This window comes from Panthera pardus, unplaced genomic scaffold (genome assembly GCF_024362965.1).
Source record: "Panthera pardus isolate Hobbes unplaced genomic scaffold, ASM2436296v1 HiC_scaffold_17, whole genome shotgun sequence".
NCBI lineage: Eukaryota > Metazoa > Chordata > Mammalia > Carnivora > Felidae > Panthera > Panthera pardus.
The window spans coordinates 108400048-108456031 of NW_026526732.1; the positions used below are offsets into that span (position 1 = coordinate 108400048).

The following is a 55984-nucleotide window of genomic DNA, read 5'->3' on the forward strand; positions in this document are numbered from 1 at the left end:
TGTTATTTTGATAGGTATTGCATCGAATATATAGATAGCTTTGGGTAGTATTGATATTTTAGCAATATTTTTTCTTCCTATCCAGGAGTATGGAATATTTTTCCATTTTTTGGTGTCTTCTTGAATTTCTTTCATAATCTTTCCATAGTTTTCAGCATATGGATTTTTCACCTCTTTGGTTAGGTTTATTCCTAGGTATTTTATGGTTTTTGGTGCAAGTGTAAATGGGATCGATTCCTTGATTTCTCTTTCTGTTGCTTCATTGATGGTGTATAGGAATGCAACCAATTTCTGTGCATTGATTTTATATCCTGCAACTTTGCTGAATTCATGGGTCAGTTGTAGCAGTATTTTTGTGGAATCTTTTGGGTTTTCCGTATAAAGTATCATGTCACCTGCAAAGAGTGAAAGTTTGATCTCCGTCTGGCCAATTTGGATGCCTTTTATTTCTTTGTGTTGTCTGATTGCTGAGGCTAAGACTTCCAATACTCTGTTGAATAACAGTGGTGAGAGTGGACATCCCTGTCTTGTTCCTGCCCTTAGGGAGAAAGCTCTCAGTTTTCCCCCATTGAGTATATTAGCATTGGGTCCTTCATATATGGCTTTTATGATCTCAAGGTATGCTCCTTCTATCCCTACTTTCTTGAGGGTTTTTGTCAAGAAAGGATGCTGTATTTTGTCAAATGCTCGCTTGGCATCCATTGAGAGGATCATATGGTTCTTGTCCTTTCTTTTATTGATGTGATGAATCACACTGATTGTTTTGTGGATATTGAATTAGCCTGCATCCCAGGTATAAATCCCACTTGGTCGTGGTGAATAATTTTTTTAATGTATTGTTGGATCCACTTGGCTCATACCTTGTTGAGGATTTTTGCATCCATGTTAATCAGGGAAATTTGTCTATACTTGTCCTTTTTAGTGGGGTCTTTGTCTGGTTGTGGAATTAAGGTAACGCTGGCTTCATAGAAAGAGTTTGGACGTTTTCCTTCAATTTCTATTTTTTGGTACAGTTTCAAGAGAATAGGTGTTAACTCTTCCTTAAATATTTGGTATAATTCTCCTGGAAAGCCATCTGGCCCTGGACTCTTGTTTTTTTGGGAGTTTTTGATTAATAATTCAATTTCTTTACTGGTTATGTGTCTGTTCAAATTTTCTGTTTCTTCCTGTGTCAGTTTTGGTGGTTTATATGTTTGTAGGAATTTGTCCACTACTTCTAGATTGCCCATTTTATTGGCATATAATTGTTCATAATATTCTCTTATTATTGTTTTTATTTCTGTTGTGTTGGTTGTGATCTCTCCTCTTTCATTCTTGATTTTATTTGTTTGGGTCATTTCCTTTTTCTTCTTGATCAAACTGGCTATAGGTTGATCAATTTTGTTAATTCTTTCAAAGAACCAACTTCTGGTGTCATTGATCTGTTCTATGGTTTTTTTTCTTTTGGTTTCAATAGCATCTGTTTCTGCTCTAATCTTTATTATTTCCTGTCTTCTGCTGGTTTAGGGTTTCTGTTCTTTTTCCAGCTCTTTAACGTGTAAGATCAGGTTGTGTATCTGAGACCTGTCTTCCTTCTTTAGGAAGGCCTTGTTTCCTATATACTTCCCTCTTATGTCTGCCTTTCTGTGTTCCAGAGGTTTTGAGCTGTGGTGTTATCATTTTCATTGTCTTCCATGTACTTGTTAATTTCCTCTTTAACTTCTTGGTTAGCCCATTAATTCTTTAGTAGGATGTTCTTTAGTCTCTAAGTGTTTGTTAGCTTTCCAAATTTGTTCTTGTGGTTGATTTCAAGTTTTAGTGTTGTGGTGTGAAAATACACATGGTATGATCTTGATCTTTTTGTACTTGTTGATGACTGATTTGTGTTTTTAGTATGTGGTCTATTCTGGAGAGCTTTCCATGTGCACTAGAGAAGAATGTATATTCCACTGCTTTAGGATGAAATGTTCTGAATATATCTCTCTAGTCCATCTCTTCCAATGTGTCATTCAAAGCTATTGTTTTGTTGATTTTCTGTTTATATGATCTGTCCATTGTTGTAAGAGGGGTGTTGAAGTCCCCTACTATTGTTATTATTATCAATGAGTTTCTTTATGTTTGTGATTAACTGATATATATTTTTGGGTGCTATCATATTTGGAGCATAACTATTTACAATTGTTAAGTCTTCTTGGTGGATAGATCCCTTAATTATGATATATGTCCTACTTTATTTTTGTTACAGTCTTTATTTTAATGTATAGATTGTCTGATGTAAGTATGGTTACTCCAGCTTTTTTTTTGTTGACCATTAGCATGATAGATGGTTCTCCATCCCCTTACCTTTAATCTGAATGTGTCTTTAGGTCTAAAGTGGGTCTCTTGTAAACAGCATATAGATGGATCTTGTTTTCTTATCCATAATGTTTCCCTCTGTCTTTTGATTGAAGTATTTAGTCCATTGACATTTAGAGTGAGTACTGAAAGGTATGAATTTATTGTCATTATGTTGCTTGTAGAGTTGGAGTTTATGGTGGTGTTCTCTGGTACTTTCTAGTCTTTGTTGCTTTTGGCCTCCCACCCCCTCCATCTTTTCTCCCCTCAGAGAGTCCCCCTGAAAGTTTCTTGCAGGGCTGGTTTAGTGATCATGAATTCCTTTAATTTTTTTTTGTCTGGGAAACTTTTTATCTCTCCTTCTATTTTGAATGACAGCCTTGCTGGATAAAGAATTCTTGGCTGCATAGTTTTCTGATTCAGCACACTGAATATATCCTGCCACTCCTTTCTGGCCTGCCAAGTTTCTGTGGATCCGTCTTCTGCAAACATGATCTGTGTTCCCTTGCAGGTTAAGGAATTTTTTATTTCCCTTCCTGCTTTCATGATTCTCTCCTTGCCTCAGTATTTTGTGAACTTGACTATGATATGCCTTGTTGATGCTCGGTTTTTGTTGCATCTAATAGGAGTCCTCTGTGCTTCCTGGATTTTGGTGACTGTGTCTTTCCTCAGGTTAGGAAAGTTTTCTGCTATGATTTGGGGAAGGGTTATCACATAACCCTTCTACCCCTTTTTTTTCTCTCTTCATTTTCTGGGACCCCTATGATTTTGATGTTCCTTTTTAATGAGTCACTGATTTTATAATTCTTAAATTGTGCTCTTTTGCCATAGTCTTCCTCTTTTTTTCTGCTTCATTATTCTCCATAAGTTTGTCCTCTATATTGGTGATACTCTGGTCTGACTAATCCATCCTTACTGCCTTGGCATCTATTCAAGATTGCAGCTCAGTTAGAGCATTTTTGATTTCATCCTGACTAGCTTTTATGTCTTTTACCTATGCAGAGAGGGATTCTAATCTGTTTTCAACCCTAGCTAGTATTCTTACTATTGTGATTCTAAATTGTGGTTCAGACATCTTGCTTGTACCTGTGTTGATTAAGTTCCTGACTGTTGTTTCTTGCTCTTTCACTTGGGGTGAATTCATTCTCCCCTGCCCCCCCGTCATTTTGAAGGCAGAAAAGGAACTAGTAAGGTAAAGAAAAATTAAAATTAAAATTAAAAAATTAAAAACAACACACACAGACACAAAAATCCAATAAATGATGCTAGATCCTATGTGTGTTTTGGTCTGGTTGTTGAAAGGAGCTTGATAGATTACAGAAAAAGGGGAAGGAAGAAAAAGGAAAACATTTGAAAATTTGGAAAAATGAATACAATGAAATAGAATAAAATGAAATGATGGAAGTAAAATAGAATTTGAAAAATTTACAAAAATATACAAAATATAGTAGAAAAAACTAAGTAAAATATTTTTAATAAAACTTCAAAATAAAAATAAAATTTTCTGTTTCTGTGTTCAAGAAAAAGAAATCAAAAAGAGAAGAAAAAAGGAAGAAAATTGAATAGATGGACCAGCCAATAGACTGAAATATGATTGAAATTATATCCTTTTCCCCAGAAGTCAGACTATGAAGTAATTTATAGTCCATAAACTAAGTTGGCAGAGATATTGGTGTTCCTGAAGAGGGAGGTTGCTCAAATTGGATGGGGTTTATTGTAATGGCTCTGTTCTCCACTAGATGGTGCTGCTTAGCTGACTGGGGTGGATTCTTTTGGTACCTGTAAGTACCTATGCGCATGCATGGGAGGGGTGAAAATGGCATCACCCAGCTACCCAGCCTCTGGTATCAGAACTCTGTTCTCCCGGATCAGCAGTCACACACCCGTCCTTTGTCTCCGGCTTCCATCCACTCCCAGCTTCTACACTGTCCGTGAACAAGCTGTCAGGCTGCCAGGTGACACCTCCCTCTTGAGTTTTATCTTGACCTGCTCAGATCCCCTCTGGGAGGGGCTTGCTGAGCAATGGCCGGGTGCTGGCCCACCCCCAAGAATGTTTGTGAGACCGCGCTGCTGCCAATGCCCAGAGACTGCCGCTGGGTGCCAGCCCACCCTGGAAAATTTCCCGTGATTGTGTAGCAGCAGCGTTTCAGGGATTATGAAAAATCACAACACACATCTGGCACCAGGCTTCACCCTTAAGGACCTTGTTCTAGTACCAGCAAATGTGGTTGTCCTCCCAGGGTCCACTGGGACCAGGTGGCTGCACAGCCTCTACCAAATGTCCTTCCAGCTGGGGGACTGCTTCTCCCCATGTGGCTCAGACCTGACTCTGCTCCTGGGGATTTTCCCTTCCCACCAGAGCACCTCCAGGTATCGAGCTGTGGAGTTTCGGACTCTGTGCCCCACCCTGTTTATAGAGTCTTCATGGAATTTAAACCGTCTCCTTTCTCCTTTCTCCCTTTTTAGTCCAGTTGCTCGGCTGCTTCCACTTTCTCTCCAGCTGCTTTGGGGGGTGCTTTTCCTGTACCCTGCCCTCAATTCCGTCCTCTCTCCGCACACAAAAATGGCTCCCTGCCCTTCGCAGCTTCTCTCTCCCCCAGTTCACCTCTCTGCGTTGTGTACCTGCCAAGTTCTGTGGTTCAGGTGGTGCGGATTGTTGTGTTAATCTTCAAATCAGTTTTCCAGGTGTGTAGTTGATTTAATGTTGATCTGGCTGTTGACCAGAGACCCAAGATGCCAAAAAAATCTTCCATGCTGTTCTACCATTTGTCTCCTGGCCTTAGGTTTTATGCTGTTCTTTTTCTAGCTTCTTTAGGTACAAGGTTAGATTGTGTATTTGGGACTTTTATTCCTCTTGAGTGAGGCCTGAGAAGAAAAGCATAATAGCAGGGTTGTAATTCTTTCCCTCCTCAGGACGCCCAGAGTGTCAGTTCTCCACATAACTATCAGGATGGGATCCTCCTGGAATGTGAATAACTGAGAAAATCCAAGCCTAAGAATCTTTTTAGAAGGAGATAGTTTATCCCCTTAGGCAGAATATGCTAAAGGAAACTGGAAGTTACGGATCTTTGAGAAACAGCAGCAAAATACCCATAAACTTCCCTCCATTTTTCTTATTGATTATTTGTAAGTCTCCTGATGAACTCATAATCAATTTGAACTTAAATACAAAGACTAGTTGAATTTAAATAAACCATGTACATTTTATTAACAACAACATAATATTTTAAATTATTTGAGGACACCATTAAAACCAATGGCTATAAAGTGTACAGTGTTTCAAAGGATTTGAGGTTTTTCGCCCCCAGCCACATTAGAAGTTTGGTAGAATTTGGTGGCCCTCATTTATATTCACACTAAAGATTAGAATGTGCCTAATTATTAGCTCTGTGATTCCATAAAATTGGTTATGAATGAAATTAAATGAAGAACGTATTTACATATTTACATTTAATATTAAGCAAGTGAATGCATTCTTTTTTTTTTCACTTTAGCAATAATTTATTATAGCCAGCATGAATTACTTGGTAAATATGCTCTCATATGCTTTTATTTTTTATTTATTTAGTTTTTAATGAAATTTATTGTCAAATTGGTTTCAATACAACACCCAGTGCTCATCCCAACAGGTGCCCTCCTCAATACCCATCACCCACCCTCTCCTCCCTCCCACCCCCCATCAACCCTCAGTTGATTCTCAGTTTTTAAGAGTCTCTTATGCTTTGGCTCTCTTCCTCTCTAACTTCCTTTTTTTTTTCTTCCCCTCCCCCATAGACTTCTGTTAAGTTTCTCAGGATCCACATAAGAGTGAAAACATATGGTATCTGTCCTTCTTTGTATGACTTATTTCACTTAGTATAACACTCTCCGGTTCCATCCATGTTGCTACAAAAGGCCATATTTCATTCTTTCTCATTGCCACATAGTTTTCCATTGTGTATGTAAACCACGATTTCTTTATCCATTCATCAGTTGATGAACATTTAGGCTCTTTCAATAATTTGGCTATTGTTGAGAGTGCTGCTATAAACATTGGGGTACAAGTGCCCCTATGCATCAGTACTCCTGTATCCCTTGGGCAAATTCCTAGCAGTGCTACTGCTGGGTCATAGGGTAGGTCTATTTTTAATTTTGTGAGGAACCTCCACACTGTTCTCTGGAGTGGCTTCACCAGTTTGCATTCCCACCGACAGTGCAAGAGGGTTCCCATTTCTCCACATCCTCTCCAGCATCTATAGTCTCTTGATTTGTTCATTTTAGCCGCTCTGACTGGTGTGAGGTATTATCTGAGTGTGGTTTTGATTTGTATTTCCATGATGAGGAGCGACATTGAGCATCTTTTCATGTGCCTGTTGGTCATCTGGATGTCTTCTTTAGAGAAGTGTCTATTCATGTTTTCTGCCCCTTTCTTCACTGGGTTATTTGTTTTTCGGTGTGGAGTTTGGTGAGCTCTTTATAGATTTTGGATACTAGCCTTTTGTCTGAAATGTCATTTGCAACTATCTTTTCCCATTCCGTTGGTTGCCTTTTAGTTTTGTTGGTTGTTTCCTTTGCTGTGCAGAAGCTTTTTAGGTATGTATATTTTTGTAATGTTTATGTATTTATTTTTGAGAGAGAGTGTGTGACTGGGGGAAGGGCAGAGAGAGAGGAAGACAGAATCCCAAGCAGGCTCCGCACTGTGTGCAGAACCCAATGTGGGGCTCAAACTCACAAACTGTGAGATCATGACCCGAGCCCAAATCGAGAGTTGGACGCCTAACTGACTGAGCCACCCAGAAGCCCCTCGTTATTTTATTCTTACGGGTGTTCATGAGATGGAAACATGGATTGTTTCTATTCCCTCTTCTGACCAGGTGTGAGTTAGGGGATATTCAGGTTGTATAGAGAGAGAAAATGTTATTCGGTAAAATAAAAATAAACAGAATATACAAAACAAAAAAATGCCATTCTCTATACTAATTACCATCAAAAAAGAACATAATTGAAGTGACATCTCACAAAATGCTATTTGACAGTAATAATTGAGAGAACAGGCATCCAATGTGAGAGGTTGTTGCACATTGAGACTGTCTCAAATACCATTTTAATTAACTGTATTAGGAATGATTTTGTGCTAGACTTCAAAAGTCTTAGGGGCATTAAAAATGTCCCCATTAAATGCATAAAGAAATTGTGGTTTATATACACAATGGAGTACTATGTGACAATGAGAAATAATGAAATATGGCCCTTTGTAGCAACATGGATGGAACTGGAGAGTGTTTTGCTAAGTGAAATAACCCATACAGAGAAAGACAGATACCATATGGTTTCAGTCTTAAGTGGATCCTGAGAAACTTAACAGAAACCCATGGGGGAGGGGAAGGAAAAAACAACAACAACAACAAAAAAAGAGGTTAGAGTGGGAGAGAGCCAAGACATAAGAGACTCTTAAAAGCTGAGAACAAACTGAGAGCTGATGGGGGGTGGGAGGGAGGGAAGGGTGGGTGATGGGTATTGAGGAAGGCACCTTTTGGGATGAGCACTGGGTGTTGTATGGAAACCAATTTGACAATAAATTTTAAAAAAAATAAATAAAATGGATCAATAGAAAAAATTAAAAAATAAATGGATCCATATAAAACAAAAAAAACATGTCCCCATTAAACTGGTATTTTTAAGCATCTGTGGGTCAAAAGGGAAGCACTGTCATTCAACGGTGGTGTTTTCAGTGTCTCTCTGATTGATTTTTACTTGTTTTACTACCATAACAGCAACAGCAACTACAAGGAAGAAGAAGAAAAACCTGGTGTAGCTTTCACAAATACAATCCTTTAGTTCCAGAGGCAATGTTGCCGAAATGTTTATTTGCAGAACTAGTAGTGAGATTTTGAATGTAACTGAATTCTTCGAATAAGTGTATTCTAGGTCATAAATCCTTATATCTGAATGCATTTTGGAGATTCTGTTGTACTATGTTTTAAAACACGTAAGATGTGTGCAAATCCAGTGGTGTGGAATCATGAGGTACGTATTTCTAAGAACGTCTCTCCCTCTCTGCTCCTCTTTCTGATGGCTCTACCTCTTTTCCCTCATCCCCATTTCCTCTAAGTTGTACGTCTTCTAGTTTGATTTCAGGAATAGAATTTCATGATTCATCACCTACTTATAACTTATAACCCAGTGCTCATCCCAACAAGTCCCCTCTTTTATGCCCATCACCCGTCTAGCCATCCCCTGCCCACCTCCCATTCCTGCAACCCTCAGTTTGCTCTCTGTATTTTAAGTCACTTATGGTTTGCCTCCCTCTCTGTTTTTATCTTAGTTTTCCTTCCTATGTTCATCCGTTGTGTTCCTTAAATTCCACATATGAGTGAAATCATAGTATTTTTCTTTGACCAACTTATTGTGCTTAGCATAATGCCCTCTATTTCTATCCGTGTTCTTGCATATGGCAAGATTTCATTCTTATTGATCTCCGAGTAATATTCCATTGTATATATATATTCCACATCTCCTTTATCCATTCATCAGCTGGTGGACATTTGGGCTCTCTCTACACTTTGGCTATTGTCGATAGTGCTGCTATCCACATTGGGGCACATGTGCCCCTTGGAATCAGCACTTTTGGAGAGCATTTGGATAAATGCCCTCATAAGGTAATTCTATTTTTAATTTTTTGAGGAATCTCCAATTGTTTTCCAGAGTGGCTGCAAACAGTTTGCATTTCCTCCAGCGGTGCAAAAGAGTTCCTCTTCCTCCACATCGTCGCCAACATCTGTTGTTGCCTGAGTTGTGAATTTTAGCCATTCTCACGGTCGTGAGATGTATCTCATTGTGGATTGGATTTGTACTTCCCTGATGGTGTGTGATGTTGAGCATCTTTTCATGTGTCTCTGAGCCATATGGATGTCTTCCTTAGAAAAGCTTCTATTCCTGTCTTCTGCCCGTTTCTTCACTGGATCATTTGATTTTGGAATGTTGAGTTTCCTACGTTCTTTATAGATTTTGGATACTAACCCTTTATCTGATCTGTCATTTGCAAATATCTTCTCCCATTCCATCAGTTGCCTTTTAGTTTTGCTGATTGTTTCCTTTGCTGTGCAGGACCTTTTTGTCTTGATGAGGTCCCAATAGTTCATTTTTGCTTTGGTTTCCCTTGCCTCTGGAGACATGTCCAGAAAGAAGTTGATGCGGCCAAGATCAGAGAGGTTTTGCCTGCTTTCTCCTCGAGGATTTTGATGGCTTCCTGTCTTAAGCGTAGGTCTTTCATCCATTTAGAGTTCATTTTTGTGTATGGTGTAAGAAAGTGGTCCAGTTTCATTTTTCTGCATGTCTAGTTTTCCCAACACCATTTGCTGAGGAGACTGTCTTTATTCCATTGGGTCTTCTTTCCCGCTTTGTCAAAGATTAGGTGGCCATACCTAATGGTTTGTGGGTCCCTTTCTGGGTTCTGTCTTCTGTTCCGTGGATATATGTGTTTGTATTTATGCCAGTGCCATACAGTCTTGTTGAATACAGTTTGGTAATACAGGTCAAGGTCCAGAATTGTGATGCTTCCACTTTTGGGGTTTTTTTTCCCAACATGACTCTGGCAATTCAGGGTGTTTGTGGTTCTATACAAATTTTAGAATTGTCTGTTCTAGTTCTGTCAGGAATACTGGTGTTATTTGAGAGGGATTGCATTAAATGTGTAGGTTTCTTTGGGTAGTATCGACATTTTAGTGATATTTGTTCTTCCTACCCAGGAGCCTAGAATGTTTTTCCATTTCTTTGTGTCTTCTTCAATTTTGTTCATAAGCTTTGTACAGTTTTCAGCATATAGATCTTTCACCTCTTTGGTTAGGTTTATTCTTAGGTATTTTAAGGGGTTTGGTGCAATTGTAAATAACATTTACTTCTTTATTTCTCTTTCTGCTCCTTCATTATTGGTGTATAGAAATGCGACCGATTTCTGTACATTGATTTTATATCCTGTGACTTTGCTGAACTCATGTATCAGTTCTAGCCGTTTTTTGGTGGAATCTGTTGGGTTTTCCATGTAGACTATCATGTCATCTGCGATGAGTAAACTCTTGACTTCCTCCTTGCCTATTTGAATGCCCTTTATTTCTTTTTGTTGTCTGATTTCTGAGGCTAGGACTTCCAATACTATGCTGAATAAGAGTGGAGAGAGTGGACATCCCCACCGTGTTCCTGACCTTAGGGGAAAAGCCTTCAGTTTCTCCCCATTGGGGATCATATTAACTGTGGGTTTTTTGCATATGGCCTCTATGATCTTGAGGTCTATTCCTTCTATCCTTACTTTCTTTTTCTGCATGTATTGTGAGGATCATAGGGTTCTTATCCTTCTTGTATTAATGTGATGTATCACATTGATTGATTTGTGGACATTGAACCAGCCCTGCATCCCAGGTATAAATCCCACGTGATCGTGGTGCAGAATTCTTTTAATGTATTGTTTGATCCAGTTTGCTGGTATCTTTTTGAGAATTTTTGCATCCATGTTCATTAGGGAAATTGGTCTGTAATTCTCCTTTTTAGTGGGGCCTTTATCTGGTTTTGGAATCAAGGTACTGCTTACCTCATAGAATGAGTTTGGAAGTTTTCCTTCCATTTCTATTTTTTGGGGAAGCTTCAAAAAAGTAGGTGTTAACTCTTCCTTAAATGTTTGCTAGAATTCCCTAGGAAAGCCATCCCACCCTAGACTTGTTTGGGGAGATTTTTGATTACTGATTCAATTGTTTTACAGATTATGGGTGTGTTCACATTTTCTATTTCCTCCTGGTTCAGTTTTGGTAGTTGATAGGTTCCTAGGAATTTGTCCATTTCTTCCAGATTGCCCATTTTATTGGGGTATAATTGCTCATCATATTCTCTTATTATTGTTTGTATTTATGCTGTGTTGGTTGTGACCTCTCCTCTTTCATTCATGATTTAGTTGAGTCCTTTCCTTTTTTTTTTCCCTCAGTCTGTCTAGGGGCTTATTGATTTCATTAATTCTTTCACATAACGAGGTCCTCATCTCATTGATCTGTTCTACTGGTTTTCTTATTTTGATATCATTGATTTCTGCTGTCATCTTTATTATTTCCTGTCTTCTGGTGGTTTGAGGCTTTATTTTCTGTTCTTCTTCCAACTCGCTTAGGTGTAAGATTAGGTTGTGTATTTGAGGTCTTTCTTCCTTCTTTAGGAAGGCCTAGATTGCTATATACTCCCTATTATGACCACCCTTGCTGCATCCCAGAAGATTGGACAGTCATGTTTTCACTTTCATTGTGTTCCATATACTTTTTAATCTCCTCCTTAAATTCTTGGTTACCCCTTTCATTCTTTAGTAGGATGTTCTTTAATCCCCAAGTATGCTTGGTCTTTGCAAATTTTTCCTTCTGGTTGGTTTCAAGTTTCATAGCATTGTACTTTGAAAATATGTATGGTATGATCTTGATATTTTTGTGCTTGTTGAGGGCTGATGTGACCCAGCATCTGATCCATTCCAGAGAATGATTCATGTGCACTGGAGAAGAATGCATATTCTGCTGCTATAGGATGAAATGTTCTGAACATATCTGTTAACTCCATCTGGTCCAGTGTGTCACTCAAAGCCATTGTTTCCTTGTTGATGTTATGCTTAGATGATGTCCTTTGCTGTAATTGGGGTACTGAAGTCCCCTAGTGTTATGACATTATTATCAATGAGTTTCTTTTTGTTTGTGATTAAGTGATTTCTATATTTGGGTGTCTAATGTTGGGGTAATAAATATTTACAATCATTAGGTCTTAGTGATGGATAGACCCCTTAATTATAATATAATGCCCTTCTTTCATCCCTTGTGACAGTCTTTGTTTTAAAATCTAGTTTGTCTGATACAAGTATGTCTATTCCAGCTTTCTTTTGACATCCAGTAGCATGATAGATGGTTCTCCATCCCCTTCCTTTCAATTCGTAGATGTCTTTAGATGTAAAATGAGTCTTTGTAAGCAGCGTATGATGGGACTTGTTTTCTTATCCATTCTGATACCCTATGTCTTTTCATTGGAGAATTCACTCCATTTACATTTAGTGAGATGTATGTACATTTTACACTACTAGTAAGCACAGACTGAAAGACTGTATTTCCTATGACTGATACAAACACAGGCCCATTATTTGATTTTTTTAATCTTAAAAACTAATGATTTACTTTTTGTGACAATGTGGAACTAAATTGATAAAACTTTGGAAATTTCATGGGTACATCATTTATTCAAATAGTTTTGATAAAATGTCATGGCCATGTCTTTTTATATGATCAATATACCCCCACCAACAGTTTTTTTTTAAGATATTGTATAAATTGCTAAATGCTTGGTCTTGACAGGAAGCATGTAGTAAGAAAGAATGGACCCGAAAAATGGAAGTTCTCTCACTGGCTTTATCCTGCTGGGTTTCTCTGACCGGCCTCAGCTGGAGCGCGTCCTCTTTGTGGTTCTTCTGATCCTCTATCTGCTCACCCTGCTGGGAAACACAACCATCATTGCGTTGTCCCACCTGGACCCACACCTGCATACTCCCATGTACTTTTTCCTCTCCCACCTAAGCTTTCTGGACCTGTGTTACACGACCAGCACTGTTCCTCAGCTGCTGGTACATCTCAGGGGAGCAGACAAATCTATCTCCTTTGCTGTCTGTGTAGCTCAACTGTTTGTCTATCTAGGGTTGGGAGGCACAGAATGTATTCTGTTAGGGGTGATGGCATTTGACCACTACGCAGCCATCTGTATGCCCCTGCACTACACAGTGATCATGCACCCCCGCCTCTGTGCCCTGCTGGCTTCTGCATCATGGTTCATTGGTTTTGTCCACTCCTCATTGCAGATGGTTCTCCCCTTCCTTGTACCACTATGTGGGAGAAATAAAATAGAGCACTTCTTTTGTGAGGTCACCCCACTGCTCAAGCTTGCCTGTGTTGACACCACTGTGAATGAGTCTGAGCTCTTCTCTGTCAGTGTGATTATTGTCCTCATACCTATGGCATTAATCACATTCTCCTATGGTCAGATTGTCAGGGCAATGTTAAGAATAAAGTTAGTTTTGGGGCAGAGGAAAGCTTTTGGGACATGTGGGTCCCACTTCACAGTGGTCTCCCTGTTCTACGGCACAGGCATCTACATTTACCTTCAGCCCAGCAACAACTACTCCCAGGATCAGGGCAAGTTCATTTCTCTCTTCTACACCATCGTCACCCCTAAGATCAACCCCTTCATATATACCCTGCGGAACAAGGATGTGACAGGAGCAATGAGGAAGGTGTTGTGCAGGGGCTATGACTCCAGATGACTGAGGGGAAGACCCTTTCATGGAAGACTTTGAATGCCAGAGTCTTTATGATTTCTGTGTCCCCAACATTTCCCCTGACAACTCTCAAGGTAACGTTCTTAATTTCTTCTTTTATGCAAGTGAGTGTTCAAACTCTAAGTTCATGGACGCAGTGCAGCCTTCGGAGATGCTGAGTTAGTGTACCTAGACCATCTGCAGCATATTAATATTGTAAAAAGTTCCACATGATTTTCTTAGTTCACCCCCATTTGGGAACACTATTCTGTTTCTAATTGCAAGACAGTGACACACACACCATGAAAGCATACCAATATAAGAATAAAAACCACCAGAACACGGTATTCAATATTTATATTGCAGCACATTCCAGGAATTGCTGGAGGCTATTGCTTCTTCTCGCAGTCAGATCACTGCTCTGTTACAACGTCTGTGGCCTGACTGGATCACATCTTTTTCCCTGAAGTAGGAGGACAACTGTGGGAAAAACAAATTTTAGCTGAGAGAAAACATGCCAACATCTATCCTGATAGAGCTATTCAGATATCAGGCCATGGTGTAATGTTGCCATTGTGATACTGTTTTCCTTTTGAAACACAATTCTTTGTTTTTCAAAAAAATTTTATCTTTAGAATTGCTTTTTATTATTTTAGTTTTTAATTAAATTTTTATTGTTAAAATTATTAATGGAATAATATTTATTTTTATTGTTTTATAATTTTTTAATTGTTTTATTTATTAATTATTGTTAAAATTATTAATGGAATGCCATTAGAGTTAACCTACATTGTTATATTCCTTTCTGGTGTACAATATAGTGATTCCACATTTCCATCATCACGTGTACTCTCTTTAATCTCCATCACCTATTTAAACCCATCTCCCCAGGCCCTCCCCTGTGGCACCAGTGACCCCAAAGATGGGAAGGGAGATTCTCAGTTACATTCGTCCCTACCTTCGTAGCCCTGTCCTGGCCTTAGGGCTGTCACACATTAGCATAATGGCAGGGTGTGCAGTGTAGGGTGACTGCACTCTGAACACGCCCTCTGCATCCTGCTAAACTCACTCCTGGGTCAGTCATCAGAGCGCAGTCACCCCCGTGAGACCCTCCTGTACCTCCTAGTCTGCACATTTCGCAGCTACTGTTTGCCAGAGTCCTGCTCTGACCAGGCTTACGGAGGAGGCAGGAACAGGTCACAGACCCCTTGCAACTCCCCACTTTGCATGTGACTGCTTTTTGGATGCTTGTTTTGTGGCACAGGTGAGATTTCTTTCACTTTGTGGTGTTGTGGCATGTTTGAGATCTGATGGTACAGACTGGGAACCACTTTGCGTGGATACGTGGTTCACTGGGAAGGGGGGCTGGGTGTAAATGCAGAAAAGAGAGGGTAAATGACTGGTGATCAGAGGATCAGGGGAAGGGGTCCCTGAGGTGACCTTAGGGACAGGACACTGGTTTTGGTTAGGAGACATTTCCTTTCTTCCTCAAGGTTCTTCCAGCTGTTTTGGAATTAAAGTGACATGAGGAAGTAAAAGGAGAAAAACACCCAGAATTTTAGTACCTGATGAATCTTGAACCACTCAAGAGCTCCATGGAACAGACTCACCCCATTTTGATGTCGTTATACATACACACAAGGTAAACATTTAGAAATGCCATCTTTCGGTGTCTGCATTGAAATTTGGATCACAAATGAGAGGGCTGCGTTTGTAGATGGGATAATGAAAGAACACGCTCATTTAGCAACTTTGTAGGGAGATTTTTGTATTAAATAGCTATAAAAGTAGGACCTTAGGAGAGGAAGTTTAAGTGTGATAAAAGGAATGATATCTCTTGTGGTTATTTATTTTTTCTTCGATAAACTAAGATACGACAGATGCAGAACACTCAGCAAACTTAAGAAGTACAAATGTGAATATATATATAATGAAATTATTGCCACCATTGTGTTAGCTAACACCTCTATCGCATTACGTTATTACCTGCCATAGACTCTAAGTCTAAAGTTCTCTTTTGGCTAGCAAAAGAGAGGATGCAAGATTAAAAGGAGAGATGGCTGATGTCTGGGGAAAAGGACAAGAGCCCTGAATAAGGGTCCTTGCCCCATATTTGTTCAGATCAGAAGGCTTACAAATGTGATGGGCATGTACAAAGAGACAAAGGAACTGTGAACACTAACTTGAGGACGTGAGGGGGAAAAGGGGGTCTTGAAGATACACGGTGTTTGGGGTTTGGGTCAATATAAAACAAAATCCAGGCACCAGGCAGATAGATAGATGGTTGTTAACAGCAGACAGGAGGCGCCGTGCCTGTTTATCTTTGCCAGCCTAGGGGATGAGACAAATAGGGGGAATAACCTCTGGGTTGACAAGACACCTTTTCTTTTGTTAACCATCTCCATTCCAGGCTGCTTTGCCTGCAGCGCAGCGGTCCATAGTCCAATTCACCAATTTACCTAACTGGCCCTATTTTCCTATGAAAGCAGCTTTCTGCTGTAGTACTAAACTTGGGGTGCTTTCACCCTGAATATCTAATCTTGTTATTCCTGTGTATTGTGCACCTTTGTTCCGATTCTATTTCAGGCCATTGCTTCTCTCTCTCTCCTTTTGGGGGTTCAGCACTCTATTTGGGGGTGCCTTTGTATCTCCCTATTCTTGGCACCTTTGTGCCTCCCTATTCTTAGAGTGCCAATCTGTTTTCCCCAAACTCAGGTGTGAGCATTTTATGACTTTGTGTTTCTTTATGCCTTGTTAACCCATCGGTGTAGCCCCGGGGGATTCCTAATTTTATCCCCCACAATTACCATTTGTTGTTCAAGGTGAGAACATTTGAGATATACTCTTCTAGCCACTTTCAAGTTGATAATACAATAATATTAATCATAATCACCATGCTGGACATTAGATGCTCAGGACTTATTCATCTTATGACTGGTGCTTGTACCTTTTGTCCAACATCTCCCACTTCCCATACCCCTTAGTCTCTGGTAACCACCATTCTACTGCCTGTATATACAAGCTATGCTTTCCTGGTTTCCACAAATATGTGAGATCACACAGTCCTCGTCTTTCTCTTCTGACTGGTTTCACTTAGGATAATGCCCTCAAGACCCATCCATGTTGTTGCAAAAGGCAGGATTTCCTTCTTTCTCATGGCTGAATAATAATCCTTTAGATATATATGCCACATCTTCTTTGTTTAATTTATTATTTAAGTTCATGTTAGTTAACTTATAGTGCAGTATTGATTTCAGGAGTAGAACCCACTTACATATGATACATCACTTACATATGATACCCAGTGCTCATCCTGACAAGTGCCCTATTATGCCCATCACCCATTGAGCCCATCTCTCCACGCACCTCCCCACCAGTAACTCTCAGTTTTAACTGTATTTAAGAGTCTCTTATGGTTTGTCTCCTTCTCTGTTTTTATCTTATTTTTCCTTCCCTTCCCCTGTGTTCATCTGTTGTGTTTCTTAAATTCCACATATGAGTATAATCATGTATTTGTCTTTCTCTGCATGACTCATTTTTAGCATGATACACTCTAGTTCCATCCACATTTGTTGTTGCAAATGGAAAGATTTCATTCTTTTCTATCTCGAGTAGTATTCCCTTGTAACAATATACAACATCTTCTTTATCAATTCAGCTGTCGGTGGGCATTTGGGCTCTTTTTATAATTTGGCTATTGTGCATAATGCTGCTATAAACATTGGGGTGCACGTGCCCCTTTGAATCAGCATTTTTGTATCTTTTGCATATATACCCAGTAGTGCAATTGCTGGGTCATAGTGTAGTACTATTTTTAATTTTTTGAGGAACATACATATTGTTTTCCAGAGTGGTTGTGCCAGTTTGTATTTCTACCAACAGTGCAAGAGGGTTCCCTTTCTCCCTGTCCTCAACAACATCTATTATTTTCTGAGTTGTTCATTTTAGCCATTCTGACAGTTGTGAGGTGGTATCTCATTGTGGTTTGGATTTGTATTTCCTTGATGTGATGTTGAGCATCTTTTCACGTGTCTGTTAGTCATCTGGGTGTCTTCTTTGACAAAGTGTCTATTCATGTCTTCTGCCAACTTCTTCCCTGGTTTATTTGTTTTTTGGGGGCTTTATTATTTGAGTTTCATAAGTTCTTTAGAGATTTTAGATATTATCCCTTTATCTGATATGTTTTGCAAGTATCTCTCCCATTTGTTGGATGCCTTTTAATTTTGTTGATTGTTTCCTTCACTCTCCAGAAGCTTTTTATCCTGATGAGGTCCCAATAGTTTGTTTTTGCTTTTGTTTCCCTTGACTCCGAGGCATGTCTAGTAAGAAGTTGCTGAGGTCAAGATCAAAGAGGTTTTTGCCTGCTTTGTCCCAGAGGATTTTGATGGCTTCCTGTCTTACATTTAGGTCTTTCATCCATTTTGAGTTTATTTTTGTGTCTGGTGTAAGGAAGTGATCCAGGTTCATCCTTCTGCATGTCACCGTCCGGTTTGCCCAGCACCATTTGCTGAAGAGACTGCCTTTTTCCCATTGGATATTCTTTCTTGCATTGTCAAAGATTAGTTGGCCATACTCTTGTGGGTCCACTTCTGGGTTTTCTATTCTGTTACATTGATCTACATGTCTGTTTATTATGCCAGTACCATACTGCCTTGATGACTACAGCTTTGTAATAGAGTTTGATTCTGGAATCATGATACCTCCAGCTTTGCTTTTCTTTCTCAGGATTGCTTTGGCACATTTGAGTCTTTATTGTTCCATAGAAATTTTAGGATTGTTGGTCTAGCTCTGTGAAAAATGTTGGTGATATTTTGGTCTAACTCTGTGAAAAATGTTGGTGATATTTTGATAGGGTTGCTTTAAATGTTAGGTTGCTTTGGGTGGTATAGATATTTAGCAATATTTGTTCTTCTAATCCACGAGCTTGGAACGTTGATCGCTTTCTTTGTGTCCTCTTTAGTTTCTTTCATAAGTGTTCTATAGTTTTCAAGGTACAGATCTTTTACCTCTTTAGTTAAGTTAATTTCTAGGTGAAATTATGGTTTTTTTGTGCAACTGTAAATAGGATCCATTCCTTGATTTATTTTTCTGCTGCTTCATTATTGGTGTATAAAAATGCAACAGATGTTTGTATGTTCATTTTATACCCTGTGACTTTGCTGAATTCATGTATTAGTTCCAGTGGGTTTTTGGTGGAGTCTTTCAGGTTTTGACATAGAGCATCATGTCATCTGCAAATAGTGAAAGTTTGACTCCTTCCTTGCCGATTTGTATGCCCTTTAATTTCTTTTTGATGTATGTGGTTGATGCTAAAACTTCCTGTCCTATGTTAACTAGTATTGGTGAGACTGGGCATCCTTGTCTTATTCCTGAGTGTAGAAGAAAAGCTCAGTTTTACCCCATAGAGGATGATATTACCTGTGGGTCTTTCATATACGGTCTTTATGATGTTGAGGTATGTCCCATCTATTCCTATGTGGTTGAGGGTGTTTACCAAGAATGGATGCTGCATTTTGTCAAATGCTTTTTATGCATCTCTTGACAGGATCTTATGCTTCTTATCCTTTCTTGATTAATGTAGTATATCACGTTGATTGCTAAGTGAATAGTGGATTGATATGTGAATATTGAATCAGCCCTGCAGCCCAGGAATAAATCACACTTGGTTGTGATGAATAATTCGTTTATCATGCTGTTGAATTTGATTTGCTATGTCTTGTTGAGAATTTTTGCATCCATGTTCATCAGGGACTGGCCTATAATTCTCCTTTTTAGTGGGATAATTGTCTGATTTTGGTACCAAGGTAATGCTGGATTCATAGGATGAGATTGGAAGCTTTCCTTCCATTTTTGTTTTTTTGCAAAAGTTTGAGATGAATAGGTATTAACTCTTCCTTAAATGTTGGGTCGAATTCCTGTGGGAGGCCATCTGACCCAGGACTCTTGTTTGTTGGGAGACTTGTGGTTACTAATTCCATTTTTTTTGTTTTTTGTTTTTTTTTGCTGGTTATGGGTATGTTCACATTTTCTACGTCTTACTGTTTTTGTTTTGGTAGTTTGTGAGTTTCTAGAAATTTGTCAATATCTTCTAGATGGCCTGTTTGTTGGCATATAATTTTTCAAAGTGTTCCCTGATAATTGTTTGTATTTCTTTGATGTTTGTTGTGATCTCTCCTCTTTCATTCATGATTTTATTTATTTGGTTCCTCTCTCTCCTTTTTTCAGAAGTCTGGCTAAAAGTTTATCAATTTTGTTTATTCTTACAAAGAACCAGCTCTCAGTTTCGTTGGTCTGTTCTACTGTTTTTTGTTGTTTGTTTCTATATAGTTTATTTTTGCTCTAATCTTTATTATTTCCCTTCCTCTGCTGCTCTTAGGCTTTATTTGCTGTTCCTTTTCTAGCTCCTTTAGGTGTAACATTAGATTGCATATTTGGGACGTTTCTTGCTTCTCGAGTGAGGCCTGGGGAGAAGAGCATTAATAGCAGATCTGTAATTCCCTCCCACTCCAGGACACCCAGAGGGTGTTGTCTTTGTCAGTTCTCCCCCCTTAACTTTGAAGATGGAATCTATTGGGTATGGAAATAACAGATAATTCAAATCTAAGCATGTTTCTAACAGGAGGTAGTTTATCTCTTTAGGCTGAAAATGATAAAGGAAACTAAGTTATAGATCTTTGAGAAATAGCCACAAAGTACCCATCTACTTCCTTCCATGTCTCTTGTTGTTTATCTAGAAGTCTCCTGATAAACTCAGAATCAATTTGAACTTAAATGCAAAGACTAGCTGAGTTTAAATAAACCATATGCATTTCATTAAAAACACAGGCAATTTTTAAAATTGTTTGAGTACATCATTAAAACCTATAGCTATAGACTCAATAGTGGTTTAGAAGATTTGAGATTTTTTCCCCTTTAACCACAATAGAAGTTTGGTAGAATTTTGTTGCCCTCTTTTATATTCATGCTAAAAGTTAGAATGTGCCTAGTTAATAGCTTTGTGATCCATATAATTTGGTATGAATGAAATTAAATGAGGAGTTTATTTACATATTTACATTTGAAATTAAGTAAGTGAATGGATTCTTCCTTATGTATTTATATGTAAATATTTTGGGCAGTTGTGAGGAAAAAGTCTTAAGTGTTTTGTAAAACTACTAGGTCATTCACAGATGGGAGCTAAGGTAGCTGGGAGGTCTAGTGAGATACTTGTCCTCTGTGAGATATGTGAACTAATAGAAGAGACAGATTAGGTCTCGTCTGACTTTGTCCTCCATAGCCATTGTCCCTGAGGATTGCCACGTCTGGGCAGCTCAGTGACAAGGGCTCATTAAGAGTGTGGGGCATCCGTTCCCCAGAGATGTCAGCAGGGGAAGGGACTTGGTTCTGCGTGCCAGCCCAGCCCCAGCTCAGAGTCAAAGCACCCTCTCGCCTGCTCATAAGGGTCTCACAGTCACATGGGCAGGTCATTGTATTCAGGAACGATACTGAGAGTTTGTGACTGCCTTCATCTTCTACCTCTGACAGCCAACGTGCAGATCTCTGGTACCACATGAGGATCTGTGAAGTCATCCTGAGAAAGTGTCCTTTAGCTTAAGAAAAATGTATGGATGACCCAGTGCTGGTAGAGTCAGCCTTTGCATTTCCTGCAGACACTGATTCTCCATGTCCGTGTTCCTATCCCCAGAACTGTATTTTAGGCAGTAACTTGGAATGGAGTTAGAGAGATAGCTTTGAATCCACAGGGAAAGTGAACACAGGTGAGTGAAACATAATTTGGTCTCTGTGTTACTCTAGGAATTGTCAAGTTAGTTTATTTCCAGTTACTATTGTTCTTGAAACAAAAAAGCTAAATAGTTTGCATAAATGATCAAATGTCTAAAGTAACAAACTGTGGAAGTTCACCAAAGATAAGAATTAAATGTAATTGTTCATTATGAATGCCAGCAAGTCATTCCTAGACATTTGATTCTATGTAGTACATGCATCGCACCTGTGTATACACATGTGGAATATAATTAAATATGGCTGTGTACTGGGAATAAAATATTCCCTTCAAAAATAGAATGATACAGTATGCATATATGTAAAACTATTAGATATATGCATCTATGTTTTTCCATTGTTCAATGTTGTCTGTGTAATTAGATTATATTTCCTCTCTATGCTAAAAATTATTGTCAGTATTTGTCATCTTAAATATTTAATTTCTCCCTTAACAGTTACCAAAATATCTAAAATATGCATGGAGTTTTAAAATTGCTATGTTGAAAATTACAACAGGGAATTTTTCTGAATATTTTCATTTTGTGAATATCATGTCAATGCATCTATGTTTTGACTTTATTGTTAGCAAGAAAAGCTGATCCTTTTAAGTGAGTACAAATAGCAATATGATGAAGAAAAAGGTAGTAAGAAACCTGAATGTTTACTTAATTGATGAATTAGAGAAATGAAAAGTTGGGTGTGCATGTATGTGTGTGTGTGTGTGTGTGTGTGTGTGTGTGTGTGTGTGTGTGATTGCACAGTGGTGTGTAAAGTACACTAGGTCCCATCCTTCTATCCTTGCACATGATCATGAACGGACTCTTGTATGGATGCTGTTGGTGACCTGCCCAGGCGCTCTTTACCTGCTGGGGCTCCAATCCAAACTCTAGTTGGTATGAGTGGGGGCTCCAAGTTTCACAGCCATTCCCTTCGTGACAGAATTGCCCTCAGCTGAAAGGGAGCCACATTGCCAGGCGGTCTGGGGAACATGGTGGGGGCAGCTCACAGACAGTGACAGACTATGGGATGTACAAAAGGTCCCAATGCCAAGGCAGGACTGAATCTGATGCAATCCATGCTCCAGAGTCATGCTGTCCAATACTTTAGTAAGTAGCCACAGGAAGCTAATTCAGTTTAAATTCATTAAAATTAAATAGAGTTTAAAATCCAGTATCTTGTGGCACCTGGGTGACTCTGTTGGTAAGCGTCTGTCTTAGGCTCAAGTCATGATCTCACATTTCATGAGTTTGAGGGCTACTGTGGGGGTCTGTGCTGACAATTCAGAGCCTGGAGCCTACGTTGGATTCTGTGTATCCCTCTCTCTACCTCTCTCCCACTCACACTCTTTCTCTCTTGAAAATCAAAAATGATAAAATAAGATATAATAAAATAAAATTCAGTTTCTTAGCTAGGACATTTAAAATTTTTTAATGTTTATTTTTTAGAGAGAGAAAGAGAGAGCATGAATAGGGTAGGGCAGAGAGAAAGACACACACACACAGAATCTGAAGCAGGCTCCGATGAAGGGCTCGAACCTTGTGAACTGTGAAATCATGACCTGAGCCAAAATTGGACACTTAACTGACTGAGCCACCCAGGCACCCCTTAGATAGGACATTTTAAATGCTCAAGTATGACAGGTGGAGAGTGGGCATAGTATTGGACAGTGAGGAGAGAGTATTTCTACCTTCACAGTTGGATGCTTCTATTGGAGAGTTCTGTCCAGCATCTCATGGGATCAGGCTCCTGCTCTGTTCCACTGGAGACCACATCCTTGCTTAGGAACATTCTCTGCTGTTTTCCTTCCCTCACCCCGTTTATCCCGAGAGCATTCCCTGAATAAACAACTTGCAATGGAAACCCTACCTCATCATCTTCTTCCATGGTACCTACCCTACAGCCTTGTCAGTGTTCATCACATCTGTCATTTCCTATGTAGTGATGGCTGTATCCCTCATTTTCTCATCCTCCCTCATCATCAGGGGCCTGTTCTCATATGTCTGAGGTCAGCTCAGACCCATGGGACAGAAGCATCATGAAAGCGACAATAGTGATTCAGTCGTAGCACTGAGGCTGCGCAAATCTTGCCCCCATGTTTTCAGGATTTATTCAGGAACTGGATACGGCAGAGTGTGTAGGTCAAATATATCGGTGAATGTTATATATTTGAAATATCTTAAATCGAGATATTGTATTGAGATCTTTTGTCTTTAAAATGTGTAGTGTGCACACTGAGTATCCAGTGTGAAAATATGTACTCTTGCACTAAAATTTTAGAGTTTTGTGTCAGTGTTGAACAATTATTCAAACTGTCAACTACTACTCTGTCACTTATGTGTGTCAGTACTAAGCCTTTAACCTCTTTCATTGCTGTCTGATCTCTTAATTATTATCGTAAAATTGTGTTCTTGTGAGATGTCATTTCAATTGTATACTTTTTTTGATGGTAATCATTACATAGAATGCCACTTGTTTTATAGAATCTGTTTTTATTTTAATATTTTTCCCTTTCTATATATAATGTGTGCCCTTTTCAAGTGTTTATTTTTTATATGTAAGGTAATAATTTATGTAGAATTTTTAAAACTGATTTTTCTGTATCATAATTTCATGACGTGTGGTCCACATTCTTTTATATATATTTGTATTGAAACCCACACATACACATATAATCCTGTAGAGCAGCAAGAAATTTGTACCAGTTCCATTCTCCAGGGATTTATCTTTTCTCACCTGTCTTCCTAGTCCTTATCGGTATGATAATGTTAAAATGTATCATTATTTTTTTCTAATGGTGCAGTATTATATTGGTGTTTGTTTGGATCAGTTAGCATTTTACGTTTGGCCTCCTTCACTTTGGTGAGTGTTTCCTTTATCAGTCACATTTAAAAACTTGTCAGCTTGGTGGCTCAGTCGGTTAAGCCTCCAACTCTTGATTTCGGCTCAGGTCGTGATGTCACAGGTGTGAGGTCGGGCTCTGCACTGACAGTGAGGAGCCTGCTTGGGATTCTCTCTGTGTGTCTGTCTCCGTCTCTCCCTCTCCATGTCTTTTGCGCCTCTTCTGCTTCTGCTCGCTCTGCTTTCTCTCTCTCACAAATAAATAAATAAACCTTAAAATATGAAAAAATAAAAATTTGTCAGCAGTATGCTTCAGATGGATGTATGTATATTCGTGCATGTGTGCATGAGACCGAACCATGGTTTGTTTTATTTTCTCTTCTGAGAAGGTGTGAGGGAAGGGATATTCCCTGTTGATGCACTTGGACTGTCCCTGATACCTTTATAATTAATTCTATTAAGAAATTGTTGGCGCATAGATTTTGTTTTGTGGATACCACTGCTCAATCTTAATAGGAAATCAAAGAGGCATAAAAAAGTGTGAAATACTACATCTTTTATTCAGTTTTTATGCCAGTTTTGTACCGATTTTGTTCAGACATCAATGGGTCTAGCCCCAAACTTGGTTCAGATTTTAAAACTCTTGGAAGAATTAAAAACGTAGTGGATGCCTACCCTTCTGAATATGATAGAACTGAAATACTCGTGTCCTGATGCCTCTTTCGTTCGTATGTTATTATGCTCGTTCAGTACTGCGCAGCTGGATGGAAATGGTCATCAGACGAGCCTTAGAGCCTTAGAGCTGGCATTGTGTTTGATCTAGTGTGACTGTCTCTGCAGGCTAGCTTCCAGAATGGTGATCTTTAATATAATAAAGTGGGGTGTTGGGGATTTTGTACAATACCAATATATCCTTTCCTTTAGGCCTTTCCTTGTACTACATTAAGTTTTGCATTATAGCTCTTCGACTTGTCATGGCTTTGAGAATGTATCTGTGTTTATCTCTATATATTTACCCAAGTAATTATTTTATCATAGGAAATGATGCAAAGCATTACATTTTGTACATAGGTTACACGTTTGGATAACGCTTTAAAATATTCTGATTAGAATGTTGATAGGGAATAATCCTACTTCTTTCAGGAATTTTATGAACTCTAGTTGGTAATGTGTGAAAAGGAAATCTTCAGAAGGAAGAGGAAAGTGTTGGCCATTGGATTTTAGAGTTCTGATTCCAAAGGAGTCTGCACAGCCACTGAATTTTTGGAGTCCCTGTGAAATTGGTATGGCAATTTTCAGCATCTTTCGGGCCAAAGTTAAACACTGTTTGAATGGTGGTGTTGTCAATTTCTCTGACTGAGTATTTAATTGTTTTACTGCCCCCCCCAAACCCGATGTATGTTTATATGCAGAACTAGTAGTGATAGGCTGATGGTAATTGAATTCTTTGGACAAGTATATTCCAGGTCATAAATTTCAATAACTGAATTTATTTTCAAGGTCATGTTGTGTTATCATCTATGACGTATAGTGTGTGCATTTCAACTGTGTGGAATGATGAGATACATATGAAAGATAATGAATCTCCCTCTGTCTGTATCTCTTTCCTATTCTTTCTGATTTCCCTTCCTCTTTTCCCTCATCCCCATTTTCTGAAATGTACAAATATTTTTGTAGTACTTTAAGCCTAATAAACTGAGACTGAAAGACCTTTTGTACCTATGACTGATGCAGACACAGGTCCATTATTTGATTTTTCTTACATTAAATATTAATGATTAACTTTTTATGGTAATGTGGAATTAAATTGGAACTAATTAATCAATTTCATGGGTGATTCATTTATTCAAATAGTTACTTATAAAATGCCATGACCTGTCTTATAACATGATAAATCAACCTCCTGCCAACTTTTTTTTTGAAGATTTATCTTAAAAATTGCTAAATGCTTGATCTTGACAGGAAACATGTGATAAGAAAGAATGGACCAGAAAAATGGAAGTTCTATCACTGGATTTATCCTGCTGGGTTTCTCTGACCAGCCTCAGCTGGAGTGAGTCCTCTTTGTGGTTCTTCTGATCTTCTATCTGCTCACCCTGCTGGGAAACACAACCATCATTGCGTTGTCCCGCCTGGACCCACACCTGCAGACTCCCATGTACTTTTTCCTCTCCAACCTAAGCTTTCTGGACCTGTGTTACACGACCAGCACTGTTCCTCAGCTGCTGGTTCATCTCAGGGGAGCAGACAAGTCTATTTCCTTCGGTGGCTGTGTAGCTCAGCTATTCGTTGTTCTAGGGTTGGGAGGCACAGAATGTATTCTGTTAGGGGTGATGGCATTTGACCGCTATGCAGCCGTCTGCAGGCCCCTGAACTACACAGTGATCATGCACCCCCGTCTGTGCACCCTGATGGCTTCTGCATCATGGTTCATTGGTTTTGCCAACTCCTCATTGCAGATGGCGCTCATCTTCCTTGTACCACTTTGTGGGAGAAATAAAATAGACCACTTCTTTTGTGAGGTTCCCCCATTGCTCAAGCTTGCCTGTGTTGACACCACTGTGAAGGATCTGAGGCCTTCTTTGCCAGTATGATCATTCTTCTCATACCTGTAGCACTAATCACATTCTCCTATGGTCGGAGTGTCAGGGTGGTCTTAGCAATAAAGTCAGCTTCAGGGCAGAGGAAAGCATTTGGGACATGTGGGTCCCACCTCACGGTGGTCTCCCTGTTCTATGGCTCAGCCATCTATGCTTACCTCCAGCCCAGCAACAACCATTGCCAGGAACAGGGCAAGTTTGTTTCTCTTTTCTACACCATTGTCACCCCCGTGGCCAACCCCTTCATATATACCCTGCGGAACAAGGATGTGATGGGAGCAATGAAAAAAGTGTTCTGTAGGAGCTTTGACTCCAGATGACTGCAGTGAAGACCATTTGGTGGAAGACCCTGAATGTCAGAGGCTTTAAAATTTTGTGTCCTGCACGTGTCAGGCAACATTTCCCTTGATGACTCTTCAAGAGAATTTCCTTACCTCATTCTTTTATGCAAGTGAGAGTTCAAGTACTGAATTCATGACTCATTGTAACTTCCAGACATGCTGATTTACTGTTCCTATAGCATCTACATCATATTAGTATTTCAAAAATCTCCACAAATTTTTCTTATTTTACCCCTTTGGGGGTACTATTGTATTCTAATTGCAAAAATCATCTACACACACAGGAAAAAACCACAGCAAAATAAGAATATGAACCATTGTATAAAAATCCGAAATATTAATATATTAAATTTGTTTTATGTTTATTTATTTATTTTCAGAGAGAGACAGAGAGCAGGAGCAGGAGAGGGGCAGACAGAGTGGGAGAGAGAGAATCCCAAGCAGGCTCCATGCTGCCAGCACAGAGCCCAACGTGGGGCTCAAACTTACAAACTGCGGAATCATGACCGGAGCCGAAAGCAAGAATTAGATGCCTAACTGATTGAGCCTCCCAGGTTTCCAAGAAATATTAATATTTTAGTATTTTTTAGCAATTGCAGGAGGCATATCACTTTTTCTTGCATTTCAGTCATGGCTCTGATAGAAGGTCCATAAGTTGACTGTATCACCATTTTTTTTCACAGAAGGAGGTGGGCAACAGTGTAAAAAACTTTTAGGTCAAAGAAAAACCTACTAATGTCAATGCTCATAAAGCCATTCAGATGTCAGGCCCCAGTGTGACCTCACAGGTATGACAATGGTTTTATGTAGCCTTCATGTCACGGAGAGGGAGGACGTGATGCATATCTGCCAGTGACACTGGGAACTTGAGCTGGTAACACGCCAGGTGGTGCTCACGTGTCATTATGTGCAAAGTCAGAGACGCACCAATGTGAGGTGTGCACGTTGGTGAGATTCAGTGTGTGAGCCAACCCATTCATTAGAAATGACATTTGGGGACATTATCATATAGGAAAAAATACATGACCCAAGTCCTATTTTATATTCTACACGTTTTATGTATAGTAATGCAGGAAAAGTTTTAAAGGGTAAAATATACTTAGATTCTCTCTTCGTACTATTTTACAAATTCTTTTATCCAGGCTTCAAGTGATCAAAGCTTTTATATCTAACATCTTCCAAGGTCCCCATATGTTTGAATGCAGTGATATATTATAAAAATATGAGAAATGAATACTGTTTCCCAGGAAATCCCATGTTCTGTGCAGATTGCTCGGATGCACCAGGAGGAAACTCAAACAAAAAATAAAATTTGTATGTTTATTATTAAAAATCTCCATATGTCTTCTCTTTGCAAGCAACCATCTCATTATGAAATAACTGTTATACAATTCTGAATGATGAGTAAGAAATAGAAACATCCCATAACAAGTGAATGTGACATTGTAGTCTTTATTTTATTTTTTTAATTTCTTAATTTTTTAAAAAATTTACATCCAAGTCAGTTAGCATATAGTGCAGTAACGATTTAAGGCGTAGAATCCAGTGATTCATCCCATACATGTAACACCCAGTGCTCATGCCAACAAGTGTCCTCCTTAATGACCCTGGCCCAATTAGCCAATCCCCCCACCAAAACCCCTCCAGCAACTTCAGTTTGTTCTCTGTATTTAAGAGTCTCTTATGTTTTGTCCCCCTCAACGTTTTCACATTATTTTTGCTTCCCTTCCTTACGTTTACCTGCTTTGTATCTTAAATTCCAAATATGAGTGAAGTCATATATTGTCTTTCTCTGACTGCTAATTTTGCTTAGCATAATACACTCTAGTTCCCTTCACATTGTCACAAATGGCAAGATTTCATGTTTTTTTGATTGCCGTGTTACTCCATTGTGTATATATATACCACATCTTCTTCATCCATTCATCCATCTATGGACATTTGGGCTCTTTCCATACTTTGGCTATTGTCGATAGCACTGCTATGAACATTGGGGTGCATATATTCCTTCGCAACAACATACTTGTATCCTTTGGATAAATACCTAGTAGCGTAATTGCTGGGTCATAAAGTAGTCTATTTTTAAATTTTTTGAGGAACCCCCATACTGTTTTCTAGAGAGGCTACCCCAGTTTGCATTTCCATCAGCAGTGCAAAAGAGTTCCCCTTTCTCCACATCTTTGCCAATGTCTGTTGTTTCCTGCATCGTTAATGGTAGCCATCTGGCAGGTGTGAGGTGGTATCCCATTGTGGTTTTGATTTGTATTCCCCTGATGATGAATGATGTTGAGCATCTTTTCAATGTCTGTTAGCCATCTGGATATCTTCTTTGGAAAAGTGTCTGTTCATATCTTTTGCCCATGTCTTCACTGGATTATTTATTTTTGGATGTTGAGTTTGATAAGTTCCTTATAGATTTTGGATACTAACCTTTATCTGATATGTCATTTGCAAATATCTTCTCCCATTCCATCAGTTGCCTTCTCGTTTTGCACTGTGCAGAAGCTTTTTATTTTGATGAGAACCCAATAATTCATTTTTGCTTTGGTTTCCCTAGCCTACGGAGATGTGTTGAGTAAGAAGTGGCTGCGGCTGAGGTCAAAGTGGTTTTTGTCTGTCTTCTCTTCTAGGATTTTGATGGTTTCCTGTCTTAAATTCCAGTATTTCATCCATTTTGAGTTTATCTTTGTGTATGGTGTAAGAAAGTGGTCCAGGTTCATTCTTCTATGTGTCGCTGTCCAGCTTTCCCAGCACCACTTGCTGAAGAGACTGTCTTTATTCCATTGGATAGTCTTTCCTCGTTTGTCAAAGATTAGTTGTCCATTCGTTTTTGGGTGTATTTCTGGGTTCTCTATTCTGTTCCATTGATCTGTTTGTTTTTGTTCCACTACTATACTGTCTTGATGATTACAGCTTTGTAATACATCTTGAAGTCTTGGATTGTGATGCCTCTGGTTTTGGTTTTCTTTTTTCAGGATTGCTTTGGCTATTTGGGGTGTTTTGTGATTACATACAAATTTCAGGATTGTTTGTTCTAGCTCTGTGAAGAATGCTGGTGTTATTTTGATAGGGATTGCATTGAATGTCTAGATTGCTTTGGGTAGTATCACCATTTTAACAGCATTTGTTCTTCTAATCCATGAGCATGGAATGTTTTGCCCCCTTTTTCGTGTCTTCTTCAATTTCTTTCAAAAGCTTTCTTATGGCTTATAGTGTATAGATATTTCATCTGTTTAGTTCAGTTTATTCCTGGGTGTTTTATGGGTTTTGGTGCAATTGTAAATGCGATTGATTCCTTGATTTCTCTTTCTGTTGCTTCATTATTGGTGTATAGAAATACCACTGATTTCTGTGCATTGATTGTATATCCTGTGACTTTGCTGAAATCATGGATCAGCTCTAGCAGTTTTTTGGTAGAAGCTTTTGTGTTTTCCATCTAGTGTATCATGTCATCTGTGAAGAGTGAAAGTTTGACTTCCTCCTCGCCAATGTGGTTGCCTTTTATTTTTATTTTTTACATTTATTTATTTTTGAGAGACAGAGTGAGACAGAGAGTGAGCAGGGGAGGGGCAGAGAGAGAAGGAGACACGGAATCAGAAGAAGGCTTCAGGCTTTGAGCTGTCAGCACAGAGCCCGATGCGGGGCTTGAAACCATGAATGATGAGATCATGACCTGAGCTGAAGTTGGACACTTATCCAACTGAGCCACCCTGGTTGCCTTTTATTTCTTTGTGTTGTCTCATTGCTGAGGCTAAGACTTCCAACACTATGTTGAATAACAGTGTCAAGAGTGGACATCCCTGTCATATTCCTGACCTTAGGGGGAAGGGTCTCATTTTTTCCCCATTGAGGATGATAATAGCAGTGGGTCTTCCATGTATGACTTTTATGGTCTTGAGGTATGATCCTTCTGTCCCTACTTTCTTGAGGGTCTTTATCAAGAAAGGATGCTGTATTTTGTCAAATGCTTTCTCTGCATCTATTGAGAGGATCAAGAGGTTCTTGTCCTCTCTTTTATTGCTGTGATGTATCACATTGACTGTTGCATATATTGAACCAGCCCTGCATCCCAGTTATAAATCCCATTTGGAGATTTATTTGTGGAGAATAATTTTTTAATGCATTGTTGGATTTGGTTGGGTAGTATTTTGTTGAGAATTTTGCATCCATGTTCATCAGGGAAATTTGTCTGTAGTTCCACTTTTTAGTGGGGTCTTTGGCTTGGGAGTCGAGGTAATGCTGGCCTCATAGAATGAGTTTGGAAGTTTTCCTTCCATTTGTATTTTTGGAATGGCTTCAAAAGAATGGAATGTTAACTCTTCTTTAAATATTTGGTAGAACTCCCCTGGAAAGCCATCTGGCCCTGGACTCTTATGTTGGGGAGATGTTTAATTACAAATTCGATCTCTTTACTGGTTATGGGTGTGTTCAAATTTTCTATTTCTTCGTGTTACAGTATTGGTAGCTTATGTGTTTCTAGGAATTTGTCCATTTCTTCCAGATTACCCATTTCATTGGCATATAATTGCTCCTAATATTCTCTTATTATTTGTATTTCTGCTGTGTCTTTTGTGTTCTCTCCCCTTTCATTCTTGATTTTATTTATTTGGGTCCCTTCCTTTTTCTTTTTGAGCAAACTGGCTAGGGGTTTATCAATTTTGTTAATTCTTTCGAAGAACCAGCTCCTGGTTTCATTGATCTGTTCTACTGTTTTTTTCTTTCTCTCTTTCTTTTCTTTTCTTTTTCTTCTTTTCTTTTCTTTTTTGGTTTCCTTAGCATTGATTTATCCTCTTATCTTTATTATTTCCTGTCTTCTGCTGTTTTGGAGTTTTATTTGCTCTTCTTTTTCCAGCCCTTTTAAGGTGTAAGGTTAGGTTGTGTATCTGAGACCTTTCTCCCTTCTTTCGGAAGGCCTGGATTGATACATACTTCCCTCTTATGACCACACCTTTGCAGTGTCCCAGAGCTTTTGGGATGTGGTGACATCATTTTCATTGGCTTCCATGTACTTTTTAATTTCCTCTTTGATTTCTTGGTTACCCCACTAATTCTTTAGTAAGATGGTCTTTAGTCTCCTAGTATTTGTTACCTTTCCAATTTTTTTCTTGTGGTTGATTTTGAGTTTCATAGCATTGTGGCCTGAAAATATGATCTTGATCTTTTTGTACTTTTTTAAGGGCTGTATTGTGTCCCAGTATGTGATCTATTCTGGAGAATGTTCCATGTGCACTCGAGAAGAATGTATATTCCGCTGCTGTAGAAGGAAACATTCTGTATCCATCTGTTAAGTCCATCTGGTTCAGTGTGTCATTCAAAGCCATCGTTTCCTTACTAATTTTCTGTGTAGATGGTCTGTCCATTGCTGTAAGCGGGATGTTGAATTTCCCCTACTTGGATGGTGTTATTATCAATGAGTTTCTTTATGTTTGTGATGAATTGCTTTATATATTTGGGTGCTGTCACATTTGGGGCATAAATGCTTATAATTGTGAGATCTTCTTGGTGGATAGACCCCTTAATTATGATATAATGACCTTCTTCATCTCTGGTTACAGTCTTTATTTTAAAATCTAGAGTATCTGATATAAGCATGGTTACTCTGGTTTTCTTTTGGCAACCCAAAGCATGGTACATCTTTCTCCATCCCTTTATTTTCAATGTGAAGACGTCTTTAGGTCTAAAGTGGGTCTCTTGTAAACAGCATATAGATAGATCTTGTTTTCTTACCCATTCCGTTTCCCTATGTCTTTTGACTGGAGCATTTAGTCCATTGACGTTTAGAGTGAGTACTGAAAGATACGAATTTATTGCCATTATGTTGCTTGTAGAGTTCAGTTTCTGGTGGTGTTCTCTCATCCTTTCTATTCCTTGTTGGTTTTGGAATTTTTTTCCCATCTTTTCTCCCCTCAGAGAGTCCCCATTTCAGGACTGCTTTAGTGGTCATGAACTCCTTTAATTTTTGTTTGTCTGGGAAACTTTTTATCTCTCCTTCTATTTTGAAATGCAGTCTTGCTGGATAAAGGATTCTTGGCTGCATAGTTTTCCAGTTCAGCACATTGAATATATCATGCCACTCCTTTCTGGCCTGCCACGTTTCTGGGGATAGGTCTGCTGTGAACATGATCTGTCTTCCCTTGTAGGTTAAGGACTTTTTTTTCCCTTGCTGCTTTCATGATTCTTTCCTTGCCAGAGTATTTTGTGAATTTGACTATGATATGCCTTGTTGATGGTCGGTTTTTGTTGAATCTAATGGGGGTCCTCTGTGCTTCCTGGATTTTGATGTCTGTGTCTTTCCCCAGGTTAGGAAAGTTTTCCACTGTGATGTGCTCACATAACCCTTCTACCCCTCTTTCTCTCTCTTCCTCTTCTGGGACCCCTATAATTGTGATGTTGTGCCTTTTTAATGAGTCACTGATTTCTCTAATTCTTAAATCATGCTCTCTTGCCTTAATCTTGCTCTTTTTTCTGCTTCATTATTCTCTATAAGTGTGTCCTCTATATCAGTGATTCTCTGTTCTGCCTCATCCATCCTTGCCGCTGCTGCATCCATCCGTGATTGCAGTTCAGGTATAGCATTTTTAATTTTATTCTGGCTACTGTTTACTCCTTTCACCTCTGCAGAAAGGGATTCTAACCTATTTTTGACTCCAGATAGTATTCTTATTATCGTGATTATAAATTCTTGTTCAGACATCTTGCTTGTATGTGTTTTGGTGAAATCCCTGGCTGTCGTTTCTTTGGGCTCTTTCTTTTGGGGTGAGTTCCTTCATTTTGTCATTTTGAAGGGAGAGAAGGAATTAATGAGGTAGGAAAATTGAAACTAAAAAATTAAAATTAAAAATTTATTAAAATTGAAAAGTAAACACACACACACACACACACACACACACACACACACCTCGAATAGATGGTGCTCTATCCTAGGTGTATTTTGGTCTTGTTGTTGAAAGTGGTTTGACAGATTAGAGCTAAAAATGGGGGGGGGGGGTGAGAAAAGAGAAAAATAAGGAAATCGTTTGAGGATTTGAAGAAATGAGTACACTGAAGTAGACTAAACTGAGATGATGTGGATAAAATAGAATTTGAAAAAATATACACAAAAGTAAATAATATAGGGAAAAAAATTAAAGAAAAATATTTTTAATAAAAATTAAAAATAAATATGAAATTTTTCTTTTTCTGTATTTAAGAAAAAGGAAAGAGATGAAAAAGAGAAATAGAGAAAAAAAGAATCGTTCGAAAATTTTAAAAAGTGAATCCATTATAGTGGACTAAAATAAAATGACGTAAGTAAAACTGAATTTTAAAAAATTTACATGAAAGCAAAAAATATACAATGGAAATTAAGTAAAATATTTTTAATAGAAATTGAAAGTAAAAATGAATTTTTCTCTCTCTGCTTTCAAGAAAAAAGAATGAAAAAGAGAAAAAAAGAAAATGAAGAAAAAAAAGGAAATTGTTTGAAAATTTGCAAAGGTGAATACACTGATGTAGACTAAAATAAAATGATGGAAGTAAAGTAGAATTTGAAAAAATTTACACAGAAGTAAAACATATACTAATGACAATTAAAGAAAGATATTTTTAATTAAAATTGAAAATAAAAATGAGTTTTTGTTTGTGTATTCACGAAAAAGAAAAGAAGTGTAAAAGAGAAAACGGAAAAAAAGAAAGAAAATTGAATAGATGAATCTGCTAACAGATTGAAGTAGGACTGAAATTGCTTCATTTTCCCCTAGAGATCAGTCTATGTAGTGCTTTTTAGTCCACAAACTAAGCTGGCAGTGATACTTGTGTTCTTGAGGAGCGAAATTGGGCCAGTCGGGCAGGGCTCAGTGTAACAGCTCCGCTCTCCAGTAGATGGCACTGCTAGCCTACTGGGGTGGATTTTTGCGGTGCTGGTAGGTGCATATGCGAATGCGCGGGAGTGGTGAAAATGGCGCCACCTAGCTACCCAGTCTGTTCCCCCGGAGCAGCAATCACGCACCTGTTCTCTGTCTTCAGCTTTCTTCCACTCCCCGCTTTTTTACTTCCGTGACCAGGCCCCAGGCAGCACCTCTCTCCCGAGTTTTGTCTCAGATGCGGCTGTTTTCCCCAGCCCCTTACTTACGAAGGACTATGGCCTTGACCCGTTCCACACCTCTGCAGGAGGGTCTCACTGAGCAATGGCCGAATGAGCAATGACTGAATGTGGGCTGCATCCAGGAATGCCCGCTGGACCCTGCTGTTGCTGGTGCCCCGAGACTGCGGCCAGGTGCCAGCCCGCCCCAGAAAAAGTTTGAGAGATAGTGTAGCAGCAGCGTTTCAGGGATTATGGAAAACCACAACACACATCTGGCACCAGGCTTTACCTTCAACAACCTTGCCCCAGCACCAGTGAATGTAGCTGCCTTCTGGGGTCTGCTGGGACCAGGTGGCTTCAACAGTCTCTACCAAATGTCCTTCCAGCAGTGGAACTGCTTTCCCTGTGTGGCCCGAGAACATCCCAGACCCCAGTCTGTTCCTGGGGATTCGCCCTTCCTACCAGAGCATCGCCAGGTATTGAGGTGCGGAGTTGTAGCCTTTGCACTCCCCTTGTTTACAGTCTTAATGGAATTTAAACCCTTTCCTTTCTCTTTTCTCCCTTTTTAGTTTAGTCCCTGTGGCTGTTTCCAATTTTCCACTTTCTCTCCAGCTGTTTTTGGGGAGGGGTACTTTTCTCGTATTCTAATCCCCTGCCCAGTATCTGTCCTGTCTCTGCCCGCAAAAGCAGTTCCCTACCTTTTGGGGCTACTTGCTCCTGAAATTCACCTCTCCATGATGCCTACCTGCTGAATTCTGTGGTTCAGGTTGTGCAGATTTTTGTGTTAATCCTCCAATCAGTTTTCTAGGAGTGTAGGATAGTTTAGTGTTGGTCTGGCTGTATTTCATGGATGGGAGACACACAAAAGACTTCCATGCTGTTCCATCATCTTGGCTCCTCTGCTCTAAAACCTTTATAAATTTCAATTCAAACCCATTAATGGATATGTGATTTGTCAACATCTTCTCCCATTCAGTAGTTTTCTTTTAATTTAAAAAGGATTATTTTTTGAAATATTTTGGAATTATTGTACTGTAGTTTTTAAAAATATCTTTTTACTCATTCATCTTTATCATAAATATTCTTTCTTTTTTAACTAATTTTTTCATTTCATTGATTCAAGTTAGTTAGCAGATAGTGTAGTATTGGTTTGAGGAGTACAACCCAGGTATTCATCACTTACGTATAAAGCCTAGTGCTTATCCCAACAAGTGCCCTCCTTAATACCCATCACCCATTTAGCCCATCCCGCACCTACCTTCCTTCCAACCACCCTCAGTTTGTTCTTTGTATTTTAGTGTCTCTTATGGTTTGTCTCCCTCCTTTTTTATCTTATTTTTACTTCCTTCCCCTCATTTCATCTGTTGCATTTTTTAAATTCCACATATACATGAAATTATATGAAATTTGTGTTTCTCTGATGGCCTTATTTCAGTCAGCAAAATACACTCTACTTGTCTCTATGTCACTACAAATGGCATGATTTCATTCTTTTTGATTGCCAAGTAATACTCCATTGTATATATTTACCACTTCTTTATCCATTAGTCGTGGATGGACATTTGGGCTCTTTCCATACCTTGGCTATTGTCGATAGTACTGCTATAAACATTGGAGTGGAGGTGTTCCTTCAAACAGCACACCCATATCCCTTGGGTAAGTACCTAGTAGTGCAATTGCTGGGTCATAGGGTAGTTCTATTTTTAATTTTTTGAGGAACCTCCATACTGTTTTCCAGAGTGGCTACACCAGTTTACACTCCCACCAGCACTGCAAAAGAAATCCTCTTTCTCCGCATCCTCACCAACATCTGTTGTTGCCTGAGTTGTTAATGTTAACCATTGTGACAGGTATGAGGTGGTATCTCATTGTGGTTTGGATTTGTAGTTCTCTGGTGATAAGTGATTTTGAGCATTTTTTCATTTGACTGTTAGCCATCTGTGTGTCTTCCTTGGAGAAGTGTCTATTCGTGTCTTTTGCCCACTTCACTGTATTACTCATTTTTTTGGGTGTTGAGTTTGATAAGTTCTTTGTAGATTTTGGATACTAACCCTTTATCTGATATGTCATTTGCAAATATCTTCTCCCATTCTGTTTGTTGCCTTTTAATTTGCCGATTGTTTCCTTCATTGTGAAGAAGGTTTTTATTTTTTTAAATTTTATTTCTTTAAAAATTTTCATCCATATTAGTTAGCATATAGTGCAACAATGATTTCAGGAGTAGATTTCTTACTGCCCCTTACCATTTAGCCCATTCCCTCTCCCACACCCGCTCCAGTAGCCCTCAGTTTGTTCTCCATATTTATGGGTTTCTTATATTTTGTCCCCTCCCTGTGTTTTATATTATTCTTGTTTCTTTTCCCTTGTGTTCATCTGTTTTGTCTCTTAAAGTCCTCATATGAGTGAAGTGATATTTGTCATTCTGTGACTGACTGACTTCACTTAGCATAATACCCTCCAGTTCCATCCACATAGTTGCAAATGGCAAGATTTCATTCTTTTTGATTGCTGAGTAATACTCCATTGTGTATATATACCACTTCTTCTTTATCCATTCATCCATCAGTGGACATTTGGGCTCTTTCCATACTTTGGCTATTGTTGCTAGTGCTGCTATAAACATGGGGGTGCATGTGTCCCTTCGAAACAGCACACCTGTATCCCTTGGATAAATACCAGGAGATTTTTATTTTGATGTGGTCCTGATAGTTCATTTTCCCTGTGTTTCCCTTGCCTCTGGAGACGTAGTGAGTGAGAAGTTGCTGCTGCTGAAGTCAAAGAGGGTTTTATCTGCTTTCTCCTCTAGGATTTTGATGGCTTCCTGTCTTACAGTTAGGTCCTTCATCCATTTTGAGTTTATTTTGTGTATGGTGTAAGAAAGTGGTCCAGGTTCATTTTTCTGCATGTCGCTGTCCACTTGTCACAGCACCATCTCCTGAAGAGACTGTCTTTATTCCACTGGATATCTTTTCCTGCTTTGTCAAAGATTCATTGGCCATATAATTGTGGGTCCTTTCCTGTTTCCATTCTGTTCCATTGATCTGAATGTCTGTTTTTGTGTCAGTACCATACCGTCTTGATGATTACAGTTTTGTAATACATCTTATTTTTTTCCAGAAATGCTTTGCATGGTTTATTCATTCCCCCAAACAAGCCTGTGAGGCAGGTGCCATTAATTAGGGGATGATTGCTCTTTTGGCTTTGTAACAAGTAGGACGTTGGAGCACCGTAGAGGGAGGAATCAAATCCCACATTCTAAGCCAGTTTGGAATTCTGCATTTGTCTTGTCTTTGACTACTTGTTTTCACTAAATTTCTCTGAGCTTTGTTATCTTCATTGAAGATCTCGATTATAATCCTTTTATCAAAAATCATATTGTACCCAGGCACCTGGGTGGCTCATTCAGTTACGCTGTAATACAATTTGAAATCCTGGATTGTGATGCCTCCAGCTTTGGTTTTCTTTTTCAAGATTGTTTTCGGAATTTGGGGTGTTTTCTGGTTCCATACAAATTTTAGGACTGTTTGTTCTAGCTCTGTGAAGAATCCTGGTGTTGTTTTGACAGGGATTTCCTTGAATATGTAGATTGCTTTGGGGAGTATTTTGTTTTAACAATCTTTGTTCTTCCATTCCAGGAGCATGGAATATTTTTCCATTTTTTTTGGTCTTCAACTTGTTTCTTAAGTTTTGTATAGTTATTAATGTATAGATTTTTGAACTCATGGTTAGATGCATTTCTAGGTATTTAATGGTTTTTTGTGCACTTGTCAATGGGATCGATTCCTGATTTCTCTTACTGTTGCTTCATTATTGGTGTATAGGAATGCAACCGATTTCTGTGCAGTGATTTGATATCTTGTGACTTTGCTGAATTCATGGATCAGTTCTAGCAGTTTTTCAGTAGAATATGTTGTGTTTTCCACATAGAGTATTATGTCATTTCTAAGAGTGAAAGTTTGACTTCCTCCTGGCCTTTTTGGATGCGTTTTATTCCCTTGTGGCTTCTGATTGCTGAGGTCAAAACTTCCAATAGCATGTTGAATAACAGTGGTGAGAGTGGACATCCCTGTCGTGTTCCTGAACTTAGGGGGGAAGCTCTTTCTTTTTCTCCATTGAGAATGATATTAGCAGTGGAGTGGGTCTTTCATATAAGGCTTTTTGAATCTTGACGTATGAACTTTCTATTCCTACTGTCCTGAGGGCGTTTATCAAGAAAGTGTGCCGTATTTTGTCAAATGGTTCCTCTGTGTCTTTCGAGATGATCATGTGGTTCTTGTCCTTTCTTTTATTGATGTCATGTATAACATTGATTTGTGGCTATTGAAACAGCCCTGCATCCCAGGTATAAATCCCACTTGGCGTGGTGAATAATTCGTTAATGCATTGTCTTGATTTGGTTGGCTGGTATCTTGTTGAGGACTTTTGCATCCATATTCATCAGGGCAATTGTTCTGTAATTCTTTTGAGTGGGTTCTTTGTCTGGTTTTGGAATCAAGGTAATTCTGGCTGCATAGAATCAGTTTGTAAGGTTTCCTTCCATTTCTATTTTTGGCATGACTTCAAAAGAATAGGTGTTAACTCTTCTTTAAATATTTGGTAGAATTTCACTAAAGCCACCTGGCCCTGGACTCTTGTTTTTTTGGGAGACTTTTGATTACTAATTCATTGTCTTTACTGGTTATAGGTGTGTTCAAATTTTTTATTTCTTTCTCTTCCAGTTTTGGAAGTTTATATATTTCTGGGAATTTGTCCTTTTCTTTCAGGTTGCCCATTTCATTGGTGTATAATTGCTCATAATATTCTCTTATTATTGTTTGTATTTCTGCTGTGTTGGTTGTGATCTGTCCTCTGTGATTCTTAATTTTATTCATTTGGGTCCTTTCCTTTTTCATCAAAATGGATATGGGTTTATCAGTTTTGTTAATTCTATCAAAGAACCACCTTCTAGTTTCATCAGTCTATTCTACTGGTTTGTTTGTGTGTTTTTTGTTTTTGTTGTTTTGACAGTATTGATTTCTGCTCTTGTTTTTAGTATTTCCAGTTTTCTGCTGTTTTTTTTTTTTTTTTTTTTTTTTTTTTTTTTTTTTTAATTTGCTGTTCTTTTTCCAGCTCTTTAAGGTGTCCGGTTAGGTGTGTATCTGAGACCTTTCTTTTTTCTTTAGGAAGGTTTGCAATGGTATATAGTTCCCTCTTATGACTGTTTTTGCTGCATCCCAGAGGTTCTGGGCTGTGGTGTTAATATTTTCATTGGTTTCCCTGTACTTTTCAATTTCCTCTTTAACTTCTTGGTTAGCCCATTCAGTCTTTAGTAGGATATTCTTTACTGTCCAACTGTTTGTTATCTTTCCACATTTTTTCTTGTGGTTGATTTGAATTTCATAGTGTGGTGGTCTGAACATATGCACTGTATCATGTCAATCTTTTTGTAGTTTTTGAGCACTGATTTGTGTCCCATTATGTGATTTATTCTGGAGAATGTTTCATGTGCACTTGAGAAGAATATGTATTCTGCTACATTAGGATGAAATATTCTGAATATATCTGTTAAGTCCATCTGGTGTAGTGTGTCATTCATAACCATTGTTTCCTTGTTGATTTTCTGTGTAGATGATCTGTGCATTGCTGTCATTGGGGTGCTGAAGTCCCTAACTATTATGGTATTATTATCAATGAGTTTCTTTGTGTTGTGATTAATTGCTTTATATATTTGAGTGCTTTCACATTTGGAGCACAAATGTTTACAATTGTTAGATCTTCTTGGTGAATAGATCCCTTAATTATGATATAATGCCTTTCTTCATCTCTTGTTATGGTCTTTATTTTAAAGTCTCGATTGTCTGATATAAGTATGGCTATTCTGGCTTTCTTTTTGTGACCATTAGCATGATAGATGTTTCTCCATCCCCTTACTTTCAATCTTAAGGTGTCTTTAGGTCTAAAATGGGTCTCTTGGGATGTGGAGAAATGGGAACCCTATTGCACTGTTGGTGGGAATGCAAATTTGTGCAGTCACTCTGGAAAACAGTGTGGAGGTTCCTCAAAAAATTAAAAATAGACCTACCCTATGACTGAGCAGTAGCACTGCTAGGAATTTACCCAAGGGATACAGGAGTACTGATGCATAGGGGCACTTGTACCCCAATGTTTATAGCAACACTCTCAACAATAGCCAAATTGTGGAAAGAGCCTAAATGTCCATCAACTGATAAAAGGATAAAGAAATTGTGGTTTATATACACAATGGAGTACTACGTGGCAATGAGAAAGAATGAAATATGTCTGTTTGTAGCAACGTGGATGGAACTGGAGAGTGTGATGCTAAGTGAAATAAGGCATACAGAGAAAGACAGATACCATATGTTTTCACTCTTATGTGGATCCTGAGAAACTTAACAGGAACCCATGGGGGAGGGGAAGAAAAAAAAAGAGGTTAGAGTGGGAGAGAGCCAAAGCATAATAAACTCTTAGAAACTGAGAACAAACTGAGGTTTGAGGGGGGTGGGAGGGAGGGGAGGGTGGGTGATGGGTATTGAGGAGGGGACCTTTTGGGATGAGTACTGGGTGTTGTATGGAAACCAATTTGACAGTAAATTTCATAAAAAATAATAAAATGGGTGTCTTGTAAACAGCATATAGATGGATCTTGTTCTCTTATCCATTCTGTTACTCTATGTCCTTTGGTTTCTTTAATCCAGTGACGTTTATAGTGAGTCCTGAAAGATAGGTATTTATTGCCATTATGTTGCCTATGGAGTTGAGTTTCTGGTGGTATTCTCTGTTCCTTTTTAGTCTTTGTTGCCTTTGGTCTTTTTGGTTTTTGTTTTGTTTTGTTTGTTTGTTTGTTTGTTTGGTCTTTTTTTCCCTTAGAGTGTCACCCTTAAAATTTCTTGCAGGGCTAGTTTAGTGGTCACAAACTCCCTTAATGTTTGTTTGGCTGGGAAACTTCTTACCTCTCCTTCTATTTTGCATGAGAGTCTTGGTGGATAAAGAATTCTTGGCTGCATATTTTTCTCATTCAGCACATTGAATATATCCTGGCACCCCTTGCTGGCCACCAAGTTTCTGTGGATAAGTCTGCTATGACATGATTTGTCTTCCCTTGTAGGTTAAGGACTTTTTTTTTCCCTTTCTGCTTTCATGAATCTTTCCTTGCCTGAGTATTGTGTGAATTTGAGGATGATATGCCTTGTTGTTGGTCAGTTTTTGTTGAATCTAATGGGAGTTCTTTGTGCTTTCTTTTTTTTTTTTATGTCTGTGTCTTTCTTTTTTTTTTTTTTATGTCTGTGTCTTTCCCCAGTTTAGGAAAGTTTTCTGCTATGATACGCTCACATAACTTTCTATCCCCTTTTCTCTCTCTTCGTCATCTGGGACTGCTATGACTCTGATGTTATTCCTTTTTCATGAGTTACTGAGTTCTCTGATTCTTATATAGTGCTCTTTTGCCTTAGACTCCCCTTTTTTCCTTCATTTTTTCTTCATAACCTTGTCCTCTATATCAGTGATTCGCTGCTCTGATTCATCTATCTTTGTTGCCATGGTACCCATTCAAGATTGCAGCTCATTTATAGCATGTTTTGTTTCATCCTGACTAGATTTTACTTCTCTTATCTCCACAGAAAGGGATTCTAATCTATTTTCAACCCCAGCTAGTATTCTTGTTATCATGCCTCTAAATTCTGGTTGAGACATCTTGCTGGTATCTGTGTTAAGTCTCTGGCTGTCATTTCTTCCCGTTCTTTCTTTTGGATTGAATTCTTCATTTCATCTTTTTGAAGGAAGAAAATGAATTAATAATGTAAAAATATAAAAATTAAAAAAAAAACAAAAAATTCAAACAAAAGATGCTATATCCTAAGTGAGTTTTATTCTTGTTGTTGAAAGAAGCTTGACATATTAGTGAAAATGGAAAGAGAGGAAAGGAAAAAAAAGGTTTGAAAATTTGAAAGAATGCATACAATGATATAGAATAAAATGAAATAAAGTAAAATTGAATTGAAAAATTTTTCGGAAAGTAAAAACTATAGTAGGAAAAGATTAAAGAAAAATCTTTTTAATTAAAATGTAATTTAAATAATTTTTTTCTCCTTCTTTATTCAAGAATTTGCAAAGAAAAGAAAAAGGGAAATAAATGGGACAGATGGACCAGTGAAGAGATTTAAATATGATTTAAATGACATGTACTTTCCCGTATAAATTAAATTATGAAGCAGTTTATAGGTCATAAACTAAGCAGGTGGAGATACTGGTTGTGTTCCTGAGGAGTGAGGTTGGCCCAGTTGGTCACGGTTTAGTGTAACGGCATTGTTGTCTACTAGATGGTGCTGCTTAGCTTCCTGGGGTGGATTGCTTTGGTGCATGTAGGTGTGTATGTACATGCGCAAGAGAGGTGAAAATGGCGTCACCCAGCTACCAAGTCTTTAGTATCAGAATCTGTACTCTTCCTGACCAGCAATCAAGTCCCCTCCTTATCTCCAGCTTCTGCCCACTCCCCGCTTCTACACTGTCCATGACCAAGCTGTCAGGCTACCAGGTGGCACCTCCCTCCTGAGTTTTATCTCAGATGTGGCTGTGTTTTCCAACCCCTTACTTCTGTGGGACTGCGGCTTTCACCTATTCCAACCATCTGGGGGAGGTTCTCACCAAGCAATTGCCGGCCGGCTCTCTGGAATGTTTGTGAGACCGTGCTGTTGCTGATGGACCATGCTGGAGACCGGCTGGGTCCCTACCCACTCCAGAAAAAGTTCACATGATTGTGTAGCAGCAGCGTTTCAGGGATTATGGAAAATCACAACACACATCTGGTGCCAGGCTTCACCCTTCATGACCTTGTTCCAGCACCAGCTAATGTGGTTGTTCTCCAGGGTCCTATGGGAACTTTGCCTATGGGGTGGCCACAAGCCTCTACCCAATGTCCTCCCAGCAGGGGAACCTCCTCTCCCCATGTGACCTGACGACCCCTTGGGCTCGCTCTCTGCTCCTGGGGTCACCCTTACCACCAGAGCACAGCCAGGTATCAAGCTGTGGAATTTCAGACTCTGTATTCCCTTGTTTATAAAGTCTTAATGGAATTTAACCCCTCTCTTTCTCCTTTCTCCCTTTTTTGTTCAGTCCCTTATGCCTGTTTCCACTCTTACACCTTCTCTCCAGCCTAGCTGCTTTAAGTGTGTGTGTGGGTGCTTTTCCTGTACTTTCCCTGCTCCTTGTCCTTTACCTGCGAGCAAAAACAGCTCCCTGCCCTCTGTAGCTTCTCTTTCCTCCAGTTCACCTCTCTGCTCTGTGTGCCTGTTGAGTTTGTGGTTCAGGTTTTGCATATTGTTGTGTTAATCCTCAAATAAGTTCTCTAGGTGTACAAGAGGATTTAGTGTTTATCGGGCTGCATATCAGGGATGAGAGATGCAAAAAAAAAAAGCCTTGCATCCTGTTGCAATCTTGGTCCCTCCCGATTTTATTTAAATTTTGATTTATTTTTGATTTATTTCAGTAATAGAATTTTTTTGTTAAAATTTTAAAAAATGTTTATTTATTTTTGAAGAGAGAGAGAGATGAAGCAGGAATGGTGGAGGGGCAGAGAGAGGGGGAGACACAGAATGGGAAGTAGGCTCCAACTCTGAGCTGTCAGTACAGAGTCTGACGTGGGGCTCAAACCCACAGACCGGGAGATCATGGTCTGAGCCGAAGTTGGATGCTCAACTGACTGAGCCACTCAGGCACCCCAGTAGTAGAATTTTTTTTTAAATATTCATTTTTCTTTAAAATTTATTTATTTTGAGAGAAAGAGAGGGACAACATGCATAGAGAAGGCAGATAGAGGGAGAGGGAGAGGGAGAGGGAGAGGGAGAGGGAGAGAGAGAGAGAGTGAGAGAGAATCTCAAACAGGCTCTGCACTGAGAGCTGTGGAGTCCAATGTGGGACTAGAACTCATGATCCGTGAGTTCCTGACCTGATCTGAAACCAAGAGTTGGTTGCTTAACTGACTGTGCCACTCAGGTGCCCTTAAGTGTATATTTTTTTAAAGAGAGAGAGTGTGAGCAAGAGAGAGACAGAAAGAGAGAGGGATGGAAGATCGGAAGGAGGCTCTTTGCCAAGAGCAGAGAGCCTGATTTGGACCTGGAACCATGAGCTGAGTGGATGTTGGACACTTAACTGACTGAGCCACGCAGGCACCCCTGTTTCAGAGGTAGAATCCAGTGATTCATTACTTACATATAACACCCAGTGCTCATCACAAGTACCCTCCTTAATGCCCATCCCCCATCTAGCCCATCCCCCATCTGCCTCCACCCCATCAACCTTTAGTTTGTTCTCCTTTAGCCTCTTGTGGTTTGTTTCTTTTTTCTTAATTGTTTTCACCCTCCCATATGTTCCTTTTTTTGTTTCTTAAAGTCCACCTATGAGTGTACTCATATGATATGTGTCTTTTTCTGACCGACTGACTTATTTTGCCTAGCATAATACACTCTAGTTCCATCTACGTGGTTGCAAATGGCAAGACACCATTCCTTTTGATTGTTGAGTAACATTATATATATATATATATATATATATATATATATGTATATGTATATATATATGTATATGTATATATATAATCTATCTATATATATATCTATATACATAAGAGATATAGATAAATAGATATCATCTAAGAAGAGATATAGATATATGGATATCTATATCTATATCCATATATATCTATATATCTTCTTTTTTTCTATTCATGTTTTAATTTAAATTCTAATTAGTTAACATACAATGCTATATTGATTTTAGGGGTAGAATTCAGTGATTCATCGCTTACATACACACCCAGTTCTCATCACAACAAGTACCCCCCTAATGCCCATCAGCCATCCAGCCCATCTCATACCCACGTCCCCTCTCAGTTTGTTCTCATGTTTAAGTCTCTTATGATTTGTTGCCCTCTCTCTTTTAACCCCCTCCCATATGTTCATCTGTTCTGATTCTTAAATTCCACATATGAGTAAAATCATATATTTGTCTTTTTATGACTGACTAATTTTGCTTAGCACACTCTAGCTCCTTTCATGTGGTTGAAAATGGCAAGATTCCTATATTTTTGATGGGCAAGTAATTTTCCAATACACACCCACCCACACACACACACACACACACACCACTTCTTATCCATTCATCAGTTAATGGACACTTAGGCTCTCTCCATAATTTGGCTATTGTTGATAATGCTACTATAAACCTGTGAGTGTATGTACCTCTTCAAATCTGTATTTTTGTATCCCATGGGTAAATAACTAGTAGTGTAATTGCTGGGTCATAGGGTAGGTCTATTTTACATTTTTGAGGAACCACCATACTATTCTCTAGAGTGGCTATACCAGTTTGCATTCTTACCAACAGTATAAGAGGGTTCCCTTTTATACATATTCTCACTAACATCTATTGTTTTCTGAGTTGTTGTTATTTTTAGCCATTCTGACATATGTGAGTTGGTGTCTCATTGTGGTTTTGATTTGTATTTCACTGATGATGAGTGATGTTGAGCATATTTTCATGTGTCTGTTAGCCATCTGGATGTCTCATTTGGAGAAATGCCTGTTCATGTCTTCTGCCCATTTCTTAAGTGGATTATTTACCTTTAAGGTGTTGAGTTTGATATGTTCTTTTTAGATTTTGGAACTAGCCTTTTATCCAATATTTCATTTGCAAACATCTCTTATTCTGTAGGCTGCCTTTTAGTTTTGTATGCAAAGGATGTTTATGTTGAAGAAGTCCCATTTTGGCTTTTGTTTCCCTTGCCTCTGGAGACATGTCTAGTAGGAAGTTGCGATGGCCAAGGTCAAAGAGGTTGTTGCCTGTGTTCTCCTCTAGGATTTTGATAGTGTCTTGTCTCACATTTAGGTATTTCATCCATCTTGAATATATTTTTGTGTATGGTGTAAGAAAGTGGTCCAGTTTCATTCTTCTGTATGCCACTTCTGTATGCCAGTTTTCCCAACACCATTTGTGAAAGAGATTGTGTTTTTTCCTTTGGATACTTTTTCCTGCTTTGTTGAGGATTACTCGGCCATATGTTGGGGATCCATTTCTGGGTTCTCTATTCTGTTCCATTGATCTATGTGTCAGTTTTGTGCCAGTATTATACTATCTGGATGATTACTGGGTTGTCATAGTACTTCAAGTCCAGAATTGTGATGACTCCAGCTTTGATTTCTTTTTCAACCTTACTTTGACTATTCGGGGTCTTTTGTGGTTCCATACAAACTTTGGAATGAATTGTTCTATCTCCGTGAAAAATTCTGGTGTTACTTTGATAGGGATTGCAATGAATGTGTAGGTTGCTATCAAAATTTTAACCACATATGTTCTTCCAACTCATGAGCATGTAATGTTTTCATTAAAAAATTTTTTTAAGTGTTTATTTATTTGTGACAGAAGGAGAGAGAGAGTGTGAGTGGGACAGGGGAAGAGAAAGAGAGGGAGATGCAGAATTTGAAGCAAGCTCCAGCCTCCAAGCTGTCAGTGCAGAGACCAATTTGGGGCTAAAACTCAGGAACCATGAGTCATGACCTGGGCTAATGTCAGATGCTTAATCGACTGAACCACCCAGTGCTCCATGAGCATTGAATGTTTTTCTAATTCTTTGTGTCTTCTTCAATTTATTCATAAGTGCTCTATAATTTTTAGCATGTGGATCTTTTAGCTTTTTGGTTACTTTTGTTCCTGTTTCTTACAGTTTTTGGTGTAATTATAAATGAGATAAATTCATTGATTTCCCCTTCTGCTGCCTCATTATTGGTGTATAGAAACGAAACTGATTCCTGTATGTCGATTTTATATCCTGTGACTTTGCCAAATTCATGAATCAGTCCTAACAGTTTTTTTGGTAGAGTCTTTTGAGTTTTCCATGTAAAGTATCATGTCATCTGTGAAGAGTGAGAGTTTGACTTATTCTTTGCCAATGTGTATACTTTCCATTTCTTTCTGCTGTCTGATTGCTGAGGCTAGGACTTCCAGTACTATGGAAAAGAACAGTGATGAGATTGGATATCCCTGTGGTGTTCCTGATCAGGGGGAAAGCTATGTTTGTCCCCCTTGAGGATGATATTAGCTGTGGGTCTTTCATATATGGCTTTTATGATGTTGAGGTATGTTCCTTCTATCCTGATTTTCTTGAGTGTTTTAATCAAGAAAGGATGCTGTGTTTTGTCAAATGCTTTTTCTGCATCAATTGACAGGATCATATGGTTCTTTTCTTTTCTTTTATTAATGTGATGTATCTCATTGATTGATTTGCAAATATTGAATCAGCTCTTCAGCCCAGGAATGAATCCCACTTGATCATGGTGAATAATTCTTTTTATATGCTGTTGAATTCAATTTGCTAGTATGTTGTTGAGAATTTTTGCATCCTTATTCATCAGGGATATTGGCCTGTGATTCTCCTTTCCTGCTGGGTCTCTGTCTGGTTTGGGAATTAAAGTAATGCTGGCTTCATAGAACGAGTCTGGACGTTTTCCATCCCTTTCTATTTTTTGGAACAGCTTGAGAAGGATAAGTATTATCTCTGCTTTAAATGTCTGGTAGAATTCCCCAGGGAAGCCATCTGGTCCTGGACTCTTATTTGTTGGGAGATTTTTGATAACTGATTCAATTTCTTTGTTGGTTATGGGTGTGTTCAAATTTTCTATTTCTTCCCGTTTGAGTTTTGGAAGTGTGTGGGTGTTTAGGAATTTGTCCATTTCTTCCAGGTTGTCCAGTGTGTTGGCATATAATTTTTCATAGTATTCCCTGATAATTGATTGTATTTCTGAGCGATTGGATGCAATAATTCCATTTTCATTCATAATTTTATCTATTTGTGTCCTCTAACATTTTCTTTTTGAGAATCCTGGCTAGAGTTTTATCAATTTTGTTTATATTTTCAAAAAAATCAACTCTTGGTTTCATTGATCTGCTCTATTGTTTTCTTTTTTTTAGATTCTATATTGTTTATTTCTCCTCTGATCTTTATTATTTCTCTTCTTCTGCTGGGTTTGGGATGTCTTTGCTCTTCTGCCTCTAGTTCCTTTAGGTGTGCTGTTAGATTTTGTATTTGGGATTTTTTTTGTTTCTTGAGATAGGCCTGGATTGCAATGTATCTTCCTCTCAGGACTGCCTTTGCTGTATCCCAAAGCATTTGGTTGTATTTTCATTTTTATTGGTTTCCATATATTTTTCTTAATTTCTTCTCTAATTGCCTCGTTGACCCATTCATTCTGTGGTAGGGTGTTCTTTAACGTCTATACTTTCGGAGGTTTTCCAGAATTTTTCCTGTGGTTGATTTCAAGTTTCATAGCATTGTGGTCTGAAAGTGTGCATGGTACAATCTCAATTCTTTTATACTTATTAAGAGATATTTTGTGACCCAGTATGTGAACTATCCTAGAGAATGTTCCATGTGCACTTGAGAAGAAAGTATATTCTGATGGTTTGGGATGCAGAGTTCTAAATATATCTGTCAAGTCCATCTGATCCAACGTATCATTTAGGGCCCTTGTTTCTTTATTGATTCTCTGTCTAGATGATCTATCCATTGTTGTAAGTGAAGTATTAAAGTCCCCTGCAATTACCACATTCTTATCAATAAGGTTGCTTATGTTTGTGATTAATTATATATTGGGGGGCTCCCGTATTTGGCGCATAGACATTTATAATATTTAGCTCTTCCTGCTGGATAGAGCCTGTAATTATTATATAATGCCCTTCTTCTTCCCTTGTCACAGCCTTGAATTTAAAGTCTACTTTGCCTGATGTAAGTATGGCTGCTCTAGCTTTCTTTTGCCTTCCAGTAACATGATAGATAGTCTTCAGGGAGGACTGCCTTCTTCTACTGCCGACTGAGCCCTGGGGATGGCAGACACAGTCAGGCTTTGTCTTTTCCCACAGCACTCCAGGGAGATAGCTGCCTTTTCCTTTTCTTTCTTTTGTCCAGATGCAGACCTACACTTCCCTAGCTGCTCTTTCTTTTCCTTTTGTCACTCTGCAGAAGGGGGTCCCTCCTCTCCATGCCCAGTTGGCCTTTTTTTTGATCTCCCCTTGTTTGCAGTCACCCACCCATCTTTTCTCCAACTTTCCCATTTTCTTCCTGGTAGATTCAACCTCTTTTCCTCCCAGGCTCTGGTGTTCAAAGTCCTTTGCCCTCTACGCTTCTTTGTTTGAGAGACACGGGAAGTATGGATCCCCCTACTTCTCTGCCATGTTGCAGATCTTGTAGTTTGTGAGTTTCTAGGAGTGTTCCAATATCTTCCAGATGGCCAGTTTGTTGGCAAATCATTTTTCATAGCATTCTCTTCTAATTGTTTGTCTTTCTACAAAGCTGGTTATGATCTCTCCTCCTTTATTCATGATTTATTAATTTGGTTCCTCTCTCTTCTTTTTGAAAAGTTTGGCTAGAGGTTTATCAATTTTGTTTATTCTTCCAAAGAACCAGCTCTTAGTTTCAATGAACTGGTCTACTGTGTTTTTTTGTTTCTATATCATTTTTTTCTGATCTAATGTTTACTATATCCCTTCTTCTGCTTGCCTTAGGCTTCATGTGGTTCCTTTGCTAGCTTCTTTAGGTGCAAGGTTAGATTGTATATTTGGGACCTTTCTTCTCTTGAGTGAGGCCTGGGAAGAAAAGCATAATAGCAGGTGTATAATTCTCTCCCTCCTCAGGACATCCAGAGTGTCAGTTCTCCCCATAACCATCAGGATGGGATCTACCTGGTATGTGAATACCTGAGAACATCCAAGTCCAAGAATGTTTTTAGCAGGAGGTAGTTTATCTCCTTAGGCAGAACATGATGAATGAAACTGGAAGTTATGGATCTTTGAGAAATGGCCACAAAGTACCCATCAGTTTTCTTCCATTTTTCTTATTGAGTATTTGTTAGTCTCCTGATAAACTCAAAATCAATTTGAGCTTAAATGCAAATACTAGCTGAATTTAAATACACCATGTACACATATTAACAACACAGGTAATTTTTTACAGTATTTGAGGACGCCATTAAAACCAGTGATTATAAAATGTACAGTGTTTTACAGGATTTGAGTTTTTTCCCCCAAACCACATTAGAAGTTTGATAGAATTTGGTGGCCCTTTTTTATTTCATGCTAAAGATTGGAATGTGCCTAATTATTAGCTCTGTGATCCTGTATAATTGGTTGTGAATGAAATTAAATGAAAAATGTGTTTACATATTTACATTTAAAATTAAGCAAGTGAATGGATTCTTCCTTACATATTTATATGTGCATATTTTGGGCAGTTGTGAGGAAAAAACCTTAAGTGTTTTGTAACACTGCTAGGTCATTCACAGATGGGAGCTAAGGTAGCTAGGGAGGTCTAGGGAGTCATTGTCCCTGTGAGATATGTGAACTAATAGAAGAGACAGATTAGGTCTCCTCTGGCATTGTTCTCCAGAGTCATGTCCCTGAGGATTGCCATGTCTGGGCAGCTCAGGGACATGGGCTCATTAAGAGTGTGGGACATCCGTTCCCCAGAGACATCAGCAGGGGAAGGGATTTGATTCTCTGTGCAAGCCCAGCCAGAGTTCAGAAACACGGAACCCTCTCAGATGCTCATAAGGGTCTCACTGTTGCATAGGCAGGTCATTGTACTCAGGACACCATACTTCGAGTCTGTGACTGCCTTCATCCTCTACGTCCGAGAGGCAAAGCGCAGATCTCTGGTGTCACATGAAGACCTGTGAAGTCATCCTGAGAAGGTGTCCTTTCCCTTAAGAAAAAGTTATGGATGAGCCAGGCTGGTACAGTCAACCTTTGTATTTACTGCAGACACTGATTCTCCATGTCCATGTCCCTATCCCCAGAACTGCATTTAGGCAGTAACTTGGAGAGGAGTTAGGGAAATAGCTTTGAATCCACAGGGAAGGTGAATAAAGGTGAGTGAAATATTGCTTGGTTGCTGCGTTGCTGTAGGAATCGACAAGTTAATTTCCAGTTGCAATTGTTCTTGAAACAAAAAAAGAGCTAAATGGTTTGCATATGGTCAATTGTCTAATGCAACAGACTGTGGAAGTTCACAAAATTTAAGAACTAAATGTAATTGTTCATGATGGATGCCTCTAGTCATTCGTAGACATTTGATTCTTTGGTAGTACATGCATCGCCCCACTCTGTGCACATGTGGAAAATAATTAGATATGCATGTTTAGTGGGAATAACATTTGCATTCAGAAATAGATTAGTAGAGAATCTATATGTGTAAAACTATCAGATTGTATGTCTCCATGCTTTCCCTTTGTTCCATATTGTCTGTGAAATTAGATAATATTTCCTCTCTATGCTAAAATCATATCAGTATTTATTAATTTAAATATTTATTTTCTCCCTTACCAGTTAGCAACATATGTAAAATATGTATGAAGTTTTTAACTGCTATGTTGAAAATTACATCAGGGAAGTTCCATTTGGTGTATATTCTGTCCATGCATCTTTATTTTGATTTTATTGTTAAGAAGAAAGCTGATCCTTCAAGTGCGTATAAGTAACCAAATGATGAGGAAAAAGTAATAAAAAACCTGAATGCTTTACTTGACACGGTGTGTTGCGTGTGTGTGTGTGTGGGGGGGCATGTGTGTTTCTGTGTGTGTGGTTGCACTTAGGTGATGTGTAAAGCACACGAGTTTCCATCCTTCTATCCTTGCACACGATCACGAGTAGACTCTTGTATGAATGCTGTTGGTGACCTGCTCATACGCTCTTTACCTGCTGGGGCTCCAATCTAAACACTACTTGTTATGAGTATGGGCTCCAAGCTTCACAGCCATTCCCTTCTTGAGAGAATTGTCCTCAGCTGAAAGGGAGCCACATTGCCAGGTGGTCTGGGGAACATGGTGGGAGCAGCTCACAGCCAGTGACAGACTATGGGATGTACAAAAGGTGCCAATGCCAAGGCAGGCCTGAATCTGATGCAATTCATGCTCCAGAGTCATGCTGTCCAATTCAGTAGTAGGTACCCACAGGAAGCTATTTAAATTCAAATTTATTAAAATTACATAAAGTGTACCATTCAGTTTCTTAGCTAGGATATTTTATTTTTATTTATTTATTTAAAAAATTTTAAAAACATTTATTCTTGAGAGAGAGAGACAGACAGACAGACAAGAGTATATGCAGGGGAGGGACAGAGGGAGATACAGAATCTGAAGCAGGCTCCATTCTCTAAGCTGTCAACACCGAGCCCGACGTGGCGCTCTAACCCACAAATCATGAGATCATGCCATGACACAAAGTTGGATGCTTCACCGACTGAGCTACCCAGGCACCACGATTTCTTAGATAGGACATTTTAAATGCTCAGGTATGACAGGTAGAGAGTGGGCATGGTATTGGACACTGAAGGCAGAGAATTTCTACCATCACAGATGGATGCTTTTACTGGAGAGTTCTGTCCAGCTTCTCATGGGATCAGACTCCTGCTCTGTTCCACTGGAACATCCTTGCTTAGCAACATTCTCTGCTGTTTTCCTTCCCTCACTCCGTTTATCCCGAGAGCATTCCCTGAATAAACAACACGCAGTGGAAATCCTACTTCATTGTCTTCCCCATAAAACTTGCCCTACAGCCCTGTCAGTGTTCATCACATCTGTCATTTCCTATCTAGTGATGGCTGCATTCCCCTCATTTGCTCATCCTCCCTCATTCGAGGGCCTGTTCTCATATGTCTGAGGTCACATGAGACCCATGAGACAGAAGCGTCAAGCAAGAAACAGCGATTCAGTCATAGCACTGAGGCTGCGCAAATCTTGCCCCCACTTTTTCAGGATTCATTCAGGAACTGGATAGGGCAGCATGTGTATGTCAAACATATCAGTGAATGTGACATGTTTGAAACAACACCTTAAATGGAGACATTATATTGAGGTCTTTTGTCTTTAAACTGTGTAGTATGCATACTGAGCATCTGGTTTTGTGGACATATGTATTCTTCCACCAAAACGTTTAGAGTTACATGTAGCATTGAACACTTAGGGTAATTGCTCTATTACCTTAGGTCTGTCAGTACCAAGCATTTAACGTCTTTCATTTGATGCCTGTTTTCTCGTTATTGTAAATTGAGTTCTTGTGAGGTGTCATTTCAATTAAATACTTTTTTGATGGTAATTATTACATAGAATGCCACTTTTTAATTTTGCAAGATCTGTTTTTATTTTAACTAATAATTTTTTCTCTCTCTATATAACATATGTCCTTTTCAAGTATTTTTTTGTGTGCAAAGTAACAATTTATGTGTAATATTCAGAACTGCATTTCCTGTATCAGATTATTTCATGACAGCTGCATTCTACATTCATATATATATATATATATATATATATATATATATATTAAATTAAATTAATATAAATGTATTAAAACCCACCCATACACATATAATATTGTAAAACAGCAAGAAATTTGTACAGGTTCATTTCACCACCTCTTTATGTTTTCTCAACTGTCTTCCTAGTCCTCATCCATATGGACTATTAAAATATATCGTTATTTTATTCTAATGGTTCAGTATTATATTGGTATTTTGTTTGGATGAGTTAGCATTTTCTGTTTGCTCTCCTTCATTTTCATGAGTGTTTCCTTGTCAGGCAATTTAAATAGTTTGCCAGCCGGGCTCTTGGTGGCTAAGTTGGTTAAGCCTCCGACACTTGATTTTGGCTCAGGTAATGGTCTCAGAGGTGTGAGGTCGGGCTCTGTGCTGACAGTGAGGAGCTTGCTTGGGATTATCTTTCTGGGTCTCTCCTCTCTCCCTCTCCATCTCACTCTGTCCCTCCCCTGCTTGTGCTCACTCTCTCTCACACAAAATAATAAATAAACTGAAAAAATTAAAGCAATAAAAATTTGTCAGCAATGTGTTTCAGATGGATGTGTGTATATTTGTGCACGTGTGCATGAGAACGAACCACGGTTTGTTTTTATTTGCTCTTCTGAGAAGGTGTTAAGGAGGGGATATTCCCTGTTGTTGCATATTTAGACTGTGCCTGATACCTTTATAATTAATTCTATTAAGAAATTGTTGGTGCATAGATTCTGTTTTGTGGATACCACTGCTCAATCTTTATAGGAAATCGAAGGAGGTATAAAACAGTGTGAATTACCACATCCTTTATTCCATTTCTGTGAGCATTTATTTTATGCCAGTTTTGTACCCGTTTCTTTCACACATTGGTTTGAAAGAAACTTGCGTCATATTTTAAAACTCTTGGAAGAGTTAAAAATGTGTTGGATGCCTACCCTTCTGAGTATGATGGAACTGAAATACTCGTGTCCTGACGCCTCTTCAGTTGGTATGTTACTATGCTCATTCAGTACTGCGCAGCTGGATGGAAATGGTCATCAGACGAGCCTTAGAGCCTTAGAGCCTTAGAGCTGGCATTGTGTTTGATCTAGTGTGACTGTCTCTGCAGGCTAGCTTCCAGAATGGTGATCATTCATATAATATAGATGGGTGTGGGAGATTTTGTATAATACCAATATATCCTTTCCTTTAGGCCTTTCCTTGTACTACGTTAAGGTTTGCATTATAGCTCTTCGACTTGTCACGGCTTTGAGAATATATCTGTGTTTATCTCTATATATTTACCCAAGTAATTATTTTATCCTAGGCAATGATGCAAAGCATTACACTTTGTACATAGGTTACCCATTTGGATAATACTTTAAAAAATTCTGATTAGAATGGTGATATGGAGGGGCGCCTGGGTGGCGCAGTCGGTTAAGCGTCGGAACTTCAGCCAGGTCACGATCTCGC

At 38.8% G+C, this 55984-nt stretch overlaps 1 protein-coding gene and 1 pseudogene across 1 annotated transcript; both read left to right on the top strand.

Moving 5' to 3' along the window:
- The first annotated feature begins 12673 nt into the window (after positions 1-12673).
- On the top strand, positions 12674-13612 carry LOC109259473 (putative olfactory receptor 2B8). Its single transcript, XM_053905369.1, has one exon. The coding sequence runs from the start codon at positions 12674-12676 to the stop codon at positions 13610-13612; it is 939 nt and encodes a 312-aa protein (XP_053761344.1).
- A 12578-nt stretch (positions 13613-26190) lies between these two features.
- LOC128777805 (putative olfactory receptor 2B8) lies at positions 26191-27128 on the top strand (annotated as a pseudogene).
- Positions 27129-55984: the final 28856 nt, after the last annotated feature.

Bases quoted from the DNA above. Each gene is read 5' to 3' on its own strand.
- LOC109259473 (XM_053905369.1), top strand. From the start codon at position 12,674: ATGGACCCGAAAAATGGAAGTTCTCTCACTGGCTTTATCCTGCTGGGT.